This window comes from Capsicum annuum, chromosome 5, assembly GCF_002878395.1.
Source record: "Capsicum annuum cultivar UCD-10X-F1 chromosome 5, UCD10Xv1.1, whole genome shotgun sequence".
Classification (NCBI taxonomy): domain Eukaryota; kingdom Viridiplantae; phylum Streptophyta; class Magnoliopsida; order Solanales; family Solanaceae; genus Capsicum; species Capsicum annuum.
The window spans coordinates 98,055,447-98,123,772 of NC_061115.1; the positions used below are offsets into that span (position 1 = coordinate 98,055,447).

General features: G+C 33.6%; 1 pseudogene; it reads left to right on the forward strand.

Moving 5' to 3' along the window:
* Positions 1-23,150: 23,150 nt before the first annotated feature.
* On the forward strand, positions 23,151-53,386 carry LOC107871912 (annotated as a pseudogene).
* Positions 53,387-68,326: the final 14,940 nt, after the last annotated feature.

The window sequence follows — 68,326 nt, forward strand, 5'->3', positions numbered from 1 at the left end:
TAACTCATTGTTTTGTCTACAAAATAACTATGAATATACCTTTGACATGACAAATACATGATTTGTTACTTTGATTCCTATTTATACCATCAATCACTCATTACATATAGGAAAAGTCCTTAAAACAAGGTTAATTAAGCCTAAATAAAAACACTAAGGTGCATCAATCAACCTTAGATCACTAGTCGTGGTGGTTATGTTGGGTCATCCATATCCTCTAGTTTCAGTCCAACATCTGGGGTACGGTATGGTTGTACAACTTTTGGTTACTTCACGAGGAAATGTCCAATCATGGAGAAATTGTTTCTTTCACTCAAGAGTGTTCCACCTCTTAGGGTAGTTCATCCCCCAGCTAGAGGTTGTATGCATAGTCATAGAGGTGGTACTTAAGATTCTTATACATATTCTCAACAAGGTAGAATGGGATTTTAGTCAAGATCCCAACCAGGTGGCAGATGTGGTTATTTGTATGCAGTGCTTGCTAAACCCAGGGTTGAATATTTGGATGCTATTATTATAGGTATACTTTGCTATGTCATCAGTCATCTTTTACTTTATTCTATTCAGTATCCAATTATTCTTATGTGTCTACATAATTTTCTCCATGGTTAGAGTTATCTTAGAATTCATTACCTATGATATTACATATATCTAATCTCATAGATGACTCTTTAGTAGTGGATTAGTTTTTTAGATCATAGGTTTTAATTGTTAGAGATATTGACACTCAATTTGATCTTATAATATTAGACATAGTGGGTTTTAATGTGATTCTAGTCATGAACTAGTTATTCTACTTTCATGTAGTCCTGGATTGATTTTCTAGGACTATTAACTTAACTATGGTTAGGATACCCCCGATCGTGTGGTAGGGAGCTGTTGGCCATAAGTCAATATGGAATTTTTAATACATGTGTACTGGGAGACTTATTTAAAGGGTGTTGAAAGTCTTTTCTCACTTATATTTGTGATATTAGTATAGAGAGTCCACCGCTTGACTCTATTCCTATAGTTCATGAGTTTCTTGTTTTTTCCTAACTAATCTACCTAGCCTTCCTCGTGAGTATAGTTTTACGTTTTTTATTGATCTTGAGTTGGGAAACTGACCTATTCTTCTGTCACCTTATCATATGGTTCTCGTAGAGCTTAAAGAGCTGAACTCTTAGCTTCGAGACCTTCTTAGTAAGGGTTTTATAAGACCTAGTATGTCTTCTTAGGGAGATCTTGTGTTTTTTGTTAAGAATAAATATGGATTTATGTATATATGTATCTACTATAGGCAACTTAATAAGGTGAAGATGAAAAACTGTTACCCGATGCCTCACATTAATGATTCGTTTGATCAACTTCAGGGAGCAGTGTTGTTTTCTAAGATAGATTTGAGGTCCAGTTATAATTAATTAAGGATTAGGGCTGAAGATATCCCTATGACAGCCTTTAGGACCTGTTATGGTCATTATGAGTTCTTAGTGAACTCTTTTAGGTTCACTAATGCTCCAGCCACATTTATGGATTTAATGAACCGAGTGTTTATGCCTTATTTGGATTCCTTCATGATTTTGTTCATCAATGGAATCCTTGTGTAGTCGAGGAGTAGAGAGAAGCATGTAGAATATTTTAGGATTATGCTCTGTACTTTAAGAGATCATTTGCTTTAAGTTCTCTATGTTTGGTTTGTGGCTTTAGTCGGTGACATTCCTTAGGCATGTGGTGTCTACATATGGGATTATGGAGACCCAATGAAGACTTAGTCTATTTAAGATTGGTCTAGGCCTACTTCTCCTACAGAGGTTCATAGATTTTTTGGCTTGGTCGGTTATTATGGATGATTTGTTTAGGTTTTTGCTACTATTTTTGCACATATGACCTGATTGAGTAGGAACAAGGTTCCTTTTTTATGGTCCGAGGAGTGTGAGTCAAGATTTGGAAAGCTCAAGGAATTTCTTACTTTGTCACCTATTTTAGCTCTTCCTGTTGAGGGTGAAGGATTTACCATGTATTATGATGATTCTAGTGTTAGTTTGGGTTTTGTATTGATGCAGCAGGGTCATATTATTTCTTATGCTTCAAGGAAGCTTATGTTGTATGAGCACAACTACCCCATTCATGATTTGGAGTTAGCAACGGGAGTTTCTGCACTTAAGATTTTGGAGGCATTATATTTATGGTGTACATTGTGAGATTATCATAGATCATCATAGTACTTAGTATCTTATAACTTGGATGGAGCTTAATTCAAGGCACGATAGACAGATGGAGTTGCATAAGGATTATGATATCTCTATCTTCTATAATCTGGCAAGGGAATGTGGTAGTAGATACCTAGAGCCAGAAGGCAGTGAGTATGGGTAGTTTGGCATGTCATTAAGTTTCTCAGAGGTTGTTGGCATGGGACATTTATTCATTAGCCAATTTTATTATGCAACTTGATATTTCAGACCTTAAGAGGACTTTTGCTACTGTTGAGGTGATATACTCACTATTTTAGCAGATTTGGAATCGTCACTTTGAGCATTAGAGACTTTACATCATCTATGATCAGGTGTTGAGTTTTTAGTCCAAGGTGGCTACTATAGATTCTGAGGTTGCCTTGCTATTTAATAGCCTTATTTTTGTTTCGAGGGTTGATAAATTGATCCAGTAGATATTGCATGAGGTTCACAGCTCTAGCTATTCTATTCACCCGGGTACAACAAAGATGTGTAGATATTTGAGACAACATTATCGGTAGAGTGGCATATAGAGATATATGGTGAACTTTGTAGCTCGTTTCCTATGTTGTCAGCAGGTGAAGGTCTAGCATCAGTGACATGGTTGTTTGATTTAAATATTGCCCATTCCATAGTGGAAGTAGGAATGGATTACCATAGATTTCGTTAGTGGTATTCCTTGTACTTCAGGTTGTTCCGATTGTATTTGGGTCATTGTGTATCGATCAACCGAATTGGCCCATTTCATTATAATTTTGATGTCCTTCAAGGCTGAAAGGTTAACCCATATATATGTGCATTAGTTAGTCTATTTGCATGGTGTACCTATATTTATCCTTTCTTACAGAGGTTTAGTGTTCACTTTAAGATTTTGGAGAGCTTTTTCAAGAAGAGTTGGGTACTCAAGTAGATCTTAGTACAGCTTTCCATCCTCAAACCGATGGCTAGTTGGAGAAGACTATTCAGGTTCTCGAGCATATGCTCTGAGCCTATGTTATGGATTTTGTAGGTCAGCGAGAGTATCACTTAGCCTGGTAAGTGTTTACATTTAATGATAGTTACCATTCAAGTATTGAGATTGCGCCTTTTAAGGCTTTATATGGTTGGTGATATCATTCCCCAATTGAATGGTTTGAGATTCTGAGATTAGGCCTCATGGTACTGACTTTCTTCAGGAGTCGTTGGATAGAGTCAGGGTGATTTAGGACAAGTTGAGGGTAGCTTAGAATAGGCAGAAGGCTTATGCAGTGTCATGAGCTGATTCACGAGTCATGGGGGCACCTACTAAAACCCACTAGTAGGTAAGCAAATACCATAACACGGAGAAAAGGCAATCAATTACTTTAGTAGAAATGCCTAACAAGACCCAATATGTAAACATAGTTATTAACAAAGTGTTCCATTAAAAGAAAACAATCAAAATACGGATACCAATCCCATGACCTGGTAATATCAGTAAGAGATCATCTAAGTATGACAATAGAAAATACTACCCAAAAGTCTAGAATAGTCAACAACTCTATCTTAAAAACAAAAGACTTAACAAAGGATTGAGGGAAACAGGCGACTAGAAACTCCAGAAGCTCACCCTATCTCTCGAAGATCAACACTCCACAAACTCAACTCAGAAGTAGCAACTAGTACTCAAGTTTGCACATAAATGGTACAAAAGTGTAGTATAAGTACCAAACTAATAGGTAATGAGTAGGCATCATTGGCTGACTAGGCTTAATTATTATATAAACATGATATAAAGCAAGATAATATCTCTAAGTCAAGGTATAGAATCGAACCTGAATCATCTTCCTCATCAATGTATTGAATAAGTTATCAACTAGAATAATAGTGCAACATCACATATCAATACACGCAATACCTCCATATATAATAGGTAACCAGTCCAGAAGCATAAAGTGACACCAATACATTTACAACTGCATAAATACCAAGTTAGAGCACATACATCAATTAGATCATAAAGTAAAAGAACCCACCACGGCGTCCCATACTACTGAGAGCACACCCAAAAGAATCATAAATTAAAGCACACATCATGCCGTCCCATACTAGTGGAGATTGTATCAAAGGATTAATTCATCAATGTAAATAGAGATACAACCCACTTCTCAATTTCCATGGTTATACACATTTCACATCAACAGCTCATTTCGAACAATTATAACCATCAACCATTACCGCAACTAAATAACATATACAAAAGTACTAATAACCATAATCACATCCCCATATAGATATCTATGTCGTCAATATACTTTACTTACTAATTACTAGCTAAACAATGATTATTAATGAATCATCCATTTACTAGACAATAATGATCTCTAATTATTAGAATATTTGATACTTTAATAAATCCTTATCATGGGATAATAACTAGCCATTATCCGAAAAATAACCAACATCCAACATCTAGTTAATGTTCACCACTAGACCATAGATGCCCTTTAGCCCAAACACAGTTCTAGTCAGCATAATTGCACTAGTCATCATCTAGTAAACGACAACTAATCTTTATTAAATACTTATATATCTAAGCATTAATGTCTTTTAGTACCTAGAAATATAAATATACAAATCCTCAATTAATAGCTAATCAACATCATAACTGAGTCATCAATGTTATTAATCATAACTAATGCAAACCTATTATCATAATTAACTACATAACAACAATAATTGTTGGTTACCACATTTCAACTACAAAATGTTTATCAACTAGAAATCTAGATTTTTGTCCATGAAGTAAAATCATCACTTAATAGACAACTAGTTACCACATAGCTCATTCTAACATGCAATATTCCTTAATTAATTAATTTATTCAATGACATCTAAACTCACTAGGTGGTTTCTCATATACCACACAATATCCCTATTACCAACTTGTCCTAGTACATTATGTGGCATTTACCCCTTCTAATCACTATTTAGTACTAGCAAGAACTATATCGCTTAACAAGTGATTAGTATCAAAGAATTGTAACTGACATCACATGACTAACGCCGTACCTTCAAAGAACTTATGGACATAATCATATAAAGGCATAGTAACACATTAACATATATACATATGCTTAACATACATAACATCAGTATAACCTCCGGACTTATCAGGCATCATCATATTATCAATATATCCTTTAGACTTACCAGGCATCATCATAATATCAATATATTCTTCAGACTTATCGGGCATCATCATAACATTAATATATCCTCCATACTAATCGGGCATCATCATAACATCAATATATCCTCTGGACTTATCGGGAATCATCATAACATCACTATATCCTCCGAACTTACCAGGCATCATCATAACATCACTATATCCTCTGAACTTACCGGGCATCATCATAGAATTAATATATCCTCCAAGCTTACCAGGGATCATCATAACATCAATATATCCTTCGGACATACCAGGTATCATCATAAGATCAATATATCCTCAAAAATTACCGGTCATAATCATACATATATAAGTAATCCAAAAAATAGTAAATGCAAGCCCCACCGAGGATAGAGTGAAAGAAAAGTAAGGAAAGATATCACATCAAACCTCATCATTCATTATCAACACAATATGTTAATGGGTGCATGAACAAGTATATCCATATGGTATGAAAACTCACTACTTTACTAGGCTTAACATATTCATTAGCATTTGCAAGTATAAAGCCTTAATTATATCTCCTAGAGACCCTCTTTATTAGCATGATTCACATTATTAGAACATGAGAATTTTAGCACAAATATTAGTTTAGTCACTAGGTTGTAAGATAATATGAGTAATAGCATAACCCAAGACCCACATGGTAATTTAGTTAATGATCTAAGTGATAACATATTCATGGGTTCAATCTATAAGACAATTCATTGCTATCCAAACATTATAAATAATCTAGCAACCAATCATGCATACCATCTCCAACAGCAACATTATACATAAACCATTTACTAGGGTTAACCATCATATTACCAAAGGCATATTCTATGCGTTTAATAAGTATCTAGGTCACTTATGAAACAACATAGTACAAGCATAAGGCGGGTCAAGATTCACTTATAATAACACAAAATCCTCTTCAAGTATAACTTCTAGCCAAAACTAAGCTACACCCTTTAAATCATGTCTTAAACATTTATTATTCCACACTATCCGTGTTGTGAAGCCCTTCCTTAAGTCTTACTCTTAATCCACCCAAGCTACTAGTGAAATCTCTACAACTATGGACAACCAAGGTCAGCTTACTTTTAGATATAAGTGATAAGGTCACTCCCATCTGAATGGAGCAACTAAAGCATTCTCATGTTATGCATGAGATAACAAGTCCAACTAACAAAGGTTCTAGACTATAAGTCAAGAACCACACATTATAAGTTCAATATCCTAAGTGTCTCAACTTATCCCAAACATTACCATCTACCACTTCAAAACCTAAAACCCCGCCCAATCTTATCAAGATATCAAAGTCATACTATAATAAAGCTCATTCTAACAATAAGTAATCCTAACCTACCTCGAATCAAAATATAGTTCACAAACTGATAACCTTTGCTTGCCTTTTCCTCGAAGCTTCTTCAATAAGCCAAGCTATAAAAAATATAATCTATGAATTATCATGAGAAAATAAATACCCATGTTGCACCCATTGTGCTTTGGGTCAAAAATCATACTAAAAACACCCAAGTGGGACCCACATATAAAAAATGAGTTTTTGAGACCAACTTATTGTTCAAATACCATTAAGGAGTTATATCCATCAAGTAATTGGTGCCAATCAATCATATTTGGGCTAAAATCAAGCTTCAAGAAATTTGGGGTTTTAGGTCAAATAATCAAGAGTTTACACTAATAATGAAGAATTCATACCTTAGATTTGTTGTTAATCATGAATATGAAAGTTATCTAAGCTCCCAATCAACTTCCAAGACTTAATTTATGGACTACACATGTTTTTAAGGTTTATGAAACTCAAAGGAAGAGAGATGCAAGACCCCACAAAATTTCAAAGCTTAATTCAGTCCTTAAAGCTTGTAAAGGGGTCCTAAACTTAAAAAAAAAATTCTAATAAGTTCCCAGACTTAGCCTATTATTGGCCTTTAAAAGTTGAAAATCATATTTCTCTACCTTAACGTCCTTTAATGGTCTGTATTTTTGTTAATTCATGATCAGAGAGGTCCATAGGTGGTCCCAGATAAGTTGCGGGTTTTTTGGACCACGTTTAGATCACGTTTGGAAGCCTAAAATAGTAGACCAACGCGATCTTAGCATGCTGCATCGCCAATCGTATTGGCTGATATTGTTGCAGGTTGCCAGGGTCAAAGTACTGAGACTCGACGCGATGATGGCGTGATGCGTTGACTATCGCATCGATTCCATTGATGCACTGTATCTATAATAGCATCGATTCCCAGTTTCAATCACTAAATGTTCGTATTTTTAAGGGCAGAAGGGTTAATTTCCCACCCCTATATAAGTCTAAAATATGGGATTTAGCCGTAATTCAACAAAAATATAGTGTCTCTCCCAGGTTTCTCTCAAGAACAAGTTAGGGTTTTCAATTAAGGATTCAAATTCAATACTCAAATTTAAGAATCTCTTCATCAATCTTCATAAAATCAAGTACTAAGGTATGTCAAGTGTTGATTTATGGATTCCTTTCATCCATGAAGTTCAAGAACCCTCTTTCAAATTATAAAATATGATATTTATGTTGTGTGTTATTTGTAACCATGTTTATCTTGTTTTGTGATTCCCAAGTTTGAATATTTATGTTTTTTTTATGAAACTACGTTAGCATGCAAGTTGAAATTTATGAATTGAGTTGTTTATGATGTGTAAGTTGATGATTTTACCTATGCCCTAAGTTGTGCATGTAAGGTGTTTGACAAAATACCTAAGAGGATAGAAATTATTTATTATAGCTCAATTGTGACTCAAATAATAAATACATGCTTTACCCTTATGACCAAGAATGACTTCCATGATATTGTGTGCATTATGAGTATTTGATGGAATGTTCATGAGATTAGGTTGATGAAAGTATGACATGTCTATATGCAATTCCATTCATGTACAACATTATGATAACCATGTGCTTTATGAAATCCCCAACTTATTGTATTATGAATTATTGATATTGGTCACATGTTCAAGAAGTGTCAAGTCTTGTCAGTTTCATGCTATCGAGTCCTAGGGGTACTTGTACCCGACAATTTAGCTGTGTGCCTAGATCTAGTGCCAGTTTTCATGATACTCTCAGTCAAGCCATGATCATTATAATTCATTTAGTTATATGACTCAGGAAATCTCAGTAATATCAGTACCCTCGATAATCTTAGTAACCTCAGTAATCTCAGTAATCTCAGTCAGTTATCAGATTTCAGTAGTATTCCATCAGTCAATAGAAATTTAGTAAACTCTATTCTAATCAACTAAATAATACTATCAGTAACATTTTAGTTCAGTTTAAATCAGTTTAGTGTCTTTTTAGTTGGGAGTAGGATTCAGCACCGAGTAAACCCAAAGATGGGGACTCACCTGTTAGCCAGTAGAGGGTGTGATCCTTGAAAACAATTCTTGTATTCCAGAACTACGTAGCCAACGTAGGTTGAGATATACCCTACGATTTTAGGGATTATACACCTCATTCGAGTTTTCCTACTAGGAGGGGTTGACAAAAAATCTCCCTGTTAAAAAAGGTTTACTCACAGATTATCTTTACTCGTGGCAGGGTACTAACATCCTTCCAGATGGGGTTATAGGTTACACCCCACCAGTTCAGTTTTGGGGCATATCGGTTAAATGATTACCTCCTACAGTCTCAATTTCAAATCCAGTCTCAGTAATAGAACTTAGTTTAGTTCTACAGTTTTAGAACTATCAGATATAGTCGCTCAGCTCAGTACAGAACTCAGCTAGTTCCATTAGAATCAAGACTGTCAGACATAATCACCCAGTTAATAGTATATTAATTATTCAAAATTCATGTTACCAATATTCAGATTTCAGGACTGTCAGATATAGTTAATCAGGCCAGTTTTTCATAATCAAAACTATCAGAAACAGTCATTCTTTTATCAGTAATATGACATCAGTTCCTCAGTACTCAATAGACTTAGTCATTTAGTATCCCAGTATTAGTACTCAGATATTAGTAAATCCATATTATCATAATTCACGAGTCAGTGTTATCACGATCTCAGTTATAGTTACGTATTCATGCATGTATTTTCATGTTCATATTATTCAGCCAGTTAGTATTGTTCATGCATATAAACTATTGCAATCAGCTTACCTCACTTGCATACAAGTATATTCAGTCGTTCTGACGTATTTGCGCTATGGTGTTTTATACAATAGGTTCATAAGCACACGTTCCAGAGTATCAGTATCATTCCAGTTTCAGCAGTCAGAGTCAGCAGTGAGTCCTCATCATTTAAGGATTTTATTATTTGATTATTTTATTTTTTAGTACTTAGTTTATTTCAATAGATGGAGTTAGTTGGGGGATTATCCCATCAACTCTTTATTTAGACAGTTTAGTTTTAGAGGCTTTTAGACTACAACACGTTCAGACTATTATTTTAGTTATTTTGGTATTGTTATACCATATTTTTAGTTATGTATCATATTGAACCTTATGGCATTTCAATTCATGTTTCCGCATTTACAATATTATTATTATTATTCAGTGCTTAGTTACAGATATCAGTCATGGGTTAGCTTGTGGTCCTTTGGGATTATAAGCACCATGTAGTGTTTTGGGTACCAGATTCGGGGCGTTATAAAATTGGTATCAAAGCTAGGTTCAACGGTGTCCTAGGAAGTTTGAAAATCCGTATCTAGTGAGTCTTGTAAATGGGTGTGTTGTATGCCATACTTATATGCAGGAGGCTATGAGATGTTTTAGGAAAAATTCCCCTTCTTTCAGTGTTCATGTCGTACGAGTGAGTATGAGCTCTATCCAAACTCTTAGTTTAATCCCTTCTTCTCTTTTGTTTACAGAACATGCCTCCATCGAGGGCTCAGGAAAGAGAAAAGGGAGATCAGCCAGACCCTCAGCCCGATCAGCCTAACCCTTTAGGCGAACATGTCTCTCATGTAGAATTTAAGAGCTTTTATTTTGTTTTGTAACTCTTTTCCTAGCTGTCAACTTTAATGTCAGACAAAATGTTAATAGGACCTTTTCCAATCTCTACCCCAATGAGTCAATCTAACACAGCTCGACAGGTGTTCAATAACTGTCCGATTATAATTTCTTAGAAAGTCAGGCCTTCAGATTCTAGTAATAATGCTAGTATGTGTAGAAAATCAATAAGGGAATATGATTCCCGACCCATTCCTATCTCAGTATAAATTTTTGTACTTTAACCCTCCCAGTACTTACGCATGCTTTACATTTCAGTCCCACAAATACAGCTTATATCCATGCACTTTTCATAGAATAGTGTGTGTTTTAAGTTCCTCGTATGAGGAGTCCAAGTTCATCCAATGTTCCAAATCATGTTCCATGAATTCAGAAGTTCCAAACCCAGTTCGTGCATCTCATAACTCATGCATTTATTTCATGATTTTCAGTATGCTTAGCCCACACGATTCATGACTTCACTCCTAGTGTTCAGTCAGACTCAGATTATGCCATGCATATCCTCAATTTAGATCCCTCAATTAATTCATAGTGTTAATGTTCTATCCCACATGCCTCTATTACAGTGTCAGTTTAGTAATCAATATTCAGTAAAGGACTCAGATAGTCCTACAGAACCATGGCTTTCAACTATCAATTACTTAGCCATTAAAATTTAGTACTCCCATACCGGTCTAACCCTCAGTTATAGAAAACTAACATTTAGTCTCAGTTACAGTCTTAGTTATAGTTACAGTCTCAATTACCATTTTAACTACAATCTCAGTCCCAGTCCTAGTCAAGTCAGATCAGAAACTCAGTCCAGTTTTAAGATTTCCTGATCATAGCATATGGCCATCAGTTACTCAGATATTAGTATTTTAGTACCTCAGCTTACAGAATGTTCACGAATCATGTTAGACGCCTGGTCTTGTGTTCCTAACGTAATACAGTTTTTCCTTACTCGTGCTTAGTTACCTGATATTACCCAGTCAGTTATTACCTTCTATGCATAACACTCTGTAGTTTCAGTCTAGTTATCCCAAATCAAGTGCAGTTCAGTTTTACATGTCCAGTATTCAGCTATCAGTCATTCAGTTAATCAGATAAATTAGTACATCCATGTATTCATGCTCAGCGCCTATGTAAATCTCTTCAGTAGTCTTAATTACAGTGCATAAGGTTTATTCCTTATCCTAGATGATGTTTCTTAGGCCTTGCCTCCTAATACAAAAAAATTCTAGCCATGTAGCGATCTCCTATTCAGATATCCTGCTAAGGCCAAACCAAGATTCATTTTCTCCCTACCGTCACTAGAACTCTATAGAAAGTCCCAGTAGTTGTAAGATCAGCTCAATTCATATATCATGTCTTAGCTTCAGATCCTAGATATTCAGTCGTGATTCAGTTCGTAGGTGTCCTGTGCATCGTCCCAGTTTTCCTCAGTATCTCAGTCAAGTCAGTATTCTTCTGCGGACATAATATCCTAAGGGGGGAGATACATAATAATTCCCCGAACTCTTATGACATAAAACATGCCATTATCACTTCTCGTAATGAATCTTGTTTGGAGTAAGGAGGTACTTATAAGTTGACTCTTAAACTCTGACTTCAGCCATAAGCTACGCATTCAAAGGGCTCAATTCAGATCATGGTAATCCAGCTTATGTATCACATTCCAGACTCAGTTACATTCTTATGTTTCCACTCATGCATAATTAGTAATTAATCTCAAACTCATCAGTATTTTTAGTTTAAGGTAACAGTCTTCCTTAAACTCATTCAGTTTCATGTTCAGATTTCAGTTTAAACTCGGCATTCAGTTCTATGTTCGGATTCTCATCAAAAACTTGGTATCAAATACCATTTCCTATTTAGTCATGCATTCATGTATCGGTTCAATCATAAAATCATACATCAGACATGTATTCTCATCGTAAGAAACTCAAATTTTCTGAAATCTCAGTTATGTATTCATGAACTAGTTAGTCATGTATTAGATATGCATGTTCAGTATAATACATTTGGCTTATTATTTATGCTAGTCATGAAGTCGTGTCTCAGTTGTTCATGTTTAATATGTACTTCAGTTTATTATTTCTCCCCTCTCAGTCAGTCTTATTCGAGGATGAATGTTCCCAAGGAGGAGATATTGTAAGACCCCACAAAATTTCTAAGCTTAATTCAGTCCTTTAAGCTTTTCAAGGGGTACCAGACTTAAAAAAAATCTAGTTAAGTTCTCAGACTTAGCCTATTATTGGCCTTCTAAATTTGGCAATCAAATTTTGCCACCTTCACATCTTTAATGGTCCGTATTTTTATTAATTCATGATCAGAAAGGTCCATAGGTGGTCCTGAATAAGTTATGTGTTTTTTTGACCACATTTAGACCACGTTTGGAAGCCCAAAATAGTGGACCAATGCGATCTTGGTGCGCTGCATCGCCAATCGTGTTGGTTGATATTAGTGCAGGTTGCCAGAGTCTAAGTACTAGACTCGACACGATGATGGTACGACCCATCGACTATTGCATCGATACCATCGATGTACCGTGTTAATAATAACATTGATACACAGTTTTATTTATTAAAGGTTCACATTTTTAAGGGGAAAAGGGTTAATTTCCCACCCCTATTTAAGTCTAAAACACGGGATTTAGTCTCAATTCAACCAAAATATAGTGTCTCTCTCAAGTTTCTCTCAAGAAAAATTTAGGGTTTTCAACTAAGGATTCAAATTCAATACTCAAATTCAAGAATCTCTCTATCAATCTTCATAAAATAAAGAACTAAGGTATGTCAAGTGTTGATTTATGGATTTCTTTCATCTATGAAGTCTAAGAACCCTCTTTCAAATTATAAAACATGATATTTATGTTGTGGGTTATTTGTAACCATGTTTATCTCATTGTATGATTTCCATGTTAGAATCTTTATATATTCTTTTATGAAACTACGTTAGCATGCAAGTTGAAATCCATGAATTGAGTTGTTTATGATGTGTAGGTTGATGATTGCACCTATGCCCTAAGTTGTGCATGTAAGGTGTTTGACAAAATGCCTAATAGGATAGAAATTGTGTATTATAGCTCAATTGTGACTCAAATAATAAATGCATGCTTTACCCTTATGACCAAGAATGACTTCCATGATATTGTGTGCATTATGAGTACTTAATGGAATGTTCATGAGATTAGGTTGATAAAAGTATGACATGTCTATATGCAATTCCATCTTTGTACACTATTATCATAACCATGAGCTACATGAAATCCCCAACTTATTGTATTATGACTTATTAATACTGGTCACGTGTTCAAGAAGTGTCAAGTCTTGTCAGTTTCAAGCTATCAGATCCTGAGGGTACTTGTACCCGACAATTTAGTTGTGTGCCTAGAGCCAGTATCAGTTTTTATGATACTCTCAGGTAAGCCGTGATCATTAGAATTCAATCAGTTACATGACTCAGTAAAACTCAGTAATCTCAATAACCTCGGTAATCTCAGTAATCTCAATCAGTTATTAGATCTCAGTAGTATTCCGTCAGTCAACAAAAATCTAGTAAACTCTATTTAAATCAACCAAACAATACTATCAGTAACAGTTCAGTTCAGTTTAAATCAGTTCAGTGTCTCTTCAGTTGGGAGTAGGATTCAGCACCAAGTGAACCCAAGGATGGGGACTCACCTGTTAGCCAGTAGCGGGTGTGATCCTTAGAAGCAATCCTTACATTCCAAAACTACGTAGCTATCATAGGTTGAGATGTACCCTATGAGTTTAGGAATTATACACCTTATCCGAGTTTTCCTACTATGAGAGGTTGACGGAAGAGCTCCCTGTTAGAGAGGGTTTAGTCACAGCTTGTCTTTACCCATGGTACGGTACTGACACCTTTCCAGCTGGGGTTACAGGTTGGACCCCACTAGTTCAGTTTTGGGGTATGTCGATTAGATGATTACTTCCCACAGTCTCAATTTTGGATCCAGTGTTAGTAACAGAACTTTTTTTAGTTCTACAATTTCACGACTGTCAGATACAGTCGCTCAGCTAAGTACAAAACTCAGCTAGTTCCATCAGAATTAGGACTATCAGACACTGTCACCAAGTTAATAGTATATAAATTATATGAAATTTATGTTACCAGTATTCAGATTTTAGGACTGTCAGATACAGTCAATCAGACCAGTTTTGTATAATCAGAACTATCAGAAATAGTCATTTCTTTATCTGTAATATGATATTAGTTCCTCAGTACTCAATATTGTCATTCAGTATCCCAATATTAGTACTTAGATATCAGTAAATCCACGTTATCAGAATTCATGTGTCAGTGTTATCACGATCTCAGTTACAGTTACGTATTTATGCATTTATTCTCATGTTATGTTATTCTGTCAGTTAGTATTGTTCATGTATATGAACCATTGCATTCAGCCTACCTCACTTGCATACCAGTACATTCAATCTTTACTGACACATTTGTGCTATGGTGTTTTATGCCATAGGTTTAGAAGCACGCACTCCAGAGTATCAGTAGCATTCCAGTATTAGCAGTCAGAATCAGCAATGAGCCCTTATCATTCGATATGTTTTAAGTACTTAGTTTATCTCAGCAGATGGAGTTAGTTGGGGGATTATCCCATCAACTCTTTATTCAGATAATTCAGTTTTAGAGGCTTTCAGACTACAGCATGTTCAGATAGTTATTTTAGTTGTTTTGGTATTGGTATACCATATTTTTAGTTATGTATCACTATTGAACCTTATGGCCTTTCAGTTCATGTTTTTGCATTTACGATATTATTATTATTATTCAGTGCTCAGTTACAGATATTAGTCATGGGTTAACTTGCGGTCCTTCGAGATTATGAGCATCGTGTAGCGTTCCGAGAACCATTTTTGGGGTGTTACAAGAGAAAATGGTCAATTCTCAATTAAAAGGTCATTTAAATACCCCTTCCTAGGCTTTCAATTCACGCAATCGCAAATACATGTGCTCAGATCGTGGCATCACGATTACTAAACAGCCTCCACGATTGTGGTACTTTTTGTTGAATAAGATGACAGTTGAAATTTTAAATAAATTTAATATTTTGGCCACTGCCTTGGGATGTATCTGGAGTCCAATATGATTAAACAAAAGATGCAACGACACTGATTTTGATGTTTTGGTTGCATTAGTGAAGTTTGCGTTTCCATATGAGGTTATTTCGACAAAATATGGTCCCCACACCCAAATTTCCAATTTATCAACTTTTCAACCAATAGGTCTAAATGAGTTCGGGTACAGCGAGATGTGAACAAAAGGTCTACCCAACCTAAAATAAATATTCTAGAGCTACTAACGTAGTCATAATTTGCATCTGCCATCATTTTTGCTCAGTGGCCATTTGGAACCATCGAAGACTTCTAAACAAGAAAATGGTTCTAAAAACTAATAAAACTGCCTGATAACCAAACTATCCATTTCAGGGAGTCATAAATGACATAGGGTATCTATGGAAAAGATCTAATGACTAAAGTAAGAGCAATCAGGAAAAATGACCTAAAGGGTCATTACAATATCCATTACTAAGGAATATTCATCCTCGAAATATAAAGATGAAGAAAATACCTGAAGTCTTTAATAGGTGAGGATACCTCTACTGGGTAGTGCTTCCATTGAACCTGAACTACAGGAATCTCCCTAGTACGCAATTGACTCACATCACTAGCCAAAGTAAGCATGGGATCCTCCACCAAGGTCAACTGCTCATCCAACTAGACTGAGTCCCACCTAAGCTTATGAGATGGATAAGGAATATACTTTTGCAAAATAGGGACATGGAAAACCAGATGAACAACAACTAAATCTGGAGGTAAGGCTAACTCATAAGCTACCTCACCAACTGCGTAGAGAATCTCAAAAGGACCAATATAGCGAGGGATGAGATTAATATTTATTTCATATCTCATCACATAACTTATGGGCGAAACACGAAGGAACACACGATCAGCAACACTAAATATCAAGGCATGAATCCTAGGATCGGCATAGCCTTTCTACCTACTCTAGGATACTATTAGCCTATTATATATCACCCTGACTCTATCCAATGAGTCCTAAAGAAAATCCGTACCACGAGGACTCAACTCAGATGTCTCAAACCATCCTATCATAGAACGACATCTACTACCATGCAAAGCCTTATTAGGAACTATCTCAACACTCACATGATAAGTTTTTGGTTGTATGTGAACTCTGCCAGTGCCAAATGTTGATCCCACTATCCTTCAAAATCCATAATGAAGGCTCGGAGCATATCCTAAATCAGCTGAATAGTCTACTCTGACTGACCATCTGGTTGCAGATGAAAAGTTGTACTCAAATCACTTGCTTACCTAACTGCTCCTAGAATGCTCTCCAAAATTGCAAAGTATATACAGAACCATGATTTAATATGATATAAATTTGTACCCCATGCAAATGAACTATATCCCGCACATAAATATGGGCTAATCTTTAAGTATTAAAGGCAATCTAATAGGAATGAAATGCACTGACTTGATCAAACAATCCATAATAACTCAAATATTATCAAGACCATAAAAAGTACAAGGCAAACCAATAATATATATATATATATATATATATATATATATATATATATATATACTATCAAGACCACGAGAAGTACAAGCCAGACCACACACACACACACATATATATATAGAAAGTGTGAAGTCCCTTAGAAAAGTGATTTGACCTTTTTTCCCTTTATTAAAATACTCCTCAATAGGAAAAATCATCTCTTCACTATTTTAAAAAAATGATTATTATCAAATTTATCATTCAAATATTTAGAATATAGGGGGAAAAAATAAGGAATAATCTCATACCTAAAAGGAATTAAATGTAACGTGCAAAATTTTTTTTAGGAATCCCACACAACTTTTTAGGAAAAACCCTATCCATGGAAAGGAAAAAAATAAGAACTAAAATTTATAAAAATAAAAATGCGTATGGTAGGTTTTCTTAGGGAAAAACTTTAGGAACAAAATTTTTTATATATATCTATATATAAGTGCGAAGGACCTTAGAAATGTTGCTTGAACTTTTCGCCCTTCATTAAAAGTCTTTGTTTTAGACAAAATAGTCTTTTTACTTTTTTTTTTTTCTAATATTTAAGAGCTGAAAATTAATTAAATATATTTGTTGTAAAACATTTCCTTATTAGAGTCATAATAATTAATGACAACTAATACCTTTTCATTAGTTTAAGAATTCTAAATCAACTAAATTTAATTTTAAGAAGATTTGAAAATCAAAAAATAAATATAAAAGCGTTAGAGTAAGAAAATCACGAAAAAGGACCCACCACCTACTTGAAACTTTTGATGGTAAAATATACACGTGCTTACACTAAAATATGTATTTATGTTTACATTATTATATTCAAATGTGAAGAATCTTTGAAAAGTGATTTAAAATTTTTACACTTCATTAAAAATTGTCACAATAGATAAAATCATTTAGTTTCAAATAATTAAATGTTACACATGAGAGACACGTGCGATTAAACTAGTATACATGATTACCAACAACTCTTGTAGAAGTAAAACTAATCAAGTCAAAATTGGAAAAACTTTGCTACCAATGTCATGAATCACATAAAACCAGAAAACAAAACCAACCAAAACTTTATTACTTAGACAAAACCAATTTCCTTCATCTACATATATACTAGGGGTGATATGGCCCGTGTTAGCAAGGGCCCAACGTAAAGTATATTTTTAGGTTAATTATTATGGTTTATAATATTTTTTTACGTAATTTTTAAATAATATATGCTGCACCTTTTGTCTCAATTTATGTGGTATTGATAAAATTTTAAGAGTTAACTAAATTTTAAAATTTTTTAAATTATTAGTTATTGTAATTTATCGTACTTTTTCTTCTGTCTCAATTTATGGTCAATAATAAAATTTAGAGAGTCAGCTATGTGTAGTAATAAAATTTAGAGAGTCAACTAAATTTTTTTACTTCTTTTTAATTAGTTTAAGTTGTTAATTATTATGATTTATAATAATTTTATGTAATTCTCAAATATATAACAAATTAAAAAAAAAAAAAGTAAAACAAACAAATGTAAAAGGAAATATGTAAGTAGGCAACACAAGCAAACATGTTGATCTGATGCTTGATTGTCATCCTTTATAAGTGAGATAATAAATCACAAATGTCTATTTAAGTGGCACAATGTTTAGATAGACACAATAATTAATTAGGAGTGATATAGAAAATTCACGGTTGAAGCAACAAAGATATAAATGACTTACAACAACTAATTGAAAGTGACATAGAAAAATACTATAAAAATAATTAAGTGAGTCTACTATAAGACATCAAGTTAATTTAAAACGTTAAGAGTTAATTTACCATTTTATGTCTATTTTATTTTTTATTAAATATTATTAATTTTTAATATATAGATGACTTATAATAATTAATTAGGAGTGATATAATAAAATTACAGTTGAAGCAGCTGAAACAGACATGCCATAAATATTGAATTTATTTATTTTATTAAATTTGATTGATTTTTCAATAATTAATTAGGGGTGATATAGTAAAATTATGGTTGAAGCAACTGAAGTAGATGAGTCATAAATGTTTATTTTATCTTTTTAATCAAATGTTATTTATTTTTTAATACATAAATGAGTTATAATAATTAATTAGGGGTTATAAAGTAAAATCATAAATTGGATATTATTAATTTTTCAATACATAAACGACTTATAATAATTAATTAGGAATGATATAGTAAAATCACGGTTGACGCAGCTGAAATAGACATGTCATAAATGTCTATCAGCTGAAACAGACATGTGATAACAACTATTTTTTAATTAAACATTATTAATTTTTTTAATATATAAATAACTTAAAATAATTAATTAAAGGTTATATAGTAAAATCATGGAGCAAATAGCTTGCTGAAGCAGGCATGATGAAACTTAGCTCATTTCTACTATAGTAGTAAATACTAGATGCATAGAGCCCGTGCAAGCACGGGCCCAACATAGATTGTTTTTTGTCTTAATTTATGTGATATCGTTAAATTTTTAAGATTTAATTAAATTTCTTGAATGATTTTTAAATATTTTAAGTTATTAATTATTATGATGTATAATACTTTATAATTTGTAGATAATATGTGTTACTTTTGTTATTTCAATTTATGCGACACCGATGAAATTTAGAGAGTCAATGAAATTTTTAATATAATTTTTAAATTGTCTTGTTGTTTTTAAATATTTTAAGTTGTTAATTATTGTAATTTATAATCCTTTTACATAATTTTCAGATAATATATTTTTCTGTTTCTATTTCAATTTATTTGCATTGATAAAATTTAGAGAGCCAACTAAATTTTTTATATAAAGTTTCAACACATTTTAGTTTTTTAATTATTGTAATTTATAGTACTTTCTACTATTTTTCAAATAATATGTTACTCCCTCTGTCCCAATATATGTGTGTTATAGTTTTTTATGAATCAATTAAATTCTTTATATGTCGTTAAATAATTTAAGTTGTACATGTTTTAAATTTATCAAGTTTTTAATTATTTTGATTTGTAATAGTTTTACGTAGTATTTTAAAATATATAACAGATTAATTTTTTTAGACATTTGAAACTGTTAGCTATTATAATTTTTGATATTTTTCACGTAATTTACAGTTAATATATATCACTCTCCTTATCCAAACTTTTATGGTATTGATAGTCAATTATATATTTAAAATAAGTTAAATTTTTTTATTATTGTGATTTATAATATTTTTTCTTTCGTTCCAATTTAAATGACACTGGTATAATTTTGGGAATCTATCAAATATTTTATATCTTTAATTTTTTAAGTTGTTTATTATTGTGATTTTTAGTATTTTCTACGTATTCATTTGGTCTCAATTTATGTGACATAAATAAAATTAGATAATCAATTATATTTTAAATATTTTTTTTTAGATATTTTAATCTATTAGTTATTGTAATTTATAATACTCTCTACTTGTCCAAACTTTTGTGGCGTTGATTGTCAATTATATTTTTAAAAATAATTTAAATTTTTAATTATTGTGATTTATAATACTTTTTCTTTTATTTATATTTAAGTGACATTGATATAATTTCGAGAGTCAGCCAAATATTACGATTGAAGAAGCGAAGCAGACATGTATTAAATGACTCATAATAATTAATTACAAGCGATATACAAAATTTCTATAAAACGCCAAGTTAATATAAAACACCAAGGGTTAATTTATTATTTTATATCTATTTTATTTTTTTATTAAATATTATTAATTTTTAACACTTAAATGATGTATAACAATTAATTAGGGTGATATAGTAAAATAGCGATTTAAGCAGCTAAAACAAACATGTTATAAATGTCTATTTTAATTCTTCTTACTAAATATTATTAATTTTCTAATAAGTAAATGACTTATCAAATTAATTTGGGAAAATATATTAAAATCACAGGTAGAAGCAGTTGAAATGGACATGTCATAAATGTTTATTTTCTTTTTTATTACATATTATTAATTTTGTAATAGGTTAATAATTTATAATAATTAATTAGGGGTGATATAACAAAATCAAGAGTTGAAGCAGCTGAACTAGACATGTCATAAATGATTATTTATTTTTATATTAAATATTATTAATTTTTGAATATGTAAACGATTTATAATAATTAATTAAGGGTGATATTGTAAAATTACAAGTTGAAGCAATTGAAACAAAAATGTCATAAATAATTATTTACATTTTTTATTAAATAATATTAATTTTTAATACAATGATTATTTATTTTTATTAAATAATATTATTTTTTTAATATTTAAATAATTTATAATAATTAATTAAGGGTGATATAGTAAAATCACGAATTGAAGCAGCTGAAGCAGGTGGAAGCAGGGAGGACAACCAAGAGGTGTTTGCTGATGGCACTTATATATAATAGTAAATATATTTATTTTTCACAAAGACAAAAACAAAATTTTGTCTCCTCTCCCAAACGTTTGTTTTAAGAAAATTATATTCAAAATAATTGAAGATAGCAAAAAAAACTTTTACCCGTACGACAATGTCATTCACCGCCACTAAATTCTTTCTCAATGCATCATAATACAATTTTCCAAGAAATTCATGTTGCGATGGTATATTCATGTATATTTTGAACACACGTATATGCAAATATATTATTGATTATCTATTTAGATGCAAGCAGGGCTCGTGATGCCAATTGTTAGAAAATAAGTTACACGCAGCGAAAGAAAATTAGCAGGATCACTTGCAGCATAAACATATAGTTCACGCAAAACATGCTTAAAATAATTAGGATACATCTTAAAGTGTGAGAAGATATCTTGAAACGAATCCATCTTCGAATCTGTAGTCTTCTACAGTGATCCCAAATTCACAGTCGAACACTCTCAATACTTGAGCTCTCAACACTTGAGTGGGCAAGTACTGAATAGAATACCCAACTCTTTCTCTTGTTATTTTTGTTGAATTTCTAAGCTTAGGAAATATCTATTTATAGAGATACTCCCCAGTCAAGTAGGAAATGAAAGCACAGACTGTTTCTACTTGAACAAGGGCAACGGGTGACTTCTCCTTTATAACATAGAAAATAGGATTTCCAGCTCTAGTTTAAAATGAGCACTGTAAGAACCACGAAATTAATTACTGATGCTCCATATTATAGAAATAATTCAAATATCAATTTGAATTATTCTTGCCATAGTAAATTATAAATTATTCTACTAAAACTTCATAATTGCACTCCTCTATTTTTATTTTGTAATTCCTCATTAAACACTTATTTAATTCCACATGTTAAGATTACAGATACTAATCATTAAATTAAATTATTGATGAATTTAATTTGATGATTAATTTTCTTTAGAGCAATGCTTAACATATTTCATATGACGGATTCATAAATCCACCGGTCGGGTTTACGTATGAAAATTTATAAGTTTCTCATAAAAGGCGTATCATCAATCTCTATACTGAGACATAGATTCTATCAACTAACTTATTATTTCACCAATACATATTATTATCATTCAATCTACCAAAAATATTGACCCATCTCAGAATCTCACCTATTAATAAATCAAAACGATAAATAATATATACGGATCATAATAGTTATATCAAGATTGAGAATATTAGTATATTTAACAGTTTAGAGAATATGTTTCTAACAGTCAGTCCAAAATAACTATCTCTGCTCGGCCCATTCAATACATACAAAATGCACTAGCACGAGAAGTTAGAACTACACCATTCTCATAATCAACATAAATTACATTTAATCTCATGTTACAATCATTCTGATAATTTGTCCAAATTCCCATCTACGATTGTGAGCTATAACTTTAACTTATAAGAACCGATGATTTAACCTTCTTTATATAAGCTGAAACTCTATATACCAAATCATCTACTATATTAATTGAGGCCACATATATGACAATGATATATTTAATGTAATGATCTATTGAATTGAATAAATAAATAAATATTTAATAAATAATACTACATCAAAATCGCATGGTTTATAGTATATCTTAACAATTTTATCTTCAAAATTATAGGTTCAAACCTACTAGTTGTTGCAATTTGAGTGGATTTTTATGTTTCAATTTGTGATCTGCGTAAAAATAGTGAGGTCAGACGGATCAGTTGTCAAAATTCTATATTTGTCTCTACATGAACATGTCAAAATTTCCAGTTGAAGTGATCAGTTCTATGCCTCAAATAACCATTTTTTAAAATATAATTTTAAACTTTTATTGGTTGAGAAATGGCCCCTCTGACAAAAATCTTGAAAACTTTGATAGATTCATTGAGTGCTAAATGCAGTTAGTTGGGAAGTTATGATGCCAATGGGTGTAATATTTGAAAGGTACTTGAAATTTCAAGTCAGCTAATCCATCTTGGTTTTATCTACATGCTGCTTGCCAAACTACTGCTTATTCTGTTGGTGTTGCTGGATGGGGCACTAGTCTCAAGCTTGGTAGTGATTCTACTAGAATTATATATACCACTCACAGAAACATTGGCATTACCCTGTTCTGCCTTGGAACTCTTTAGGTATCAGAAATGTGGTATTACACTTTTGTCTCCAATAATTTGACAAAATTTCAAAACTAAATCAGACATAGATCACTTTGTTTACTGAAATTAAAATTCTTGTATTAAGAAACGAAAAAGAAATCAAACAACACCTTTAATAATTTAATCCAAATTTTACTTGGTTGAACTATACAACCAGTGTATTCCCACAAAATGGGGTCTAAAAGGGTAAAGTAAATGCTGTCTATACCACTACCGCTGATGAAGTAAAGAAGTTGTTTTTGATAGCCCCCAGCTCGGCACAGATAATAGTATGAAAAACAAGAAACATAAAAATAAATAGCAAAATGTGATAACACACCACTAGATAATAAAAAAAATAAGACACCAACAAAGTAATACTATAAACTATCTATTCCAAATCACAACATCATCAGAACACTACGAACAAGAAATTATAAAAAACTACAAGCGCATATACAAACAAAGCACTCCTCTGTACTATTCCAGATGCACTCCTGCCCACTAACCCTCTACCTTAATTCGCGTCCTCTACGCCTTTCTATCAAGGGTCATGTCTTTCATAAGTTGTAACCGCTTAATATCATTCCCAATCACCTCCCTTCAATAGTTCTTTATCCGACATCTACTTCACCTAAAATCATTCATAGTCAGTCTCTCACACCTTTGTACTGGAGCATTCCGTGTACCTCCTCATCACATGCCTAAACTATTGCAACCTCACTTGGTTGAACTATCAAAAAATAAAAGAAAAAAAGGAATCATATATGATAGAGCTACTGTTGGGTTTTTAAGAAGTGTAAATAGAAAATAAATAGGTGTTTTTTTCGAAAAAAACCAAGAGAAAGGATGAAATTTGAATAGACACCTTTTCAGGTTGGATGGTTATGACCTTTTCAATAGGTTGTGACATTTTCGCAGAGTTGCACCTTGTTCAAAGAGTTGCACATTTATGAAGGGGTGCTCTATTCTGAACTATTGCTTCTCTTCGTGAAGCAACACCTTGATGGCTATAAATACCTGAATTTTTCCTCAAGTATAACATGAAATTTTGAAGACAAAATACTCATCTTTCATGAAAAAACTCTAGTGTGATTTGATACCATTGAGTACATTCGTAATTCGACCGAATTTGAGGTACCTTTATTCTATTGAAGTGATTCATTTTATCATGAGAGGAAAGATTCCATAACCTCAAGTACTTGAGGAAAATAAATTCCTTAAGGACACACCATGAATTTGGTGGACTAGAATCTTTCTGTTTCATCTCTTTTTCTATCACGACCCAAAATGAGGGTCATGATGACACTTGTCGTAGCATACCTTGACAAGAAAGTTTATCACCCAAAATTATACAAATAGAGAAAAAGATTGAAATACCTCCATGTAAGGCTTCTAGAATGAAGTCGAACTATACAATTAATCATAAAAACATGGAAAGAACATATTCAAAATACCCATCTTGCCCAAAATCAGGTATCAATAGTATAAGAACCACTAATACAATTTGGGAGTCAAATACATCATAAAAATAACTACAAAGAAATAAGATCTTTCTCCTAATACTAATAATGACATAACTACTATAGAAAGATAGAGATGAACTCCGAATGCAGGAATGTCCAACCGCTACCTTGGAAGCTCTAATATTTGCCTGAGTCAAGAAAGTAGAGGAACACTCGAGCTAGGACCTTCACGAAAAGGGCACAGTAGGCATGATTACAGTCTATTTGTACTCAGTAGGTATCATAGGCCAACCAAGCAAAGTAGTAAATAAAACATATAAAATATACACTAAGGGCATATCACCTTCAATCAGAAAATATCCCACAACGGTAGCCCACACTGCTTGCACTAACAGTTCTAATATATCATATACATCATAATATCACAACAAGATAGAACACAAGTAGGCATTATATAACATGTAAATAGAACAGGGGGAATATGCATATACAAGATCATCAAATACAAGTAAAAGAAAATAAGACAATTACATAAATGGCAAGTTAATATGGCAATACAACACAGTATAAATGCAATAAAGTGCAATGTATATGATGATGATGATGATGATGATGATGATGATGCATGAGGTTGTCCCATAATCTCCAGGATCGTTGCACAATCCCTGTATGCACCTACGGTGGCAAGCCTCCCAACGTAGGAACCATAAGGGGTTCATCAACCTGTATACAATCCACATAACTCATATCGGTACATCTCTCAAAAAGGGTTTTATAGGTTGTTACAATATCTCCTTCCCGACACATCCCTCGGGGAGAGTTTTAAAAAGATGTTGCCAATGTTTCTCAGATGTCGCCACAGTGGTGCCAATATTTCATAAATGAGTATGATATGAGAATGTAATGCTCATAACCAATCATAATGAGTATTTTTCACAACCAACCACATGATTTATTTCCATAACATATTGATAAGGAAAACTAAGCTAAAACCAAAAATATAACTAAAGAAAGGAGATAAAGAAGAAACAATCTCTAAAGAGGCAGGACACAATTTGGATTCAAGACAACAACATAAAATAAGAACACGAAAATAAAGATAGATAGTGAGACATAACAACTACAATACCAAAGAAACCAAGGTATGTATCAAACATCAAGACCCGCCAAGCTTGTAATTGAAATACCACAATCTTACATTAACACCAAAGGGACTCGAAGCACCCCAAAGCACCAGTGTTTCTAAGCCAGATTATCAACTCAAGTGAATTCACACTCAAGATAACCCAAGTTACAATGACTTTTCCAAGTCCTACGCTACAATGGCTTTTTCAAGCTCTACACTAAAGCACTCTCTCTTAAGAGAAGAAAGTGTTCTTAAATATCATTCAACAACTAATGAAAAAATAGAAGACTAAATGTCTATTTATAGTTATTACATAAATACCAAACTACCCTTAATGAAAGGGTGCTCCTTTGGAGTGTAAAAGAGAAACATTAAAATACCATAATGCCCTTAAGTTAAGGCACCTTTGGAATGTATTCAAGGCATACTTGGAGTGTATTCAAGGTCCATCTTCATACTTTAGCATGTACATTCCTTTGGGTGAGTGTACAACACACTCACAAGCCTCCATCTTCATAAACATAGCTTGTAGACTTTGTAGCTCTCGGGCTTGACTCCTTGTGAATGGCCTTGATATCTTGATACCCATATCACTTCTTCACACTTTACTTGTACACTCCAAGTCTTGGGTCAACACACTCTTTCACTCATCCATCTTTGTGGTCGTGCCCCTATCATCCTCCCCTTCTTGAAAAGGATTTGACCTCGAATTCTTACCTTGCAAAAATCAAGAGAAGACAAATAAGCGCACATCCTCATGGCATGAGGGTTTGATTTAGCAAAATACATAACATCAATATGCCAAGGCAGTTCATACTTAATATATAACCAAAAGTCCTTCGTGCTACATATTAGAAAGTTATTGATGAATGCACAAAGGACATGGTTATGACAAACATCAAGAGGGAATGCACCTAAGCTTAGAGTAACTCTTCTCCACCCTAAGATAGCACCGGGATTAAATGTAAAGAGTGTCCATATACACGGGTCTAGACAACACTCCCTTTTCCCGTAGTCCTTGCCCGAACTGAAAGACATACTCTCTACAATAGCATATACATCATCAAAATCAAATAGAAAGGAGAGAAAGGTATCACTCACTTCAACCTTATCTAACGTGTCCTCATGTATGTATTCACTACTAGTTTCAACATCATCATCACGAGTACTCTCAACAATAAAGTCACATATAGTAGAAAAAGAAGTAATTTCCAAGCAATGGACACTTTCTGGTTTTATGGAGGAACCCTCAAGTAGACACAAACCACCACCAAAATCAAAGGGATTATTGCTTAAATCTTCATAAAAAGCAAGCAATTCATCCCCATAATTATCAAACAAAGGTGGGGTGTCATACAAAGGATCACATCACAATTATTTTTCAAGGAACAACCGCCTATTGGGTTTCTTAAATATCCAAGCAATTCAAAGCTATCATCACCTAATTGGTTATTCCTTTCTAAGACTACATATTCCTTACCCTTAAGAGTACTCTCATCTTCAAGAAGAGATTTTCATCTTTAGAAGGAATGTTGTCACACCATAGTGGGTTAGAATATAGCCTATAGCCTTTAATACAAGCTATACCTTCAACATTATTCTCACCACTAGGTTTATTAGGAGTGATTATACCATCTTTAAATAAGATATTATACCTAAAGAGAGAGTGATCTATCTAGTGGGCAGAATTAGAACAAATAAGTTTACTCTCTAAAGGATTATTATCAAGTTTCAAAGAGGTTTCAAGCACATAATTATACCTATGAGCCAAGCAAACATTAGGATCATTACCAAAGGGCAAGCTCATATGCTCATTCCTATCATTTTGACTAATATTTTCAAATTCTTCACTTACTTAAGGTCTATTATTTACAACACACATAACCTCAAGTGGTGGACTAGTTTTCCACACAAGTTGATCAATACAACTCCCCCAAGATGAGATACAACTCAATGGTTTTAACACTAGGTAGACATAAATTAATCTTATAAGAAGAGTCAATTCAGTCAACAATAGAATCAACTAGTATATCCACACTCACAACATGTACATCATCATCAAAAGGCAAAGAAATAATAGATTCATAAATAGATAAGCTACTACTCACACTCAATGGGCTACTAGCCACACAATCATCGTTCACATGCACAAAAGTGTAAGAGTTAGCTATTTTACCTTGAAGTTCTTGAGCACATTCTTCTTTACCTTGGATTGGGTTGGGGAAGCCCACTACTTCCTCCGGGAAGCTCTCATCACAATGTGTTTAGAAAAGAGGAATTGGATTTTGTGAGAAAAGTTTGGGTAGCAATTGGCATATCTTTTCAATGTGTCATTTGATATCTTCATAATTGGCACTGAAGCTATCACAATGGTCATTGAGGTGATCAAATGTGACATTTAAATATTGTCATCCATGGTACCTAAAAGAAAGAAATAAACCTACAAAATGAACAAACAAGTTAGTTAAAATAACCTCACCAGTCTCACTCTCGAATTCTTACCTCACACTTGGTTTCACAAGTGTTGACAATTCGGCTTGTACTTCATGAGTGATTGAGGGATGTGTCTACTTTTGCCCAGAATAGATTTTTGTTTGAGGTGACTCAAAGAAAAATTGCTTTCGGACATGAACCAACAAGATACTACGAGTTACAAAACGAGAAAAAGCACACAAAGAATGAAAACACAAAGAAAATGACACTAAAACTAATTCTCAACCTAGTGATAGTTACTAGCTAGCTAATTAGTGATAGATTCAACAAAATGAAACTAGAAACAACAAATTGAAACTAATAAATCCAAGTTTGAGTTAAAATTGGGTTGTCTACTAAATATTGATGTGGCACCTTGTGATTGGACGTGAACTTTTCAAAATTTTTTTGTTCCTCATAATTTGTGTCTCAGCCAACTCAATCCTAAGAGAGTGTAATTTTGGTTTTGGGGGGGAGGGGTAATTTGCAAGGTTTTTGGAGCCTTTTCAAGCTTCAAAATGTATTTGAATTGATTGAATTGGCCCCCCTTGTACTTGCAATTGTACTTGAAGATTCCTTTTGTCTTTGTTGTTTTCTTCTTTTGGCAATACTAGGAAACTTCTTGGAAATTGCCTTTAACAACTAGTAAACTCTCTTTCCTCCCTTTTCAAGATCAAACAAGCACTTTTGAATATTCTTCTTCAATAAGACATAAAGATGAGGAAGAAAAATATGAATATTCAAGAGTTGACCAATTTTGACCACTAGGCAAATGAACTCCAAATTCAATTATTCCTTTAGATCTAGGGTCCCTTTGCCAATCCAAGCAAAAATAACACAAAATCAAGTCCAAAACATCCAAACCACAATATACCACATGAAATCCACCCTTCAAAAGCTTCAAACTCAAGTATAACAATGGTGGAATGCTCAAAACAACCCGGATCTTGCTCAAAACTTAAATCTAGACTCCATTAGTGCTAGTGAGCAAGGATCTAGCACTAGAAACTATCAAAAAAGGAAAAATTATGTAGATCTAAGGTGTAAGGTTTGGATCTACTACCAACAATAAGACAACACATAATATTTTTTGAATTTTTCAAATTTTTGACTCTTTTTTGTGAATATTTTTTATGGTAACAACACTCTAAGACTTAGAGTTGTGGGAACAACTCTAATACATGGCTGTGATACGAAATGATAAGGGAAAACAAACTAAAACTGAAATTATAACTAAAGAAAGGAGATGAAGAAGAAACAACCAGTAAGAGGCAAGGCACAATTCGAATTCAAGACAACAACACAAAATAAGAACATGAAAATAAAGATAGATAGTGAGACATAACAACTACAATACCAAAGAAACCAAGGTGTGTATCAATCACCAAGACCCGTCAAGCTTGTAATTGAAATGCCACACTCTTACATTGACACAAAAGGGACTCGAACCACCCCAAAGTACCATTGTTTCTAAGTCGGATTGTCAACTCAAGTGAATCCACCCACAAGCTACCTAGTAACAATGACTTTTCCAAGTCCTACACTATAATGGCTTTTCCAAGCCCTACACTAAAGCACTCTCTCTTAAGAGAAGAAAATGTTCTTCAATATCATTCAACAACTAATGAAAAATAGAAGCCTAAATGTCTATTTATAGATATTACATAAAGACCAAACTACCCTTAATAAAAGTGTGCTACTTTGGAGTGTAAAAGAGAAGAATCAAAAGACCACAATGCCCTGAAGCTAAAGCACCTTTGGAGTGTATTCAAGGTTGCCTTGGAGTGTATTCAAGGTCCCTCTTCATATTTTAGCATGTACATTCCCTTGGGTGAGTGTACAACACTCTCAAAAGCCTCCATCTTCATAAACATAGCTTGTAGACTTTGTAGCTCTCGGGTTTAACTCCTTATGAATGGCCTTGATCTATTGATATCCATATCACTTCTTCACAGTTCACTAGTACACTCCAAGTCTCGGGTCAACACACTCTCTCACTCATCCATGTTCATGGTCGTACCCGTATCACCAACCACATGATATATTTCCACAACCAACCACAATGTTATATTTCCACAACTATGTGAGCCAATATCGACTTATTATTTTAGTTTCATCCACAAATTTTCACATGTCTCATATGTCAATAAAGTATGAATATATTCATAATACAACAATGGAACCATATTAAGCATCTTAACAACACAATACAATTATTAACATGTATTCAAGGCTATCAATATCACATAGGACCCTACACAGTCACACATATCACAAATAACTCAATTTTGACAATTACATCACATATAGGCCCCAATATGGCACAAAACCTAAATATCCATTATGATTAGTTTTCACCCTTAACATGCATTTTGTACCATCATTTACTACCCAATCTAGTCTGAAAGAGTTAAGCCATAACCTACCTCAAAAGCCAAAATTGATCTGCTACACTTTGAATTTATGACTTTACTTTCCATGAGCGATCTTAAACTTCTCTAAAAACATCAAATATGAAATCTATGTGTCAAAATAAAACCAACAACACCTATATCGACTAATTTTGGTTCGGGGTCAAAACGAACCCCGAAATGAGATTTTTGAAAAAGAAGAGAAAAATTGTAACTTTACTTCAAAAATGTGTTTTTTATATTTTGAGGAACCTACAGCTGAAAATCTAAGTCAAATCGAGTAAAAATGAGGTTCAAATCGAAGAAAAACAATGTTAAAGCTTTATTGGGTTAAATCTTTAAAATTCGAGTTAAAAACAAGAATCGGAGTTGTTTTGAAGGTTAAATTGATGAAAAACTAGTAATTATAAGGTAAAAACATTATTCAAGTGAAAAAAATAAAAATGGGGTTTAAAATCAAACCCTGGGATTTTTGGGGTTTTGAGAAATTAATCAAGAAATTAATAAGAAAATGGTGAATTCTTACCTTAAATCCATAATTGAATTAAGAAATAGATGTTAATCTTGCTTTCCAAGCTCCCACAAGATTTACTTTTAAGTTGTCACACTATTTTAGGGTTTAAGTCTCAAGAGGCAAGTTGAAAAATGAGCAAAATGGACCATAAAAAGTCGTTTCTTTTAATGGACCATAAAAAGTTGTTTTTTTCAAAGGACTGGTGCAGTTCTTTTCTAAAGTCCAACTCGAAATTCGATGGGGTGATCGATATTCATTTGGAGTCTGATATACACAAAAGAACTATGAAACCATACCAAATTCGGCGTTCTGAACATATTGGCGAAGTTGAATTTTCAAAAAAAAAAATATCATTTTCACAAAGTTGACCCTCGAAATCCAAAATCGCAATTTTTCAAACTGAGGGTCAAAATTAGATTTAAAAGTCATAAAATCACACCAAACATGTTAACCACACTAAAATCGACATTTCAGATTTGCTGGTAAAGTTGGATTTTCAATTCGAGGTTGTTTCAATCAAATATGGGTCCCACAACCATATTTCCAATATTTTAACTTTTCGAACAATAGGTCGAAATGAGATCGGGTGCATTGGGACCCAAATCAAAGGTCTACCTAACCTAAAATCAATATGCTAGTAGTGCAATTTGAAGCCATTTGTTGCACGGATCAAAAGATATCCACGTAGGTTCAAAATAAGTTTTTCGAAGCCATCAACAATCACAATATTGCATAGATGGTACCAAAATGCATCAGAAACTGTGTCAATCACTCTCATACTTTAAAAAAATACCATAATACATTTATGGGAAGGGGTAAAACTATAAAATCACAAATTTCACATTTTTTATCAAATATTTAGGTCGTTATATAATCCTTCACTAAAAATCTGGTTTGTCCTCAAACTAAGGCAAAGAAATACCTGAATCAATGAAGAGCTGGGGATAGGAACTACACATATTAAAATCAACTTCCCAAGTAGCTTCGTCAATAGGTTAATGTCGCCACTGAACCTTAACTATTGGGATAACTCCAGAGCGCAACTGCCTAACATCACTAGACAAAATGGAGACCCGCTCCTCAACAAAGGACAATCGCTCATCTAACTGAACCGACTCCCAACAAATGACATGAGACTCATCAAGAATATAGCGGCGAAGCATAGAAGCATAAAAAATGAGATGACCAGATGATAGATCTGGAGGCAAAGCCAACTCATAAGCCACATCACCAAAAGTCCAAAGAATCTAAAATGGACCAATATACCTGAGGCTAAGTTTGTCCTTCTTCCCAAACCTCATCACACCCTTCATGGGTGAAACCTGAAGGAAGATACTATCACTAACACCAAATCTCAAGGAATGAAGTCTATGATCAACATAGCACTTTTGCCTACTCTGATCCGCTCTATGTCTATCCTGAATGACCTGGACTCTATCCAAAGACTCATGAAGCAAGTCCGAACCTCAAGGTTTCAGCGAAAATGCCTAGCATACAACACCTCAAAAGGAGCCATATCAATAGTAGAATGGTAGTTATTATTATATGCAAACTCTGCTAAAGGCAAATATTGGTCCCACTGGCCACCAAAATCCATCACGCATTTATGGAGCATATCCTCCAAAACCTGGATAGTCTGCTTTGACTGGCCATCAGTCTGGGGGTGAAACATTATACTAAGATCAACCCGAGTACCCAACTCATCTTGAAAAGTTTTCCAAAAGTAAAATATGACCATAGAACCTCGATCTAAAATAATGGACATGGCACACCATCCAGACATACAATCTCACGAATATACATATGGGCCAACCTCTAATCACTAAATGAGACTTGAACCAAAATAAAATGAGCTGATTTGGTCAATTGATCAACATTAACCCAAACACTGTCAGAACCATGAGATATACAAGGAAAGCCAGTCACAAAGTCCATGGAGACCCATTCTACTTCCACTTGGGAATGGGCAATCTCTGAAGCAATTCACTAGGTCTCATATGCTCAACCTTTACCTGCTGACAACATAGGTAACACGACATAAAATTTGCTAAATCTCACCTTATACCAACCCACCAATAGCGTTGTCTCAAATCACAATACATCTTAGTCATACCTGAATGGAATATCTAAAATAATGGGCTTTCTCGAAGATCAACCTAATCCAATCACCCACTCTCGGCACACAAACTCAGCCCCCAACCCTTAAAACTCCATCTGAATCAAGTGAGGCTTTCTTAGCCTCCCCACTAAACACCTTATCTTAAATCAACCTTAATCAAACATCGTCAAACTGATGAGCTTAAATTTACTCCATCAATGAAGTTCTAGCCTCCACAAATGCCAAAACACGCCCAAGTGTTGAAATATCAAGACTAACTATCTGGTTATATAAAGACTGAACCTCTAAGGTAAAATGCTTCTCTTGGGTCAAGCGATGCACCAAGATACCTATGTTAGTCGACTTTCGGCTCAAGGTATCCACAACCATATTAGCCTTGCCCGAATAGTAGAGAATAGTAAAATCATAATCCTTAAGAAACTCAAGCCAACGACGTTGCTGCATATTAAGATCTTACTAGGTAAAGAAGTCATGAAGACTACAATAATCTAAGAAGATCTCATAACGGACTCCATATAGGTAGTGCCTTCACAACTTCAAGGAAAACACGACTGCGCACAAATCCAAATCAAGGGTAGGATAATTTCTCACATTAGGTTTTAACTGAGAAGATGCATAAGCAATCACCTTGTCCTTTTGCATTAACACAACACCTAACCAAACATTTGAAGCATCACAAAAGATGGTAAAACCCACACCCTCCTTGGGTAAAGTCAATATAGAAGCTGAAGTCAATAAATCCTTGAGCTTTTGAAAGTTCGCTTACAAGCATCAGACAACTAAAATAAAATCTTCTTCTGGGTCAACTTGGTCAACAAAGCTGCAATAGTAGAGAAACTCTCAACAAAATATCGATAATAGCCTGATAAGTTACAAAACTCTAAATCTCGATGGGTGAAGTAGGTCTAGCCCAATCATGAACCGCAGAAACCTTGGTTGGATCAACCATAATACCTTCCTTAGTCACCACATAACCCAAAAAAGAAATAGACTCCAACAAAAACTCGCACTTAGAGAACTGAGCATACAACATCTCATTCCTTAATCTCTAAAGCATAATCCACATATGCTCCTCATGCTCAACCTCAATCTTGGAATAAAATAAGATATCATCTATAAATACAATAACAAAAGAGTTAAGATATGGTCGAAACACCCAGTTCATCAACACTATGAATGCAATGGGGGCATTGGTCAACCTGAAGGACATGACCAAGAACTCACAATGACCATATCGAGTTTGAAAAGCCATCTTTGGGGAATATCCAAAGCTCTAATCCTCAACTGGTGATAACCAAACCTCACAATCTTCAAAAACACCGCAACACCCTGAAACTAATCAAACAAATTATTAATGTGAGAAAGAGGATACTTATTCTTAACTGTCACCTTATTTAACTATCGATTATCAATACACATCCGCATAAACCCATCTATTTTCTTCACAAACAAGATAGGTGCACCCCAAAGTGAAATACTAGGTTTGATAAATCCCTTATCCAAGAACTCTTGCAAATGATCCATCAATTCTTTCAACTCTGTTGGGTCCATCCAGTAAGAAGGAATAGAAATAGTCTTGGTGCCTGACTCAACAACAATAGAAAAATTAATATCATGATCTAGAGGCATAATAGGAAAGTCCGTAAGGAACATATCTATAAACTCACGGATAAATGTAATGACCTGAGGCTACCCCCTAGTCATAATAATGGTGCTTACGGTCATAGTGACCATAAGATAACCCATATACTGGTACCTATCGTGAGCATTGAGTAAACTGATAATAAACAATATATGCAGAAAAATAACTGATAATGCCATAAGGTTTTAAATACTGAAACATGATTAAATCATAGATCTAAAACATATGAAGACATACTGAAAAGACTGATAAAATAACTAATAACCCAACTAACTATCTAAATATCTGAAAAACCTCTAACTGACTGATTGTGGAGTTTATAGGACAAACCCCTAACTAACTCCGACTAAATAGAAATACTGAACTACTAAGATGAACTAAAATAAAAAAATCATGTCCTCAATAAATGAGGACTTACCATGACTATTGTTGCTGATAAGCTGAACTGTCTAAGCGCGGTTAGAAAACTATACATTTGAACCTATGATATAAGACATCATAGCGTGAAGAAAAAAGTATGTAGTCAGTACTTTGAATGTACAGGTATATGAGATGAGGTTAGGCTGTAATGCAAGGGTTAACTGTGCATGAAATAATGACTGGCAGAATAACATGAGATAACTGAGTATACATGTATAAAAATTGAAATACTGCAAATGTAAGACCAAGCGTAGAATGTTTCAAAAATAATCTATAAACTGAATTACTAAAATTTATTAACTAGATAATTGGAAGTATGTATGATATTGTCAAGCAAACTTAAAATAAATGATGTACTGAATACTAAACTGAGACTGTGGGAGGTATCATCTAATCGACATTCCCCAATTGAACTAAGTGAGGTCCAACCTGTACCCCAGTTGGAAGGGTATCAGTACTATGCCACAGGCACTAACATATAGTTATGTGGATCACTCAACTGGTGTCCCGAAGGACTAAGGAGTCAGTCCTAAACTGGTGGGTGACTTCTAAGATAATGTTAGTCCTAAACTGGTGGGTGACATCTCAGAGAATGTCAGTCCTAAACTGGTAGGTGATATCTCATAATCCTAAACTAGCTATGTAGTTTTGGAACTTAGGGACTGCATCTAAGGACCTAGTCCTAGCTGGCGGGTGAGCCCTCATCCCTAAGTTTGCTCAGTGCTAAATCCTACTCCCAAATGAATTGACACTACTTACTGGGATGAACTAAGCTTAACTGAACAAACGACTAATCATAATAATTAATTGAATGATAATGCTCATGGTATATCTGAATTCATTCTGAAGATACCAAAATTATGTAAACAGCTACGTATCAAGTGTTCATAACCCTTTAACATTGAATGGAAATAATTATAAGGACATCTAAAAGCTTTGAAACCATAATAGGGGATCATTGTTCAAAACCCAATTATTTAAACATTTCATCAAACACATGAAATTCATAATCTTAAGCATGGGAATGGTATAGCATGCATAAATAACATAGTTACAATACCAAAACCATGAATTAGGGATTCAACATGAAAATTTCATCATTCAAACATGTAAGGAATCATTCCATCAAAAAACACTTGTAAACATAATTTATAATTAAAATTCATAAGAGCTTCATGGAGATAATTCATCATAAACATGTATCATTCATAATTTAAAACATAAAAATGGATTCTTTGAGTCCATGGGTGAAAGGGGCCCATGGATGAACATCACACATACCTTAAACTCATAAGGTTGAAAGAGAAACACAATCTTGATGCTTTTCTTGAAAGTTCTTAGATTGGAAAACCTAAATTCTTGGTTTTCTTAGAGAGAAGGGAATGAAATTGATGAACTTAAGGGATGATTAGGGTCTTTTTTTTGAGAGGAAATTGGATAATATGAGCAAATAATTCCCTAATCAACGTTTTAATTTGTGTTTTTATGAATTGGGTCGATTGGAAAAGATGTAACTACCTATTAAATCCACAACTAGAATGCATATTGGAAGGCCACTGCGATGTGATGAAGGGCTCATTACTTTACCCACCGCAACGCGCCACTATCGCGGTGAGGTTCTTTAATCAAAATCCAAAACACGACTCAATCCTCATCCAAAAAATCTAAAACTTCCCCGACACATGCTCCTTACACCCCTGAAAATGAATTAACTCAAAAAATAACATCTGGGGTTGGGAAGACTCATTTAAAAATCCTCTAAGTTAAGAGGCCATAAATAAGACTCAGTCCCCAACACTTAGTGAAATTTTCAGGATTTAAGCCTCTTATGCTTTCAACTAGGAGCTGAACTAAGCTAAGTATAATACAAGGTATTACAATAACTCCCCCTTAGGAACATTCATCCTCAAATGGAACTAATTAGGATAAAAGTTCTGAAGAAACTGAGATCATATACTGAACATGCAGAACTAAAAGGATGATTGCACGACTGAGTCGGAAACATGATACGTGAACTAAATATCATAAACTGAACTGATTACTTGAATACATGTAATGATACGAGAATGGTTATAAGGTTGAGATAGAAATAAGAGAGTCATCTTATAAGGAACCACTACCTCAGGATGGGTCTGGTTTCGTGAAGAAAAGTTGAGATATTTAGGACATGAAAACTTGGGGTATTACAATATCTCCCCCTTGGGATTATTCAAACCCTGAATGATACTTATTTGGATAAAATGCTAAGGAAAGACTGAGATAATGCACGAGGAACTTATGACTTAAATCATGACTAAATGTCTGGATTTGAATCATGATGCATGAACTGACCTAAATTCATAATTTACATGGATGTGAACAAACTATCTCTTGGAATGGCAATATTCGTGAAACTTCTGATAGTAGGACTAGATCAAAAGAAGAAAATCCATAAGAACTTATCTGTCTGACTGCTAAATTGAATTACTTGCTATACAGACTAAATTATACTGAAAGCTTATACTCAATTGGAGTATTTCTTCAACACCTTTTCTAAGAAGTTGTAATAACAGTAGGAAGAAAGAACTTGGGCATGATCTGAATAAGATATATGAGTAAGGACTCTTAATATGTCTATAACTCTATAACATGGAACATAGGCCTATGAAACAAAAACTGGAATTTATATGCCTTAGACAATGCAGCTGCTACTCTTAAGCTTAGACATACTCCTCAAATACTCCCTCAACTATACATTCTTCTTCAATACCACACTTCACTTGAGGCTACTGAAAATATTCACATGGGCACTAATAACTCTATCTACTGAAGTGTGAGCTAAACTAAATTCTCTCACTATATTCAAGCCTACTCGAATCTATAATGTGCACCTATAGCATTGTAATACTAGTCGGAATCATGAATTCAATACACCCTGCATTTTCACAACTTCTCATCTCAAGAGTAATTCTTCTTACTACTTCAACAACTAAATTACCTCTTACTAGGAATACTCTAACGCATAAAACACCCACCCACTTATATATACCAACAATATATTTAAGCCTATTATCACAACCACACATGAACTTCTAGGCAAATAACCCATCAAAGCATCTTTTTTGTACTCTCTAATACTTCTATCATTAACAACTTCCATGCACTATTCTTAAGAAAATCACACATAAAATTTCAACTAGCCATGACATATATCAAAAACTTGACCTCAATCTTACTCCACACTTATAACTTTTGATCAAACAAGCATACGATATTTTTTCCCAACCTGAAACATTTACTCTCTCCCATCTAAATAACTGTTCATCACCACTACCATTTCATAAGGAGAGGTCACTGAAAGGTTAGAGCATGAGGACCTAAAGAATAAAATAATACTATCATAATGTGACACTTAAAAGAGTCCTGAGGAATAGAGTATCAATATTATTGATTTATCAAAAAGATCTAAACTGAGGGCATACATGACATAAACTAGATTTTGCTGATTATTAGAAGTGTAGCATAGTACCTGAAATTGAACATACTTTAAAGCATGAGTACATGAGTCATGAGATGTATGACCTAAGTTTGAAGTTTATAAATTCATAGAATATGATTCGTACTGCTGAGTGAATAGGAACTCCTCATGCTAGAAACTGAAAGCATACATAATTCTATGAAAATTGTGTGAATTTGAGATATAATCATGTAACAGACATGTAAGAAATGAGTATATATCCTAAGGACTAAAGTACAAAGGTTTACACTGAGATAAGAATGGGTTGGTCATCTTCCTCCCCTGCTGATGTTCTACAACATACTGGCATTATACTAGAATCTAAGAGCTTGACTTGGTTACTTATTCTATCATCTCCCCCTAGTTATAAGCCATCACTGAGAATGACATCACAATTAGTCATCTCTAACTCCATAAGATCTACTGAAGTGATTTTCTAAGATACTGTAACCAGGCAGAATCTGTATACACATCTGGCTGTAATAGATTTACCCATTGGGGTAGATACTAAAAAAAGATCTGTTAATATTTTTGGACTGACACTGACATTGACAGAAATATATAAGGAGTCACAAAAGAAAATGAAGCTTTGAGATCTAATAAAACATAAACATGAAGATGAATGACCTGTAATGTACCCATAACTATATCAAGAGAACTTTCCTAATCATGTCGGGACTGGAGTGCATACAATCTATTCTAGTGCTGACCACTAGTGGGACTAAAAGTATTGGCCTACTGAGTCAGGCGACCTACTGGAGATGATGACTGATTAGACTGACACTGTTGGCGCAAATATCTTCCCGTATGAGCAACTACTCGATATTCCCTAATCCTGTGGCTTGGCTTACCATACCCAAAACATGCATCACTACTAGGTTTATCTTACCCTGATGATTCCTACTATATTTCCTACAGATCGGATTAGTACAACCACTGTTCACACTACCCTGGGGCTTGAAGCTTGGATCCCTATCCCAACTATAATTCTAAACATTGGTACTGGCACACTATCTGAAGATGGAGATAGGGAAGAAAACATCTGATGGAACTGAGAATGATTACTACTCTCTGACTTCAACTGAGAAAATTATAGCTACCTGTTCTTGCCCTATTATTATCTCTCTTTTGCTTTCTTTATGCTTCTTCTCCTCACTCTACTGAGCATAAACTATAAGTCTAGATAAGACAACAACCTGTTGATTGTTCTAAACAACTACTGAATGAGCTAAGGTAGTGAAAGTAGCTCTAAATTTAGTGTGAGAGACATGCTCATTTCGTGGATCTTCCTGAATAGGCGGATGTGCGGGATGCTTCCTATTCCTTCTTTCACTGTTTATTTTAGAAGGTATTATCTATAAACAAAATAAAGGATAGTTCATAAAGAGATTTTAAATAGGGATCATGTTGATTCTCACGACATGAATACTAAAAGAAGGGAAACTTTTCCTAAAACGTCTTGTAACCTCTCTTTCATAAGTTTGGCGTGCTTCACACCCATGCATAAGACTCCACTCAACGCAGCTTTATAGATTCCCTGGGACACTATAAAACCTTAGGCTATGATACCGAGTTTTGTCATGACTCGAGCTATCCCTTAGTTACGACAATTATTTAGATATTTCATCAAACACATGTAATTCGTAATTTAAGCATTGGAATGGTAAAGCATGCAAAAATAACATAGTAACAATACCAAAACCATGAATTAGGGATTCAACATGAAAATTTCATTATCAAATATGTAAGGGCTCATTCCATCAAAAAACACTTTTAAACATAATTTATAATTAAAATCTGTAAGAGCTTCATGGAGATAATTCATCATAAACATGTATAATTCATAATTTAAACATAAAAATGGTTTCTTGGACTCCATGGGTGAAAGCATCCCATGGATGAACATCACACATTTTTTAAACCCTTATGCTTGAAAGAGAAACACAATCTTGATGTTTTTCTAAAGGTCTTGGATTGAAAAATTTAAATTCTTGGTTTTCTTGGAGAGGAGGAAATGAAATTGATGAACTTCGGGGATGATTAGGGTTTATTTTTTTAGAGGAAATTAGAGAATATGGGTAAACATTTTAATTCGTGTTTTTACCAATTGGGTTGATGGGAAAATACGTAATTGCCCCTCAAGAAATTAAATCCGCAATTGGAATGCGGATTGGAAGGCTACCACGGTGTGATGAAGGGATCATCGCTATACCTACCACGATGTACCACTATCACAATGAAGTTCTAGAATCAAAATCTAAACATGACCCAATCGTCATCCAAAAAATCCAAAAACTCCCCGAGACATGCTGCATACACCCCTAAACATGAATTAACTCAAAAACCAACAACTTAGGTTCGGGAAGACTCTTTTAAAAATCTTCGATATTAAGAGGCAAAAAATTAGACTCTGTCCCCAACACTTAGTGAAATTTTCAGGCTTTAAGCCTCTTATGCATACAACTAGGAGTTGAACTTAGCAAAGTATACTATGGGGTATTACAATAAAATCCAGGAAAGGAGGTGAAACAACACTAGTATCACGAATATAAGCCAAATAAGATAAACATCGCCTCTCAATAAATTTACAAGATTGAACGCAAGATATAATCCTCTTATGACCTGATTGAAGTGCACCTTTCGAAGATATCCTTGGTACACCCGACGAAGCTAAAGTCACAGTCTTAGAAAAACAATCTAAGATAGCATAATAAGGAGCCAATCAACCCATATCCAAAATAACAACAAAATTGACCATATCTAACACAAGCAAGTCTACCAAAGTCTCATGCCCAGCAAAAGTCATAACATAATATCGGTACACCCGATCGACCACTAAAGAATTACCTACTAACAAAATAAAAACCCAAAGCAAAATATACAGACACATAGAAGAAAGTCGATCTGGAATCAAATAACACAGACGTGGGTTTGAAATAAGTGGGGATGATACCAGTAATCATAGCATCTGAAGCCTTTGCGACCATCAGCTGCATGGGTGGCCCCATGAATACCTCATGAGCTCCACTAACTCTTGAACTCACCAAAAATCCATGCCTTCCTGAAGTCTCCCAGAGATGGATTAAGAATACCCTCTGTCATCTTAACCCGATCCATAATAATATAAAAAGAAGTCGCAAACACAACCATCTGAGATATAGCGAACTAAAGGGAGATATCAAAACCCTTCATAAACTTTTGAATCTTCTCAAACTTCATGGAAATGCTATCATAGAAATATCTGGATAGGGCATGAAAGTGTGCCTCATACTCAATAACTGTCATAGAGCCCTACTCTAAATGTTCAAACTCATCCCACATATGGTCTCTCAAACTAAAAGGCACAAATCTCTCTAACAAAGCATCAACAAACTAATCCCAAGTCATCTCAAGAGAATCACAAGGTCTACAACTGACAAGTGATCTCCACCAATCTTTCACTACATCTCACAACTAATAAGATATTGTATAAGTCATACCATCCATGCAGAAAGAGTGAAACACAACTTAGAACACAAGGTATGAAAAAACTTTGCACACTAAAGAATATAATTAGGGAAGTTTCCTAAAGATGTCCTATAGCCTCTCGAAGATAGAAATGGGCATCTACGTACTAATCTGCGAGACTCTATCAGATATCCCATTCTTACACCATTGAGACCATTGAACCTGGTTGCTCTGATACGAATTTTTCACGATCTAAAAATGAGGGTCATGATGGAACTTATCACACCATACCTTGACAAGTAAGCCTATCATCTAAACTTATACGAAAAGAGGAAAAGATAAAAATACCCCAAAGTAAGGTTCTAGAACGAAGCCGAACCATATAAGTAATCATAACGATGCAGAAAAAACTTATCCAAAATACCAATCATGCCCAAAACCAGGTGTCAATAGTGTTAAAACCACTAATATAATTCGGGAGTCAAATACATCATAAAAATTACCACAAAGAAATAATATCTATTTTTGAATACTAATAAAGACATAACTACTATAGAAAGATAGAGGAAAACTTCAAACATGTGAATGTCTAATCGCTACCTTAGAAGCTAAAATAATCGCCCGAGGCAAGCAAGCTAAGGTGCACTCGAGCTAGGACCTGCACCAAGAGGGCGTAATAGGCATGAGTACGGTTCACTTTTACTCAGTAGGTATGATAGGCCAAAAAAGCAAAATAGTAAATAAAGCATATAAAATATACACTAAGGGCGTATTACCTGCAATTAGAAATGTCCCATAATGGTAGCTCACACCGCTAGCACTAACATTTCTAATATATCACATATTGCAACATCACAACAAGATAGAACACAAGTATGCATTATATCACATATAAGTAGAACAAGGGGGAACATACATATACAAGATCATCAAATACAAGTAAAAAAAAATAAAACAATTACATAAATGGCAAGTCAATATGGAAATACAACACAATATAAATACAATAAAGTAAATACAAAGTATATGAGGATGATGATGATGGTGATGATGTATGAGGTCATCGTACAACCTCCAAGGTCATCGTATAATCCCCATATACACCTACGTAGGCAAGCTTTCCAACGCAAGACCCATGGGGGGCTCGTCAACCCATATATAATCCATATATCTCATATCTTTTTTCAGCACATTTCTCAAAAAAGGTTTTATAAGGTGTTATAATACTCATCCCTGGCACATCCCTCGGGAAGGATTTTAAAAAGGTGTTTCCAATATTTTTTAGATGTTGCCACAGTGGTACCAATATTTTATGAATGAGTATGATATGAGAATGTAATGCTCACAACCAATCACAATGAGTATTTTCACGATCAACCATGTAATATATTTTCACAACCAACCACATGATATATTTACACAACTAATCATATTGATATATTTCCACAATCATATGAGCCAATATCCATTCATTATTTTACTTTCATCCATGAATTTTCATATGCCTCATATGTTAATAAAGTATGACTATAATCACAATACACCAATGGTACCATATTAAGCATCTTAATGACACAATATAATTATTAACATGTATTCAAGGCTATCAATATCACGTAGGACCCCACACGGTCACACATATCACATAATAACTCAATTTTGACAATTGCATCACATATAGGAACCCACACGGCCACAACACATAAATAGATATTTTTATGATTAGTTCCCACCCTTAACATGTATTTTGTACCATCATTTACTACCCAGCTTAGTCTGAAAGAGTTAAGCCATAACGTACCTCAAAAGCTGAAATCGATCTGCTATACTTTAAATCCTTGACATTACATTCAAAGAATAATTCTGAACTTCTCTAAAAACATCAAATATGGAATCTATGCGTCAAAATAAAACTAATGACCCCATATTGACTACTTTTGGTTCGGAGTCAAAACGAACCCTCGAAAGGGATTTTTAGAAAAAGAAGTGAAAAATTATAATTTTACTTTAAAAATGCGCTTTTCACATTTTTAGGAATCTACAGCTGAAAATTCAAGTTAAATCGAGTAAAAAATGAGGTTCAAATTGAAGAAAAACTATTTTTAAGCTTTACCAAAAAAATCTTTAAAATTCGGGTTGAAATCAAGAATCAGAGTTGTTTTGAAGTTTAACTTGATAAAAAAACTAGTAATTATAAGATAAATATATTATTCAAGTGAAAAGAAGTGAAAATGGAGTTTAAAATCAAGCTTTAAGATCTTTGGGGTTTTGAGAAATTAATCAAGAAATTATTAAGAAAATAATGAATTCTTATCTAAAATCCATAATAAAATAAAAAAATAGATGTTAATCTAGTGTACCAAGCTTCCACGGCATTTTAGGATTTAATTCTTAAGAGGAAAGATGAAAAATGAGCACAATGGATCATAAAAAGTTAATTTTTGTAAAACGATTGGTGCAGTTTTTTTCTAAAGTCCAACCTGAAATTTGATAGGGTGTCTGAGATTCCTTTGAAGTCTGATATACACAAACAAAGTATGCAACCATACTAAATTTGATGTTCCAGATGCATTGGTGAAGTCAGATTTTCAAAAAAAAAAATATCATTTTCACAAAGTTGATCTCCAAAATTCAAAATCATAATTTTTAAAATCGAGGGTCAAAATATAATTTAAAAATCATAAAATCACTCAAACATATTACCACTATAAAATTGATATTTCAAATCTGCTGGTGAATTAGGATTTTTTATTCAGGTCATTTTGATCAAATGTGAATCCCACATCCATATTTTTAATTTTCTAATTTTTCGACCAATGGGTTGAAATAAGCTCGGGTGCATTGAAACCCGATCCAAAGGTCTAGCTAGCCTAAAATTGATATATGGAGTTGGTAGTGCAGACCGTTAAGCTATCCATTACTGATAAAATGATATCCACATAAGTCTAAAATAAGGCTCTTGAAGCCATCAAAAATCACAATATTGCATAAATGATACAAAAATACATCTGAAACTGTTCCAATCACTTTCACACCCCAGAAAAATCATAATTTTTAGGTTGTTACATTTTTTTAAGTTGGTTTTACTATTTTTCAGAAAATAATTTGAACATCATATTGATAGTTCTTTGACTGTTTGACCTTGTGTTTGAAGTTCTTGAAACCTCAGTTTGAAAGTTAATGAATTGATTGAACTTGTGTCGAAGTTCTAACATTTGATTTTTCTATTTTCAAGAAAATTGTTTGAACTTCAGTTTTGGTTGTTCATAAGTTAGGTTGAACTTATTGTTAAAAGTTCCAAGTTGTAAATACATAGTTTATACTTCATTTGATTGTTCATATGTTAATGTGAACATGTGTTTGAATTTATTGTTGAAAAAATATTGATTTTACTAAACCCAAGAAAAAAAACAATCCAAAGGAATTTATAAAAAAAATTGTGCTTGTTTGGTGAAAAGAAATTTTTTTACCATCATATATAAATTAAGTACTTGGTTAATCTATATTGGGTCTGATTTTGTGAAGACTAAAATCTTTTGATTTCTACTGCTTTGGTTGGAAAAATATAAAAACCTCACTGAAAAATTAGTGTGAAAATTTGGTTCGAAGAATATAAAAACTTCATCAATTCAGTTGTATTGGTTTTTGGAGTTTAAAACCTATGGGTTTTCACTCTGTCTGAATTTGATTCTGATTTGAAGTCATAAAAACTTCATCATATTTTAAAGTTCATTTAGTTGATGATTTGAAGATATAAACACTTCATCATTGACTAGAAATATGTTGGTTAAAGATTAAAGTCTTTATTATTAGTATTCTAAAATACTAAAGTGTATGTCAAAGATTGACAGAAAAATAACAAATAAAACTGAACAACAAACTGATTCAGTTGTGAATGATGTTGTCCCAACAACAATCAATGTTGTGTCATTAAGTCATTCAGATATTGCTCCAGCAATAAAAATAATAAAGAAATCAAAAGAAATATTTTGGTGTGAACTTCAAAGAAAAGCAGCAAATGATTTCATCTTGGCTGACCAAACTTGAAATGCAAATGTTCATAAGTATAGATCCTCATATTCCAAAATAAATAATGATTGAAAATTAATTGTCTGGTTTGAAAGATCATATGAGCATCCTAATATAGAAGAGGATAATGAGTTGAATGAGAAATTATCAATAATGATTGCAAATGCTATTAAGGATGATGCTTCAACTAATAAGAAGACAAATAAGTCTTTTGTACAAGATAAAGTAAAGAACAAGAAAACGTTCAAAGACAAGTGCTACAATTGTAGTGATGTTGGCCACAATGCTCTAAATAATCAAGTTCTAAATAAAAACAAGAAAAGAAATCAGATAAATATGTTGGAAACAATGGGTAAGATTGAAAATTTGTGTGCTATGATCACTAAGAGCAATCTAGTTAGATATTCAAATAAACGGTGGTTTGATTCGGGAGCCACTAACATATTTATGCAGACAAAGAAGCTTTTGCTACTTATGATACCGCTGGTCCCAAAGAAGTGATCTTTATGAGAAATAATGCAACAACCAAGGTTGAAGTAAATGAGAAGATTTTCCTAAAAATGACTTCCAGCAAGGTGTTGACTCTCAAGAATGTTCTCCATGTTTTTACTATTAGGAAGAACTTAGTGTCGACAACACTTCTCACTAAAAAAGAATTTAAGTGTGTGTTTTTTAGGGGAAAGTTGTAATAAACAAGAATGAAACGTATGTAGGAAAGGGCTACCTCAATGAGGGCCTTTTCAAACTTGATGTAATGGTTGTTAAAATGAATAAAGCTGAGGCTTATTCTTACTTGTTAGAGTCAAATGATTTGTGGCATAGTTGTTTAGGACATGTTAATTATAAAACTTCGTGAAAACTAATTAGTTTGAAAGTTTTACTTTACATTGAGTGCAATAAATTAAAGTGTCAAACGTGTATGGAATCAAAGGATGCGAAGCATCCGTATAAGTTTGTTGAAAGGAATTTCAATCTCTTAGACTTAATACACACAGACATTGTGATATAAAGTTAACACCATCTAGTGGTAGGAAAAAGTATTTTATAATTTTTATTGACGATTGCACTAGATATTATTTTATTTATTTTCTAAATGGTAAGAATGAAATAATAGATGCATTTAGGCAATATAAAATAGAAGTTAAAACTCAGTTAGATAAAAGGATCAAAATGATAAGAAGTGATAAGAGTGGAGAATATGAATCTCCTTTTGTGGAGATATGTGTAGAAAATAAAATTGTCCAATCAAAATATTTCCCCGTATTTACCTTAATCAAATGATATTGTGGAAATAAAAAACTAAACATTAAAGAAAATGATGAATGTCTTACTTATAAATTCGAGTTTATCGTAAAACTTGTGGGGGGAAGCTATCATTACAGCTAACTGAATACTCAATTGAGTGCCCTATAGTATGACACATTCAATTTCATATGAAAAATGAAATAGAAGGAAACCCAACTTGAAATATTTTAAAGTGTGGGGGGTGTCTAGCAAAAATTCAAGTTCCTATGCCTAAAAAGGTAAAAATAAGACCTAAAATTGTGGACTAAATATTCATTGGATATGCTAAAAGCAGTAAAGCATGTCTATTTTTGGTTCATAAATCCAAACATTCAGATATCAATGAAAATACGGTAATTGAATTAGATAATGCTAAGTTCTTTGAACGCATTTATTCGTATAAAATCGGACATGAACAGTCTAGTGAAGGGTTAAACAACCTCAAAATGAACAAAAGAGAATGTATTTAATGATGAGAATCCAAGGTGTAGTACACTTCAAAGAATTTCAACATTTTTTGGATCAAATTTTGTATCATTTCTTCTTGTAAATAAGCCTTAAACATTTAAAGAAGCGATGTCGTCTTTGGACGCTTTCTTTTGAAAAGTAGCAGTCAATAGTGACATTTATTCAATCTTGAGCAATCATACTTGGGAGTTGGTTGATCTTCCTCTAGGAAATAAATTTTTAGTTTCTAAAGGGATCTTTAAAAGAAAAATGAGAGATGATGGTACTATTAAAAAATACAAGACAAGATTTATAATGAAAGACTTTAGACAAAAAGAAAGCCTTGATTATTTTGATACATACTCGCTTATAACAAGGATAATGTTCATTCGGATGTTGGTTGCCTTAGTGGATCTATATGATCTTGAAATTTATTAAACGAATGTGAAAACAATATTCTTAAATAGAGAATTGGAGGAAGAAATTTATATGGAACAACTTGAGGGTTTTGTTGTTTCTGGTAAAGAAAAGAAAGTGTGCAAACTTGTTAAGTCATTTTATGGACTAAAAAAAGCACCCAAATAGTGGCATGCAAAGTTTCACCAAACTAAGTTGGTAAATGACTTCAAGATAAATGAATGTGGTTCATGTGTTTACATTAAAGACACTCCAAACCACAAAGTCATTATTTGTTTGCATGTGAATGATATGTTGATCATCAGTAGAGACATTTCTAACATAAATGCTATGAAAAAAATATTTCAGAGCATGTTTGATGTAAAAGACCTTAGAGTTACGAATATGAACTTAGGGATAAAAATTCATACATCTCCACAAGGGTTGGTGTTGTCACAGTCTCATTACATTGAAATGGTACTTGATAAGTTCAAGTATTTGGATTTTGGTATTTCCAAGACTCCATTAGACTTGAGCTTTGCATTTTAAGAGAATAAAGGTGAAAGTGACTCACAGTTGGACTGCACAAAAGTATTATGAAGTTTGATATATATATCATGAATTCTACGCGACCTGATATAGCATGTTCTATTAGTAAATTGAGTCGGTACATGAGTATTCCAAATCAAACTCATTAGATGCTAATGAAAAGAGTTTTGGCGTATTTAAAACGTACTCAAGAATATGTTTTGCATTATAATAAATATCTAATAGTAATTGAAGAATACAGTGATGCAAATTAGATAGCTGGATCGAATGAAGTAAAATCCACAATTGAATATGTCTTTACTTTAGGTGAAGGTGCAGTTTCTTGAAAATCATTCAAAAATACATGTATTGCTTGCTCTATAATAGAATCTGAATTTATCGCGTTAGATAAAACTGGTGAAGAAGCTTAATGGCTCCAAAATTTCTTGAAAGATATTCCTTATTGGACCTAATCGTTGGTACCAGTATATATATACTGTGATAGTCAAGTGGTGATAGGTAGGGCAGGAAGAATAATATACAACGATAAATCTCATCATATGATACAGAGACATAATGCCATTAAGGAACTACTCTCTTATGGATTATCACTGTTGACTATGTGAAGTCAAAGTATAATTTATTAGATCCACTTATAAAAGGCCTATCTAGAGAGAGAGTTGAGAGATCATCGAAGGGAATGGGTTTAAGACATAGAACAACTCAGCATGACGGTAACTCTACCCAGCAGATTGGAGCTTCCAAAAGCTAGGTTAAAGGAGCTCAAACAAAGTTATGACTGACAGTTATTATCAGTATACTCAGCCCATTCTCATAATAAAGACAATGTTTAGAGAAGGATAAGGCTTATAGTTTGAAACTTCTGAATGGTTTTTAAGTTTGGCAGGTTTGACCAAAAATTTGATGGCAAAATACAGAGACAGGCTCCTGAACTTTTTGAATTTTTCGTATTGGCATCTCAATTAGCCTATGTACCTATTGAACTCTTTATTCAATCACAAATGATTGCAATTAAACACAATTACTGACATGGCATGACATGTGCAATACACTCTTTACTTGGAGAGTGAAAAGCCATAACTAATCAAAATTAAAAAAAAAAAAAGACAACCAATCAAAAAAATACATAGAAGGAATTTAAAAATTAAAAAAATAGGATTGAAGCTACCATGACCTCCATTGTCTGTCATGGCCTCCACTGTCTTTCTCTTTTATAAGCATGATATTTATACCTTCAAATTTTATCTTGAATAAATGGTGTTTTTTGTATTACAATAAAATTCAATCAAATTTTAGATCAAAATTAGCTCAAAGTTGATCCTTCAAGTTTTTCAATAATGGCTTCTTCAATATAAATTTAAATTCAAATTTCATAAATAACAATGAGCTCCATCGAGAAAACATCCAACACAATCCACCATAATATGAAAACAATTCACCTTCTTCTATTTTAAGATTTTCCTCTAATGGTTTTTGGGTATGAGGTCCTCTATTTTTTTCTCACTAAAAATTGTATTTGAAAAGTGAAAAAAATTAAAAGATGGAAAAAAGAATTAGAATTAATGTTAGAAAAAAAATGGATGATAATGAAAGAAAAAATTGAGTATATGTTATTAGCTAGTGGTGCTTCAATGGTGGAAAAAGATAAAGTTTAGAGGAAGAAGAAGACACAAAAAATAATTTATTTTTTTTCTTAATTTTTTTTATCTTTTCTTCTTTGATGACATGAAATTTTATGATTGGTGATAGTTTCCACATCATGGCAGGTGCAATTCACGCACTCAACACTTAAAAAATGTAGGAATTAAAAAAGTTTTACATTGGACGTTTGTGCTTAATTGAAACCATTTGTGAATAAATAAAGGGTTCAATAGGTACATAGACTAATTGAGGTGCTAATACAGAAAAAGTCAAAAAGTTTCAGGGTCTGCCTATGTATTTTGCCTAATTTGATATAGAGGATTAAACTTTTAGGAATCACCTATGCGAGGGTGAAATGGAAGCCGCTTGAATGTGCATGTTAGTAAAGGTCTATTCTCTAAGCTCTTATGAAATCAGTACGTGTTTATGATTGAAACGAACAAAACCATGAAAATCATAAATGGTAATAGGCTGGTTGTGTGACTTGTATTGTCTAGGTTTATATTAAAGCTTGGCGGTTCAAAGATATCACATCTACCGATTAACCGAGTGCATTTTATGTAAGTTTACTATAGGATGTTCAAAGAAAAACCCACTTATCCAGATGCAACTAGTCTTTGCATGTAAATCACACACGTGTTCATAAATTTTCTACAAAATAGTCATTTCTCATTTATGTGGAGGATTTTTGGGTTTTTAAGAGGTGTGAATGGAAAATAAATAGGTATTTTTTCAAAAAGACACCAAGAGAAAGGATGCAATTTGAATAGGCACTTTTTGTATTGGATGGTTATGATCTTTTCAATAGGATTTGACTTTTTCGAAGAGTTGCACCTTTTTCGAAGAGTTACATCTTTATGAAGGGGTGCTCCTTTCTGAACCATTACTTCTCTTTATGAAGTAACACCTTGATGGCTATAAATACCTAAATATTTCCTCTGGTATAGACATGAAAATTTGAAGACAAAATACTTCTCCTTCTTGAAAAAATTATAGTGTGATTTACTACTATTGAGTGTGTTCGTAGATAACAGAATCTGAGTTACCGCTATTCTGTCGAAGTGATTTATTTTATCCTTGGTGAAAAGATTCCACAACCTCAGGTACTTTAAGGGAATAAATTCCTTAATGACACATTATGAATTCGGTAGACTTGAATTTTTTTGTTTCATCTCTTTTTCTTAAAGTTGCTCTTACTGTTTCTCCAAAAAATAAATTAAACTTCATATTGATAGTCCTTCAACTATTTGAACTTGGTTTTGAAGTTCTTGAAACTTAATTTTGATAGTTCATTAGTTGGTTGAACTTGTGTTGAAGTTCTTAACATTTGATTTTTCTATTTTCAAGAAAATAGTTTGAACTTCAATTTTGGTTGTTCATAAGTTGGGTTGAACTTATTGTTAAAAGTTTAAAGTTGTAAATACAGATTTTAAACTGCATTTGATTATTCATATGTTAATTTAAACATGTGTTTGAAGTTATTATTTAAAAAATACAGATTTTACTAAATCTGAGAAAAACAACAAGTACATAATCCAGATCACAAGCCTCTGTATAAATTGCGCAGATATGACAGAGAGGTGGATTAAATATTTAAAATTAATTCAAAATTTAAGATTTTTAGCATTGAAGGATATCTTAGTAGTTTACAATACATATCTATGTTGACTAGCTCTTCAAAAGGTATCTTTAGTTCTTGATTAACATACTAATTACAAAGGGTGCATTGGAGTGATAGTAAAATTATCTTCATGAGACCTATTCATGTCATGATTTAGAGTTGTGAAAGCAGTCACTATTTCTCATATTAGCATTGATTGTCTATATAGGAGTGAGGCCCTTCCCCGAATCTACAAGCGTAGGATATTTTGTGGCTGGCTGCCCTGCCTAATTATCATCCTAATTCCAAGCATAACACTAAACAAAAGACTAAAATTAGTTATGAACTTTGTTGCAAATCCATTGCTAAATTTCTAGTAGCTAATAAATTTTTATGGAAATCTTGTAACGAAATTTGCATTTTAACTTAATAATTTATCTATTGCTAATTCTAATTTTTTTTTGTAATACAAATTCCAAGTTACAATTGTGATTTTATATTATAACAGGTTTTTGCCTTGTTATTGAGGCCAAATCTAGACCACAAGTACAGACTGTACTAGAACGACTACCACCATGTAACTAGATATTCTATCATCGTTCTTAGCATCATCAATGTGTTTGAAGGATTTAGTTCCTTAAATGGTCAAAATAAATGGAAGATGGCTTATATTAAAGTGATCATATGCTTGGGATGCATTGTAGTTCTATTGGAAGCCATTACTTGGTTCATCGTCATTAAAAGGAAAAAGACATCAGTCTCTGATAAGTATCCCTGTAGGAATGAGGCTAATTGATATGCCAGCAGGTGTCGTGACTAGACCGCGTAAATAAATATGTGTTCTCTCTAATAAATCATAATATAGTTTTTGAATTTTTTTATAGATATGAGGCATGTTATGTATGTTCTAGTTAAGATTGTCGCTTGTTAATTTATGATGTTAAGCATCAGATTTTTGTTTGTTAGATTTAAATTCTCTTTCAGATGGATATGGCTTTATTTATTCTCGTATAAAATATGTGTTAAGTACCACCTATTTATAGTTTATTGGTTTCTCAATTTTGATTTATATGTTACTCTTTCATTTGTAAAACTATTGCAAAAAATGGCGTCATTCTATTTTTATATTTTTAAAACCTTAAAATTTTATTTTACTTTTAATGACTATGTCCTATTTCTCAAATATAAATCTTAAATTTGCGAGTCTTATCGCTCTTCTAAACCAAGGGAGGATTCACCCTATATCAAAGGTGGTCATTTGAACACCTTTACTTAGAAAATTATGTAGGACCTACAGGCTCAGCGGTAATGGATGTTCATTTTGAATCTTGCCACCCTAGTTCAATCCCAAAGAAGCGTTTGTCCAAAACTCTTTGTATTTTAGGCATATTTATGTTATGTCCTATTTAACTTTCTATTTTTACTATATTAGTCTTAATATGTTATTAAAAAGGTGAATTAGAATGTATTTTCTCATATCCTTTTAAAAAGTCATTTTTTTATTTTGTAGAATTAAAAAATTGAGTAATTAAGGTTACACAAATCTGTATATCTATATAATATGCAATATAATATATATAATATAATAATAATAATAATACTTTTTTTGGTAAATCAGGGATTCATTCATTCATTCAAAAAGTAGTAAAATGTATGAAGTTTGAGGATCCATCCTCCTAAGATAGTTGAGGTAGATGATTGACATTAAGGTCTGAATTACAAAAAATAATTTTTCTAGCATATGTAGTTCCTATCATGTCTGTTTCCACCTCCTTCATAGCATACATGGGAGGAACTACCAAACTCTCAAGCTCATTGGATAGGATCCCTTTCATGCTTTTCTTAGCTAAGCAATCTGCTATTTTGTTCTGCTCCCTGAGGATGTGCTAAATGGCGTTGATTCCCAATTGCTTCCTAAGTTTTCTGCACTCAAAAAGTATGTTAGTGTTTGGGAGTCTGTCATTTTCTATCATAGTGCAAGCAAAAGTAGAATTGGATTTGACAATTAGAGGGAATATGAGATTGTTGTCTTTAGTAAAATTTAGGCCAGTAGCAACTGCCAAGAGCTCTGCTTGAATGGGTTTGTGTATATGCATGTCATGGTAAAGTTTAACGCCCCAATTTTCCAAATTGGGATGCTACATGGTGCTCATGACCCCGAAGGACCACAAGCTAACCCATGACTGATATCTGTACCTGTACACTGCATAATATATAAATATAAATATGGAAAGATGGTGAAAACTTTCCATACGATTCAAAACATCTAAAAATACTCAAAACTGAAAATTGAATACTAATACATCTGTCTAAAAAGCCTCTAACTGTTTGAACTATGGAGTTGATGGGACATATCCCCAACTAACTCCATCTACTGAAAATAATCTGAATCTAATGAGATAGTAAAAAAAAATAAGGATCATACTCGAATAAAGAGGACTCACTGCTATGTCTACTACTGATGACTAGGTCTGGACTGCTAAGAGTGATCTAGGGCTCGTGCTTCTAAACCTATAGCATCAAATAAAATACTATAGTGTAAATGCATCAGTATGGGAATGTACTGAGTATGCAAATGAGGTAAGGCTAAATGCAAGGTCTTATGCATGAACAATAACTAACTGAATGATAAGTAAGAGCTGGATTAGCATACATAGAGAATCTAAAACTACTTAACATACTGCGCATAATGTGACTGAGCATACTGGGACTAAATATATCATCAATTTGAGGTTTCTGAACATGTTGAGATTATATGTATCTGAAGCTACTGAAATGGATATTTGTACTTATTAAAATTTATAAACTAGATGACTGAGTCTATTAATAACTGATATTAACTGGATAAATATGAGATCAAACCTATCAAGCGGGATGATCTCTAAATCTTCTAATAATGATTAAGATTGACTAGGCTTGAGATCAGGCCTAATTAACGTGTGATCTATGGAACTGATATTAAGAATACTCAACTGAATTTGAGATTGAGATCAAGCCTATCTGACGGGTGACCTCTGTAGGTACTGATACTAAATAACTTTATGTGAGACCAAGCCTATCTAGCGGGTGGTCTATGAATCTATGGAACTATTTAAGTTGCTCACTGAGATTGATGACTATATCTGACAATCCTGATTTCTAAGTTCTACTCTAAAAACTGATACTAAAACTATAACTGTGGGAGTTCTTACTTAACTGACATGCCCCAAATCTAAAGTAGTGGGGTCTAACCTGTAACCCCAGCTGGAAGGGTGTTAATACCGTGCCACGGGTAGAGACATCTGTTATGGTAAAGCCTCTCTGATGGGTGACCCTAAATAGGAAGTTACGCCTAAGGCAATATAATAGTCAAGTCAAGCCTTAATCTAACGGGTGACTCCTGGTCCTACACTGGCTATGCAGTTCTGGAGTACAGGGATTGCTGCTAATGACTCTGCCTCTCTAACGGGGAAGCCGCCATCCTCATACTCGCTCAGTGCTAGTTCCTACTCCCAACTAAAAGACTCTGAACTGATTCTTAGCTGAACTAAAACTGAGATGAATCTATTATTATTCATATTTCTTGACTGATCTGACTGAATACTACTGAATCTAATATCTGACTAAATGATACTAAGTTCTGAATTTTGTAACTAACTGAGTTCTACTGATCATAGCACGAATAAAATTATCTTGACACTGACTCGGCTCTAGGCACACATCTATATCTTTTAGGTACAAGTACCCCTAAGACTCGATAGAAGAAAACTGACAAAATATTCCTTCTTAAATTCACGACTAACATAAACATCATATCATGTATTCAAGTATACATAATTGAGGACTTCATACTAACATATAACAATTCATTCAACAAGGGACACACAAGGATAAGAATGCACACAACATACTATAATTCATTTACTATGGTCTCTCAACAAACACTTGGCGTACATGGCTTATACTAAATTTGGGGGTTTCTAGGCAATGTGCTAGAATGACCCAATTTCCTTCACACAAGAATTTTATCAAACACATGGGGAGAATGCTTTGATCATATAACAATTCCACACCTAATTCTCATAGATAATCAATCAATATGCAACTTGAAGGGATTTATCATGAACATCACATAATTATTACATAATAGGGTCAAAGTGTACAACTTTATAATCATATCATGAATTAAAACTCAACAACAAAATAACCTTCAAACTCAATTCACATAAACCATAGAAAACATATAAATTTAAATTCTTGCATTTAGAAAGAGGGATTCTTGAACTTCTGGGGTGGCAGAGACCCAAGAATCAACACTTGCATACCTCAAAGGCTTAAATCTTGAAAGAGAATATCTTTTCTTGAAGGTTATTGAATTGGGAATGATAATTTCTTGGTTTTATTGAAGGAGAACTTGAATCTTATTCTTGGGTGATGATCTTGAGAGGAAACCCTAATTTTCTTGTTCTTGAGAGTGGAGAGGATTAAGGATTTTTTGTACATGATTTTGATGATTTATGTCATGGAAGGTGAAGTAAAAGTCCAAAATACCCCTACAAAATTGATTCCTAGTTGTTGAAATTATCATCTGACGACCAAGCCTAATAAGCTGTCAGATCTGTGATAGCCCGTCAACCCAGGTCGTCACCTAAGAGCTAGAATTGATGGGTTGCTATCTAAGCTTGATGACATGGCTGATAAGTCATCAAAAATGTGATAAGTTATCATAATTGGGATAAAAAATGTGATAAGTAATCAGAAATGTCGTCAGAAATGTGATAAGTCATCAGAAATGTTGTCACTCAGTTTTCAGGCTGACATGCTGGAGTAAATTAGGCATAACATTTTGCTTCGATATCGGATTTGGGCTAAATTGGTATCATTGGAAAGATAATTCAATGATCTATCTATTGGTGGGTGATGATCATAAAAATTCATTGTACAACGAGAGATATCCTTATTTGAATTTGACTATGGCGATATCCTTCCCAAGAATTCAATTGGTAAGGAATGTTTTGCTTCGTCTGATAGCTGGGAGTTATTTGAAGCCTTAATATACATCTAAATTACTCATAAAACTATAAAAGAATTATGATATACTATGCATAAGATTGAAAGATGGCTCTAATATTGGTTTGGATTTTTTTGGGGTATTACAATACCTTCCCCTTGGAATATTCATCCTCGAATGAGACTAACTGAGAGGGGAGCAACGATAGACTGAACATGAACTGAACATGAATAACTGAAACTTGATATCATGACTGATGTGACTGATAAACTAACTATAACATACAAAACGTGCATATCTAATGCATGTGTAACTGATTCTAAATGCATGTAAGATCTTAAGCTACTCGTAAGCTGAATTATCATAATGGACATGCATATCTGATGCATGGATATGTGACTGATTTGTTCTCATGGATGCATGATTGGGTATACTGATAAGCTGAACTTTCTCTATTGAACATGCATATCTAATGCATGAATGTCAGACTGAACTGACTCCTAGAGGCATCACTGGTTATGCAATAATGACTGTTGCAAAGCTTGTAATAAGAATATGAGCATGAAACTAAATGGATTTAAGGAATTTGATAACTTCGGGGAGTCATGAGAATCTCCTCCTTGTGACACTATGTCCTACTATACACACTTACCTTACTGATATACTGGGATGATGCACAGGGCATCTATGAACTAGATCATGACTGAACCTCAGGAGTTTGAAACTAATGCATATCATGAAGATAAAAGATTCATACATACCTAAATCTATGTCAGGAATACTTTATGGATCATGGCAAGTCTGAAGTGAATAGAGTCGGTTCTGACGCTGATGTGAATCTCTACCTTTCTGAGCTAAAACTCTACACTCCTGCACTTTGTGAACTATCTTACCATATCCAAAACATACCTGACTATTGGCTCTGCATGCACCTAGATGGTTCTTGTCACACTCTCCACAAAGAGGATAAGTGCACTCACTTCTAACACTACTCTGGGCCTTGGAGCCTGGCGCCCCATCATGACTAACATCTCTAAAATTTGGTACAGGCACACTAGCTGAGGATGGAGCTGGGACTGAAGTCTTCTGACTATGGTGAAATGATTACCACCCTGTTACCCAACTTAAGAAAAGTTGTAACTACCTGTTTTGAATCTCTTATTAGATCTCTCCCTCTCCTTAGATTTATCTGCCTCTATCTGCTGGGCATACATTATTAACCTAGCAAGATCCATGTATCTATTGAGCATAGAGGTTCTACACTTCTTCAACACCAAACTAGACATAACAGTCATAAAATTACTCATACTCGCTCTAGGGTCACCTATCAAGTCAGGAGCATACTTAGCTAACTGGTTGAACTTTAGACAATACTCTTTCACTGTCATGGAGCCTTGTCTCAGGTTCATAAACTCTTCTACCTTAGCTTCTCTCATCTCTAGCGGGAAAACCTTTCTAAGAAGGCATCCTAAAATATCTACCAAGTCATGAGAGTTGCATCTTCCCTTCTACACTTCTTCCATAACACTACCCAATCATGAGCAATATCTTTCAGCCTATAGGACTCTAATTCTACACTCTCCTCCTCTGACACATGCATAATCTGGGTGATTTTCTTCACCTTCAGTAGTGTATGTCTTGTACGTACTCTAGTTTATCTTTACTCCCCTCTCAATCAGTCTCATTTGAGGACGAATATTCTTAAGGGGGAGATATTGTAATACCCCATATATTTCTAAGATAGAAAATAAACCATTGTTCCTATGCATGAAACCTCCTATCCTATGATTTATATTTGCATACATGAATTTTGATGAGTAACCTAGTGATAATAGAGCTTATGATATATTGAGCATGTTCATAAGAGTCAGTTAGAGTAAGCCAAGCTAAGAACTTTTGAATCCACCAAGTTTTCGTGTATGATTTCACATAGGTCATCTTTGAATGAGTATAACTTGGTTTATAGGTGGTATTTTGGAATATTTATACCCTTCAAATTGTATAGAATTGAATAAGCTTTCCGTCGATACCAAATTCACCTAAAACGGTCACCCAGTGAAGAAGTTATGGCGATTTAAAGTTTCAGCAGTGTCATTTCAATCAGTGGCGCGTCGCACTATAAGCCAAAATGACATTTGTCAATTTCCAGTGTATCTTTGCGATTCCAGCGTGTTGCGGTGAGTTTTTAGGTCACAAACGGGTGGCAACACGATGTCTCCACATCGCGCAGGGCCCAAATTGGGTAATTTTCACAGAAATTTAAATGAGGCATCTAGAGGGGTATTTGGGTCATCTTTCCACCCCTATATATTCCATAAAAATGGAATTTAACCCAATCCAACCATATTATACTCTCTTTTCTCAAAATTCTCTCAAGAACCCCATAGGGTTTTCATAGGAGCTTCAAGATTCAAAAGACTTCACCGTTAATTTTCACGGATCTTCTAACTAAGGTATGCGTGTGTTCATTCATAGAATCCTCTCATCCATGAAGTCCAAGAATTCTACTTTAAACTATATGCCATTCTTGTTATGTTTTTATTTAATTTTTGATCTTGTTTATGTGTTGAATGATGTCAAGACAGAATCTTTATCGATTTGTATGAAACTAGGATGGCACGCTAGTTAAAATATATGAACTTTAGGTGATATGACTTGTTGAATTCATGAATAAACCTAGACCAAAAGTGGTACATCTAAGGTGTTTTATCAAATTCCTTAGGATGATAGAATTCATGTTCTATGATTCAATAGTGCTTAAATGACAAGTCCACGTTCTATGCTCTATGATTTCACATGAATTTCACGTTATTGTTATATGTTGTTGTTGTGATATGGAATGAGAATGATATTGAAGCTATGCAAGTATATACACGTTGTATGCATTTCATTCCATGTATAAGAAGTTGATCATCATGTGTAGTATGAAATCTCTACTTATGATTTTGTGAATTGTGGACTCCATTCTTATGATCAAGTCAGTCATATGTGTCAGTTTCCTTCCATCTGGAGGTATTCGTACCTGAAAAATATAGTTGTGTGCCTAGAGCCATGTCATGTTGTCACGATAATCTCAGTCAAGCCATGATCTATAGAACTCAGTAAGTCATATGATTTAGGAAACCTCAGAAATCTCATGATCTCAGTAAATTCTCAGATAGTAGTACTATTTTGTCAGTCAATGGAAGTCAGTTACTCAGTCCATGCACAGTCAGTAAATTATGATCAGTCTCTTCAGATGGGAGTAGGAGTTAGCACCGAGTGAACCCAAGGATGGGTACTCACCATTATATAAGGGTGTGATTCTTAGCAGTCATCCTTACATTTCTAAACTATGTATCCAGCATAGGTTGAGACATCGTAGCCTACTATATGAGGGTGGATGAGGTGGCTTAACTTGTTATATGAGGATTCCCACCATTCTCACTAGAGTTACCTGTTATATGAGGGTTGTCCACATGTTGTACTTACCAGTGACACGGTATTGATACCCTTTCAATCAGGGCAAAAATTGGACCCCAGCTTAGCCATAATGGCACATATGGGGAATGCCTGTTAAACAACTACCTCCCACAGTTTCAGACTCAGTCTTAGTAAAAGAACTCAGATAGTTCTTCAGATATCAGTATACCAGGACTGTCAGATACAGTCAGATTCAGTTATAGTACGGAACTCAGATAGTTCCGCGAGATTCAAGACTGTCAAACACAGTCGCCCATGTTATCAGAGCTACAGTTTCAGTCATGTCAGGTATCAGTAAACTATGTATTAGCGTACAGATCTAGATATCATGTACTCACGATCTCAGTTACTATGTATGTATATTTGTACTTTTGCGTTCATATTAGTCAGTCAGTTAGCATTATTCATGTTTGTAAGCTGTTTGTATTTAGCCTACCTCACTCGTATACTTAGTACTTCAGTTGTACTGATGCATTTACACTATGGTGCTTTCTTTTCATGTTACATCATAGGTTCAGAGACATGAGTTCCAAACCAACAGTAGCAGTCGTGATCCAGTATACAGAGTTGCAGTGAGTCCTCTTCATTCGAGGACTATATGATCTGATTCATTTATTATTTTAGTTAGTTTTTTTATTGATGGAGTTAATTGGAGATATGTTCCTTCAACTCTTTATACAGACAGTACTTAGAGGCTTTCAGATTTAGTTCAGATTTATTTCAGACTTCAGTTGTTTTGGGTATTTTTCACCCACACGGATGTTATGTTTTGATAGATCCTTTATTCAGTTGAACCTTATGGCCTTTATGTTCATGTTTTCCACATTATTACATGTATATTATGCAGTGTACAGGTACAGAAATCAGTCATGGATTAGTTTGTGGTCCTTCGGGGTCATAAGCACCATGTAGCATTCTGGATCAGAAAATCAGGGCGTTATAGTTCTACACTGAACTGGGTGACTATATCTAATAGTCCTGAGTATGTAGAACTGAACTGAGTTCTGTACTAAGACTGAAATTGAAACTGAAACTGTAGGAGGTAATTATCTAACTGACATGCCCTTCTCCGAATGGATTGGGGTCCAACCTATAACCCCAGTTGGAAGGGTGTCAGTACCGTGCCATGGGTACTAATATTGGCTGTATGGATCCACTATACTGATGTATTGTATTGTCCCGAAGCACTAAGGGTGTCAAGCCTGAACTGACGGGTGACCTCTGCAAGAAAGTCAAGCCTAAACTGATGGGTGACTTCTCATATCTTACGCTGGCTACATAGTTTTGGAGTATAAGGACTGCTACTAACGACTTTACCTATCTGATGGTGGAGTCATCATCCCTGTACTCTCTTGGTGCGGAATCCTACTCCCAACTAAATAGACACTGAACTAATTTCTAGACAGCACTAGGCTTGGCTGAACTGTTACTGATTATGCTGTCTAGCTGAACTGAATTCACTAGGTTCCATTGATTGACGGAATTCTATTGAGTTCTATTAACTAATGGGTTTACTTAATGTCTGAACTTCATACTGAACTAAGACTGTGACTGGGTACTGAGTGCTACTATTTGTGATACTACCGAGACTATTCTATAACTACTGTAGCTCTAGGTAAACAGTTAACTTTTTGGGTATTGAATACCCCCAGACTCGATAGGATGAAAAGAAAAGCATACCATAACTTGGAAAGCATAACCATGTGCACTTGTCTCTATCTCATTCATAGTGACATTTCATCAAACACTTGTAAGATATGAACTTACACATAAGCTAGCATGACATAATTTTTCCCTTTTAGTTCACATGAGCAATTCATCAAGCACTTGCGAAAATATAATCTATACACGTGATACTAAGCAACATGTAGGCATCATAATTTCAAATCCCAATTGACAATTTCAAGGGTTCAACATAAATTCACATAATACTAAACACATGATAAATAATTTCACATGATACTTGTAATAACTCATGGTTTAGAAATTTAAATAACATCAAAATCACAAATTCATTCAAAATCCAACATGGAATTCATAAATCATTTAACTTATAGTTTAAAAGAGTTTCTTGAACTCCAAGAGTGGAAGGAAACCCTTGGATTTTCACTTCACATACCCTGAGGCTTGAATTAGTTAAGATTTATGGTTCTTCCTTTAAGTTTGACTCTTTAATTGGAAGCCCTAAGGTTTTTTTTCTTGAGTCATTTGAGAATAAAGAATGGATTTGGCCTCTAAAGTGGCTTAATCTCATGTTTTGGGGGCTGATATAAGGTGGGAAAATACCCATTTACCCCTCTGGATGCAGGCTTCTAATAACTGAAAACGTGCCCAGTAACGTGCAGCCTGACGCACTGCATCGATGAGATCAATACTATGGCTGGTGCACTATGTTGAGTCTATGTCAACTCATAGGAATTTGACACTGGGATCTAGGAAAAACATTTATCAACGCAATAGGTAATGTGGCGCATCGAGATAGCATTGATCCACTGGTTTGAACTTCGAAACGTGCCTCAAAAGATGTTCAAAAAAATCCAAAACTCGCCCGAGAATGCCTACTGACATTCTGAATCATGAATCAATATTAAGATCAATTTTTTAATGTCATAAGGGTCATGAAATAGGATCGCCAACTTATGAAGGCTAAAATACTTTTAAGTATAAACACTTAGCTTAAATTTCTAAGTCTGGGACCCCTTTTCTAGCCTTAACGGATTGAATTAAGCTTAGGATTTTATGAGATCTTACAATATCTCCCCTTGAGAATATTCGTCCTCGAATAAGTCTAACTAAGCTAAGAAATACTGATAGACTAAATTTATATACTGAACACGCACAATTGAAGCATGATTACTTGACTGAAGTACTGATATACTGAGATTTTATACTGAATATTCATAACTGAAGCATGACTGAGTTCTGAATACATGACACATGACTGAGCAGTTTCATGAAGGTATATGTGATACAAAATGCTATGCAACTGAACCAATACCGAGTTATAAAGGTAATCTGAGCATGGAACTGAATAAATTCAAGAAAAACTATTACCTTAAGATGATTCTGAGTTTGCAGAGAAGAGATGAGGATACTTGATCCTCATATTTGTTTCTGCTTCCCAAGTAGCTCCCTCAATGGGCCGATTCTGCCAAAGAACTTTGACTTGAGGGATTTCTTTGTTCCTCAATCTGTGAATCTTATAACCAAGGATTTCGACTCGAACCTCTTAGTAAGAGAGACTATTTTGAACATCTGCAGCCTCTATAGGGACTACAATTGCTGGGTCACCTTTGTATTTATTTATCAAGAAGACATGAAACACTGGATAGACTGACGTTAAGTCTGAAGGCAACACAAGCTCGTAAGCCACCTTTCTGAAACGACTGAGAATTCGGTAAGGATCGATATATCGGGAACTAAGTTTCCCTTTTATGCCAAACCTATTCACTTTCTTTATAGGAGAGATTTTCAAATATAAATAGTCACCAACCTCAAACTCGAGGCCCTTTCTTCATGTATTTGCGTATGATTTCTGTCGGCTCTGAGCTGTCTTAAGCCTTTTCCTAAACAACTGAACTTTCTCTAAGGTATCAAATACTAAGTCAGGACCTACCACTATGACCTCACCTACTTCAAACTAACCAATGGGAGATCTGAATCTCCTCCCATAAAGTGCCTCAAACGGAGCCATCTGAATGCTGGAATGGTAACTGCTATAATACACAAACTCAATCAAGGGCAAGTTGTCATCCCAAATACCCTTAAAGTCAATGGCACACGCCTTTAGCATATCTTCCAAAGTATGAATGATCCTTTCTGCTTGCCCATCTGTCTGAGGATGGAAGGCTGTATTGAGTTTAAGCCCAGCAATAAACCGAAACAGAACAACCGGAATGGTTTTACCAAAATCGAATTTGGTACCGAAAAGAATGTCCAGTGTATTATACTGAAACCGGTACCACCAAAAAATATGGTCCTCCACCCTGGTCCGATTGTCACCGGTGCGGTACCGTGTTGGACCAGTGCGGTACCGTGTCGGACCGGTACGGAAACTGGAGTTCCGACGTTTTACTGTTTGCATCTCACTGTTTGTTTAATTTTTTATTAATGTTATGACTTTTATAATAAAAGAATATATGTATAGTTATAACATTTACTTTTTAACTTTAAAAAAATTAAAAGTATATAGTTATTTTAATAATTTAAATTATTTTATTAATATAACTATAAAGTTATGCTAAATAAAGTTAACATCAACTTGATATTTAATTTTTAAAAAAGTTATAAGTTTAACTCATAACATTAACTTTTTATTACATAACCTTAGAAAAATTTATATTTATTCAAATCTAATACATTACGTTGTACATTTATTATAAATATTAAAAGAGAATCTAATCTACGCAGCCACCTTCTAGGAAGGGTTCTGTTTGAATTAGATTTGTACTCTAGAATCTTAATATTTATAATGTCCATAATATTCTATACGTAAGTTATCTATTTTTATATTTTTTGGAATTGGTCTTTTTCCTTGTTATTCTATTTCTTCCATTCCATCATCACTATTCTCCTCAAATATTTCATCTATTTCGTCTTCAATCTGGGGTGGTAATTTTGGGAGCCCAAAATTTCTTCTTTAGTCATTAATCCAATCTCTAAATAATACCAAAATTTCCAAACTATCCTTCGCCAATGAATATCGATGATCTCCAATCACAAATCTTCCTGCACTAAAAGCTTGCTCCGATGCGAGTGAAGAAGCTTGACTTGCTAGCAAATCTCGAACCACCCTTGATTGTTTTGGAAATTATCTGGTACTGGTCTTCCACCATCCTAAAAGTTGTTGTCCATTTGCATCTCTAATACATTCCCAGTCCTAAGAAATATATGAATCAAAATCATTACTGCTACAACATTGAAGACCAAGTTCTTCACCCATCTCATCATCTAAATCATTATATCTATGTCTAAAAGTAGGATGTTTGACTGGTGCAATATTATGTTCCATAACTTGATACATTTTATATAAAAACCTGGCTTTAGGAACTATGCTAGCACAACACGTTTCAACCGATGGCCTTTCATGAGGTTCAATTTCTAAATTGGTGTAAATTTTTTGAACCATCATAATTACACCATGTTCTTTGTAAAATGGGTTGAATAAAGTAGCTGTCAAATAAATTTGTGAAATCGAAAAAAAATATTTTTTAAATTTGTCAATCATAGAGTCAATTGCCTCTTTGTAAGGACAAATTTTTTTATAATTAGCAAGTACGTTAGACATAGCAGTAATATTTACTAAAACAGAAGAAATAGTTGGAGTATATTATGCAGACACTGTGTTCGTAGCTTGATAAAAAGTTTTCAAAAATTTGCAAAGTTCTTCTACTTCAATCCAATCATCATAACCTAGCCTTAAATCATTAGTCATATTAAATGAATTTTAAAGTAATTGTATAGGTTCACGAAGCATTTAATACAAAGAATTCCATTTAGTAGGAATTTCTCTTGGAATTTTTCTAAATGGAAGGTCACATTTTTTACATTGATATAAAATCATCTATTATAGCCTTTTTTTATTTTTAAAAATAAAACTACATGCAATGTGAACCTTATAACAACAATCTCCAAATAACTCAACACCATCATGTACTATCAAATTTAAAATATGTGCAGTACATCTAACATAAAAATAATCATTATCCATGGGACATAGTTTAGTATTTAAAAAATCAATGGCTTTCAAATTATTAGAAGCATTATCTAATGTACATGTAATAGTTTTATCAATAAGTCTAAAATATTTTAAGCATTCCGCTATTGTAAAAGATATATATTTACCAGTTTTAATTTCGTCAACATATTTATAAGCAATAATTCTTTTTTGCATGTTCCAATGGTGATCAATCCAATGAACCATGACAGTAAAATAATCATTACCGATAATACTACGACCCATATCAGAAGTAATAGATACTCTAGCATCAAATTTACTAAATAAGCAACGAAGAAAATGACAATGTTCACCTTGAAATTTAAAAATATTATTTTTAATTGTATTTCCTGAAAAACCTTTGAAAGAAGGATTATATACTCGTTGAATATAATGAATAAAACCGGGATGCGAAGGAAAACTGAATGACAATCTCACAACAGCAACCATTTTTGCTAGTTCTTCTCTATCTACATCTTCATTATATGTCAATGTAGAACTTGAGCTAGCTGGGTTAAACTTATCTAACCGTGTTTGAACCATATTACCTCCCACAGATTCTTCCGTCAATGGTGTACCACTTTTTTTTGCCTTAGCCTTATTATCTAGACGAATAAATTCTGTATTACATTTCCTCAAATGCGCAGTAAGCAACCCTGTCCCACCATTTTTCCCCTAGTCAAATGACTCTCTTACATTTATTGCAAGTAGCAGTATTTTTTTCCTTATCTTGACTCATAAATTGCCAAACTAAAGACCGTTTAGGACGTTTAGTACCTTTGGCCCTACTAAATTCCATTAAAGGGGGAAGTACATCATCGTCTTTTGGTATTTTCGTAACCGGAATAGTAGGGGTAGGGGTTTCACCGAACTCTTGTACTTCTATATCATCTTCTTTCGGTAAGTCTTCCTCAAAATTATTATAACGCCTACTTAGTGTCTCATGGTCTAATTCCATACCTGCACCAACATCAAAACCATTAGATTGTGATAAAGAATTTTCATTAAATCTAGGCGATAATAAACTAGTAGTAGCATTATTTTTTTATTTCTACGAAAAATCTTACCAAAGATTGGTCTCTTACCACTACTTTTATTTGCATCCATAATTAAATTTAAATATAATTAAAATGTTAAAACAAGCAATATAAATATTATAAATCAAAAAATAAATGTAATACTATAAGTAAACAAATATAGATATTAAAAATAAAAAATATAGAGATTAAAGTTGGAATGAATATATCGAACGTCTGCGTAAAATCAGACGTATACCAAATGCCGTAATAGAAATATGATAATTGAAGCTTGTAGTATCTTTAAAAAAATCCACAACTCCAATTAATACAAAAATTATAAATATTGAGTATGAGAACATTAAGATTTAAGATTTAGAGAGTATGAGAAATTAAGAAATTTATGAGAAAAAAAAATTAATTTAAAAGGATATTTATAGTAGAAAATTAATGGTGTAGTGGACTAATTGGGAGGGGGAGGCACAAAATAGCCGTTGTCCTCTTCAACAGCTATTTTTACAACGGTCAACAACGGCCAAAACCAAAAAAAAA